This window comes from Mya arenaria, chromosome 15 (assembly GCF_026914265.1).
Source record: "Mya arenaria isolate MELC-2E11 chromosome 15, ASM2691426v1".
Classification (NCBI taxonomy): domain Eukaryota; kingdom Metazoa; phylum Mollusca; class Bivalvia; order Myida; family Myidae; genus Mya; species Mya arenaria.
In genome coordinates this window covers 34,431,989-34,504,077 of record NC_069136.1, presented here as the reverse complement: position 1 = coordinate 34,504,077, position 72,089 = coordinate 34,431,989, and the positions used below count along the sequence as shown (strand labels likewise).

The 72,089-nt window shown below is 34.4% G+C and overlaps 2 protein-coding genes and 1 long non-coding RNA gene across 3 annotated transcripts; 2 read left to right on the top strand and 1 right to left on the bottom strand.

Moving 5' to 3' along the window:
* The first annotated feature begins 21,642 nt into the window (after nucleotides 1–21,642).
* On the top strand, nucleotides 21,643–22,280 carry LOC128220007 (uncharacterized). Its single transcript, XR_008258711.1, has 2 exons — nucleotides 21,643–21,789; nucleotides 22,034–22,280. It is a non-coding gene; the product is annotated as an uncharacterized LOC128220007 (long non-coding RNA).
* Nucleotides 22,281–27,866: 5,586 nt separating this feature from the next.
* On the top strand, nucleotides 27,867–30,028 carry LOC128220002 (uncharacterized). Its single transcript, XM_052928230.1, has one exon. The coding sequence runs from the start codon at nucleotides 27,949–27,951 to the stop codon at nucleotides 29,641–29,643; it is 1,695 nt and encodes a 564-aa protein (XP_052784190.1). The 5' UTR covers nucleotides 27,867–27,948; the 3' UTR covers nucleotides 29,644–30,028.
* A 26,394-nt stretch (nucleotides 30,029–56,422) lies between these two features.
* LOC128219316 (uncharacterized) lies at nucleotides 56,423–61,886 on the bottom strand. Its single transcript, XM_052927126.1, has 6 exons — nucleotides 61,650–61,886; nucleotides 60,789–60,902; nucleotides 59,967–60,181; nucleotides 57,290–57,488; nucleotides 56,939–57,080; nucleotides 56,423–56,667 (listed from the first exon to the last, which is right to left on the bottom strand). The coding sequence occupies exons 1-6, from the start codon at nucleotides 61,884–61,886 to the stop codon at nucleotides 56,423–56,425; spliced, it is 1,152 nt and encodes a 383-aa protein (XP_052783086.1).
* Nucleotides 61,887–72,089: the final 10,203 nt, after the last annotated feature.

Below are 72,089 nucleotides of genomic sequence, written 5' to 3'. Positions count from 1 at the left end.
TAATACAACACCTGAAAGGTTATTGACTTAAAGGTTTCTAATGCTTTGTAGGCAGGTTAATCAAAGGTCAATGTCGTGGTGACCTTAAGATGAATTTTAGCTGAAAATCAGTTTCTGTTCGATATATGAAGAAAACTATGACTCAAGAACCTCAAACATCGTAGGCATGTGGGTCATAAACAGCAAATGAACCCTATTGCTTAAGAGGTCAGTGAGTCAAAGATCAAGGTCGTTGTGACCGTAAGCTGAAAATGCGCAGTTTCCAATCAATAATTGAAAACGCTTAGGCCTAGAGATTACACATTTGGTAGAGGTCCCTTAAACATGACCAGCACCCTAACTATTTGTAGTCAATAGGTCAAAAGCCAAGGTCGTGGTGACCTTGAGCTGAAAGTCCGAAATCGTTCAATATCTGAAGAATTGTTGTATCCAGGTACCTCAAACTTGGTATGCTGTTAAAATGCATCTGCTTCCTTTAGGACATGTTTCAAAAACATTCGCGGTGTCTTTGATGCTTTGCCTCAAAAATTGGCTTGTTCTACATTTACCTGATGACTGCTATTTAATACTTTAAAAATATTGAATTGTTATATAAACCGGCTGGACAAAGGAAATGTTTAACATTTGGGTTTAATAAGAATGATACCGAAAATGTATATTTTTCTGTTCTATTGTTGTTTTCACTTCAAATTTTCTACTTTTATGTTAACCTTACATTTATTTATCCGTAGCAATATTGCATTTAATATAAATCAATAGATAGTTTTATAATCAAAATAAAATAAAGAATTCAATACTGCTTCAAAATATACCATGCGTTGTTTTTATTGTCCTAAATTCTGCCTCCTTTTTAAAAATGTGCACTTATATTTTACATATATGACACTTTAACATCTTAGTTTTGTCGAAAATAAATGATTATGAGAGAACTATTAGGATGGATTTTGAAGGAAATGTGAGGATATCTGTGTAATGCTTTGTCAGAAGCGTTCGACTATCAAGCCCACCCAGCCCAACTGCGTTCATATTCACGATATTGGCATCACCAACGAAATTCATCACTTATATTTACTTCCAAAATTGTTAAAAAATTCATTTTTATTTTTTTTTCTCAATAATTGCGAGGTTGTGTACTTATCAGCTAGTTTATACCCCATAAAGACTTCCTGTTTCTCTGACCGTTCCAAGGTGGTAACCCAAATATTTGCTTATCAATATTTTCTGATTCATTTGTACAGTGATTTCTTTGCTTGGTGGAATGACTGTGATCCTTTGTATATGCTTTGTCTGTGTTGTTTCGTATGCGGCATAATTTTGTTGCTTTGTATATTGCATGACTGTGTAATTTTTGTATGTGACAATACTGTGTTGTTTTGTATGTGGCATGATTCTGTTGTTTTGTATGTAGCATTATTCTGTTGTTTTGTATGTGACATGACTGTGTTGTTGTGTAAGTGATATGACTGTGTTGTTGTGTAAGTGACATGACTGTGTTGTTTTGTAATGGTATAACTGTGTTGTTTTGTATGTGGTATAACCCTGTTGTTTTGTATGTGGCATAACTGTTTTTTTTGTATTGGTATAACTGTGTTGTTTTGTATGTTGCATTGCTGTTTTGTTTTGTATATGGTACATCTGCTGTTTTTTTTTGTGGAATAACTGTGTTGTTTTGTATGTGGCACGACTTTGTTGTTTTGTATGTGGTATAACTGTGTTGTTTTGTTTGTGGTATAACTGTGTTGTGTTGTAATGGTATAACTGTGTTGTTTTGTATGTGGTATAACTGTGTTGTTTTGTTTGTGGTATAACTGTGTTGTTTTGTATGTGGTATAACTGTGTTGTTTTGTATGTTGTATAACTGTTTTGTTTTGTAATGGTATAACTGTGTTGTTTTGTATGTGACATTGCTGTTTTGTTTTGTATGTGGTACATCTGTTTTGTTGTATAACCGTGTTTTTTTGTATGTGGTATGACTGTGTTGTTTTGTATGTGATATGTCTGTGTTGTTTTGTATGTGGTATGACTGTGTTGTTTTGTATGTGGTATAACAGTGTTGTTTTGTATGTGGCATGACTGTGTTGTTTTGTATGTGGTACAACAGTGTTGTTTTGTATGTGGTACATCAGTGTTGTTTTGTATATCGTACAACTATATCGTTACGCGCGATAAACGGGCGTGATTTGATAGTGGTGATAGGATTTAATGATGTGAGTGTTTCTGGTGTAAGATTTCAAACGCTGATTCAATATGATAGTAATAGTAATAGTAATGAGATTATTCTGAATAGTTTGAGTACTCCTTGGGCATGAATGTTTTGACTACTTCTAGGGCGCGATTGCTAGCCGTGATTCGAATGTGATGAGAACGCTTTAAATACTATGAGTACTCCTGGACTGCGATTCCCAGCCGTGATTCAAAAGTGATACGTTGAGCCTTCCCTTTCCCTGAAAAAAATATTCATATTCTATGCTGATATTTATGTCATTGGTATTTTACTATTTTACAGGCCTTGTTAGGGAGTTGATAATGTTTATTGGGGAGTGAAATATAGTTCATGTTCACGACAAGCTAACGTTCTTACTTAGTAAACTTTCAAGAAAATGCATATTGTGTTGTTATGCACCAGTTAATTGTTACCATGGCCCCCAGGTCCGGGGGTATACCGGGGATAGCCGGGGAAATGCAGTGGTTCTGTATTCGCGCCAAAAATAGCTGGGAATGGGCTTACCTAAAGTCCCTGGGGTGCGGGGGGGGCATTGGGTTGGGATTTAACCAGCAGTTCGTCCACGCAGGGTGGGGATTTTACCAGGGCTTGGCTTGACCGTAAGTCAAAGTCCCCGCTTTAACCTGGGGGCCGTCGTTACAATTGATTGGCGCATTATGAAACTAACGAAACTAAATTGAGTTGCGTTAAGCACATACAAATAAACATTTCTTTTCCGAGTACAGCTTAGAATATTTCGAAAGTCATACAAAACAGGAAACACATAATTTAAACATTTAATTTGACCAACTACTGCGTCAAAATGAACATTTTATTGATCATATTATATGTTAACGTACATAATAGATTATGCTATCTCACAACCGACCTTTATTGCACTGCACATGTTCATGAAACGTCACTGCAAAGTGAACATATCTAAATCGAAAGTAGTTGTCTTTCGATTTATAATATTTTACCTTGAGGTGAATGCATAGTGAACTATGCTAAAACAAAGTAAATTTATATTTATATATTCACAGCGGAAAGACAGGTACGGACGATTTAAACTTAAAAAAATAAAAGGATTAAACACCTGGGAAAAACTATGGCTACCGGAGGAATTGACGATACACTTCTAGAATGTGGTAGTGACGCAGTCGGTGGAAAAATCGGGAGCAAGTGTGGACCTTGTCGTCGTCGGGACAGGTCAGAGGTGGCTTCAATGTTTTGTAATACATGCAAGGTATATCTATGCGATGACTGCTGTGAAGTACACATGACACACATGGCAAACGTTTATGAACAAAACATCGTTGCTGCCCATGAAGCTTGCTTCAAGGCAAAGATCGATATGAAAGGACTGGATGAGTGTTTAGAACACACACGCGTATTTATGTTCTACTGTGAAGATCATAACGATTTATGCTGTGAGATATGTGCAATTGCTCTCCATCGAAAATGCGACGATGTTCACGAAATAGAAAGGTAGCTAAGAATGTAATAGATGATGAAAGGGACAACATACGTGCATCCATTGCAACTGCCACAGAAGTTATAATGAAATGCAAGGAGGATCAATTGAACAACGTTTCGCGAGTGGAAGAAATCGTAAAAGAAATTGATTTTTACAAGGAAGACTTATTAACGAAAATCGAGGAAGCCAAGGCGCGAATTGTCAGCGAAATGGCTAACCATAACACACAGGAAGACGAACGTCTAAATACGAGAAGATATGCCGCTGAAAACCTGAAGAGAGAACTTGACACACACTTGGCATTGTTGGATAGCGTTCGCGAGAATGGAACGGAAACGGAAATATTCATTCTAAGCCACATTCTCAAGAGAACGCAAGACAAGGCATCACAAACACTGAACGCTTTGCTAAAGAATGATGACACCGTCAAAGTGGGGCTAAAAATCAACGAACACATTTTAAAAATAAAAACTACTGATGTCGCATTATTCTCATTAAATAAAACACTAGAATCAAAAACACAAGAGCCAACAACACAAAAACCAAAAACACAATCAGCCGTGCGTCTGGAGCTGTTGAAGACCAAGGGCCTCGTGAAGACAGGGGACGACAAGGAGCAGCCGTTTGCTACTGGGCTTGACTTCCTGCCGGACGGGAGGATCGTCGCCGTTGATGTCTTTAACTGTAAATGTTTTATCTTGAGTGACACATTGAAGAGGTTCGACAAATTTTATAAATTTCCGACATATCCTAGGGACGTAACTTTTTACTCTAATAACAATATTGCAGTAACCGTCAGTGAAGGAGGCATCCGAACCATCTGCCTGCTGACAGTGGGCAGTGACAACACGATCACGCTGATGAAGACGCTGACCATGTCCACCTACTGCTGCTCTATCTGTCCCCTGAACGATCGCACGTTCGTAGTGAACAATTAAGGCGCCCCGCGGCCTGCCAGGATGATAGGCGAGGACGGCAAGGAGAGCGACTTTGACAACATGAAGTTTCCTGGAAAGACGTATAAGCTTGGTGAAAGTAACTGTACCTACATACCATCCCGGGATACTATTGTTCTTACTGACAGGTTTGCTCACACAGTTTACATGTATAACACCGTATCCGACAAGAATAGCGAGGTGAAAGGTGGCCAAATACGAGAACCGAAAGGCGCCTGTGTTGGCCCTGATGACTCTGTGTTTGTCTGCAGTAAGAACACGAACTCCGTCATCCAGATATCGCCCGACGGGGACATATTGGCGTCATGTGACGTCGACATGAAGCATCCGTACGCCGTTGCCGTCTCCTGGGATGGGTCGAGAATGGTGGTGACCAACGGTCACCGAAAGGCGTGAAAACACTAAAACTTTTTAAAATAATACAATAAGAGTGTATTTGTCAAGCTCAGAAAAAAATAAAGGTGCTTTGTATAACTAATTATGAAAGTAAATATATTCTCTGTTTGAACAATGTTTCTGAATAGTTTGTGTATAAGATTCTTGTAGTGCAACAATGTGTTTTTGAAACAACAGCTATGATTTGTCTTGTAGTGGTATGTTTATAAAATAATTATGTTTTTAAATATAATTGATTTAAAAAGAAGAAACACCTCTAGGACAGAAAATCATACTAAGATACAAACACAATTCCTAAGATTCTTTATGAAACTCCTTCTAGAGTATTGTATTTACTGACGAGTAAGAGAAACTTTAACAAACAAAAAACATGTCCCCAATAGAAAGTATTATTCAACTGTGATGTATTTTTGTATTGCATGTGTAAGTATACTATGAGTCTGAAGGTGTGGGTCTTTCATGATGCTGGTGCTACTAAAATTATGTAAAACTCGCGCTTCGCGTTCGTGTATTATTTCAATCACCATGGTAGTAGGTGCATTGCATATAGCTGAATTCCATGTTATTATGATTATAATAATAATGTCATGTCGATGAACATCTTTTATATCATTTGTTTAACAAAATTGCACAGGGCAATATTTTAAGCCTGTATATTAGGAATTCAAACGAATGACAAAATTGATATTCGAAAATGTGGTAATTCCTTCGATCGAATATTCGAATATTCTAATAGTTCAAAACTTTATGTATATATACTAAACATACATAAAGTTTTAAACTATTAGAATCTAACCTCACAGAACAGTTATTACAAACGAGAACATTTTCAACAATGAATCGTTGTGACAATATAATGCAAAAGCAGTTAATCGAACAACCATTCAATAACGTGTCCTTTCCAATCATATCCAATGCATTATGCTGCTGTTGCTGCTGCTGATGATGATGTCGGTGGTTGTCGTGATAATCTCGATAATTGTTTTATTTATAAACATGTTTGTTCCTGAATGTACTGCTGATAAGCTCCTGATTTCACTCCTGAATTCGACTCCTGTAATGTTCCCCGCCAGTCATTTTGTCCATGCTTCACAACTTTATTATTTCTTGTTCTTGTATATAAAGGATGTTTGTTTGAATAATGGTCACTCTTTGTTTACTCAATTGCTCGTGTCATGCATATGGATGTATTTTGTTGCATTGATTAATTTTGAAGTTAATGAAACAGAAGATATGTAAATAATATAAGAATTGTTTTATTGCGTTGCGATTAAACATAAGTTGCTTCTCAATGAGGAGTTATTAAATAGAGTCTAATTCGATGTAATTGATAATAAAAACAAATATATACTCGTTACGTCGACATTTCATAGCAAGAGTGGAAATGTCGAAATGTCATAACAAATGTTTCAATATGGAAATGTCATAACAAAGGATTCAATTTGGAAATGTCATAGGAAAGGTTTCAATATGGCAATGTCATAGCAAAGATTCCAACATGGAAATGTTATAGCAAATGATTCAATTTGGAACGGTCATAGCAAAAGTTTCAATATGGAAATGTCATAGCAAAAGTTTCAATCTGGGAATGTCAAAGCAAAGGTTTCAATATGGAAATGTCATAACAAAGGATTCAATATGGAAATGTCTTGCACAGGTTTCACTATCGAAATGTCATAACAAAGGTTTCAATATGGAAATGTAATAACAAAGGATTCAATTTGGAAATGTCATAGGAAAGGTTTCAATATAGAAATGTCATATCAAAGGTTTCAATATCGAAATGTCAAAGCAAAGGTTTCAATATCGAAATGTCATAATAAAGGTTTCAATATAGAAATGTCATAGCAAAGGATTGAATATGGAAATGTCATAGCAAAGGTTTCAATATGAAAATGTCATAGCAAAAGATTCAATTCGGAAATGTCATAACAAAAGATTCAATATAGAAATGTCATAGCAAAAGATTCAATATGGAAATGTCATAACAAAATATTCAAAATGGAAATATCATAGCTAGAGTGCAAATGTCGAAATGTCATAGCAAAGATCTCAATATGGAAATGCCATGACAACGGATTCAATATAGAAATGTCATAGCTAAGGATTCAATACGGAAATGTCATAGCAAAGTTTTCAATATGGAAATGTCATAACAAATGTTTCAATATGGAAATGTCATTGCAAAGGTTTCAATATGGAAATACCATAGCAAATGTTTCAATATGGAAATGTCATAGCAAAGGTTTCAATATGGGAATGTCATAGCAAAATTTTCAATATGGAAATGTCATAGCAAAACTTTCAATATCGAAATGTCATAACAAAGGATTCAATATGGAAATGTCATAGCAAAGGTTTCAAAATGGAAATGTCATAGCAAAGGTTTCAATATCGAAATGTCATAACAAAGGTTTCAATATGGAAATATCATAACAAAGGATTCAATATGAAAATGTCACAACAAATGATTCAATATGGAAATGCCATACAAAGGTTTTAATATCGACATGTCATAGCCAAGGTTTCAATATCGACATGTCATAGCAAAGTTTTCAATATCGCAATGTCATAACAAAGGTCTCAATATGGAAATGTAATAACAAAGGTTTCAATATCGAAATGTCATAACAAAAGTTTCAATATGGAAATGTCATAGCAAAGGTTTCAATATGGAAATGTCATGACAAAGGATTCAATATAGAAATGTCATAGGAATGGTTTCAGTATGGTAATGTAATAATAAAGGTTTCAATATCGAAATGTCATAACAAAGGTTTCAGTATGGTAATGTCATAACAAAGGATTCAATATTGAAATATCTTGCACAGGTTTCAATATCGAAATGTCATAACAAAGGATTCAATTTGGAAATGTCATAGGAAAGGTTTCAATATAGAAATGTCATATCAACAGTTTCAATATCGAAATGTCAAAGCAAAGGTTTCAATATGGAAATGTCATAACAAAGGTTTCAATATAGAAATGTCATAGCAAATGATTGAATATGGAAATGTCATAGCCAAGGTTTCAATATGGAAATACCATAGCAAATGTTTCAATATGGAAATGTCATAGCAAAGGTTTCAATATGGGAATGTCATAGCAAAACTTTCAATATCGAAATGTCATAACAAAGGTTTCAGTATGGTAATGTCATAACAAAGGATTCAATATTGAAATATCTTGCACAGGTTTCAATATCGAAATGTCATAACAAAGGATTCAATTTGGAAATGTCATAGGAAAGGTTTCAATATAGAAATGTCATATCAACAGTTTCAATATCGAAATGTCAAAGCAAAGGTTTCAATATGGAAATGTCATAACAAAGGTTTCAATATAGAAATGTCATAGCAAATGATTGAATATGGAAATGTCATAGCCAAGGTTTCAATATGGAAATACCATAGCAAATGTTTCAATATGGAAATGTCATAGCAAAGGTTTCAATATGGGAATGTCATAGCAAAACTTTCAATATGGAAATGTCATAGCAAAGGTTTCAATATCGAAATGTCATCACAAAGGATTCAAAATGGAAATGTCATAGCAAAGGTTTCAATATGGTAATGTCATAGCAAAGGTTTCAATATGGGAATGTCATAGCAAAACTTTCAATATGGAAATGTCATAGCAAAGGTTTCAATATCGAAATGTCATCACAAAGGATTCAATATGGGAATGTCATAGCAAAGGTTTCAATATGGGAATGTCATAGCAAAGGTTTCAATATGGGAATGTCATAGCAAAGGTTTCAATATGGGAATGTCATAGCAAAGGTTTCAATATGGGAATGTCATAGCAAAGGTTTCAATATGGGAATGTCATAGCAAAGGTTTCAATATGGGAATGTCATAGCAAAGGTTTCAATATGGGAATGTCATAGCAAAACTTTCAATATGGAAATGTCATAGCAAAGGTTTCAATATCGAAATGTCATCACAAAGGATTCAAAATGGAAATGTCCTAGCAAAGGTTTCAATATCGAAATGTCATAGCAAAGGTTTCAATATCGTAATGTCATAACAAAGATCTCAATATGGAAATGTCATAACAAAGGTTTCAATATGGAAATGTCACAACAAAGGATTCAAAATGGAAATGTCATAGCAAAGGTTTCAATATCGAAATGTCATAGCAAAGGTTTCAAAATGGAAATGTCATCACAAAGGATTCAAAATGGAAATGTCATAACAAAGGTTTCAATATGGAAATGTCATCACAAAGGATTCAAAATGGAAATGTCATAGCAAAGGTTTCAATATCGAAATGTCATAGCAAAGGATTCAAAATGGAAATGTCATCACAAAGGATTCAAAATGGAAATGTCATAACAAAGGTTTCAATATGGAAATGTCACAACAAAGGATTCAATATGGAAATGCCATACAAAGGTTTTAATATGGAAATGTCATAGCCAAGGTTTCAATATCGACATGTCATAGCAAAGGTTTCAATATCGCAATGTCATAACAAAGGTCTCAATATGGAAATGTAATAACAAAGGTTTCAATATCGAAATGTCATAACAAAAGTTTCAATATGGAAATATCATAGCAAAGGTTTCAATATGGAAATGTCATGACAAAGGATTCAATATGGAAATGTCATAGGAATGGTTTCAGTATGGTAATGTAATAACAAAGGTTTCAATATCGAAATGTCATAACAAAGGTTTCAGTATGGTAATGTCATAACAAAAGTTTCAATATGGAAATGTCATAGCAAAGGTTTCAATATCGAAATGCCATAACAAAAGTTTTAATATGGAAACGTAATAGCAAAGGTTTCAATATCGCAATGTCATAACAAAGGTCTCAATATGGAAATGTAATAGCAAAGGATTCAATATCGAAATGTCATAACAAAAGTTTCAATATGGAAATGTCATAGCAAAGGTTTGAATATGGAAATGTCATGACAAAGGATTCAATATGGAAATGTCGTAGGAAAGGTTTCTATGTATGTATATGTATACACTGTTTCAATGATTACTGTTATAAACAAGTGATACTGAGAAACCGCTGTCGATGCATGTTTTGGGGTTTTAATGAGGTTGTTCACGATGGTACCTAAATACTGATGGAGACTGCTATGAGGCAGAAACCCCCTTTTAAGTACGCTATATTCAAAGGCTTGTTGTAAGTATTCGGGGCCCTAGAGGGTGCTACATGGTAGGCGGAACCTAGAAATAAACGCTATATTTAGTACGCAGTCTCGTGATATAAATTTATGGCAGTTGTTGCGCATGATTCGAATAGCAGCTGAAGTATGTTTGGTACACAACGGGATTTGTGAGGGGAAGGAGTTAAACCCTCTTGCAAATGGCAAGTTTCCTTCATTTTGTTATGGCTGCCAATCACCTACATGAATGTATCATTAAACATTTCTATAAAATATCCATGAACAGCTTGTATACATACAAACATACATTGACTAAATACCAATCAACTTTTTACCACGGGTGCTATGCATTCACTTCTTTGGACATTTAACTAACTACGTCGTTCTCACTTCGGTCAAATGAAACAAAGCCACCTGATCCCAAAGATTGAATGTCAGTTGACACGGCAAGACTGGAAAATCTCGAACAGGAAGTGCTGGAGTGATGAATGATGACGTCATCGTGGCCTTTCAACATACTCGAGATCGGCGAACATTTTTGGGTTCTCGTGGAGGAAGTTTGAATTTGACCCGTCAACCCTCTCAGCCCCTCGTCAGAATATCACGGCGTTGACATGAAAACGGCCAGTAACTAATGGCTTGGATGAGTATATGTATAGGGCGACCGAATCTATCTGCGAAATCTGATTTTCAAATTCCCCAAGTCGTCCTTCAGCAGCCTGGCCCCTAGTCAGCTTCTGCGCAAAGACCCCACTCAAATGTCCACGTAGGATGGTCGCTACCATCGGACCACAAGCCCATTTGCAGCTATAAAGATGACTGTCTCTTGTGCGCAATCTCTGAAACCGGTGTGGTAGGAGGATTCGGAGGAGGTTCGGCGTCCGTGGCTTTAGTTGCGATGCGGGTGATTCTCGGCTGATGCTGGAGCAGTGTCAAATGGAACACGGTGAGCTCAAGGATGTCCACACGCGACATTGGTGAAATGAAAATAAAATGAAGATACAATTTGTGGATCTTTTTTAAATCACGCAACCTCTCATTTATATGCAATAAATTTTAATTTAGCAACAAAAATATTAAATTTCCATGAGGTTTTGATATATGTCATCTTATTTTTTTCTCGCTATCCATATTTTAGTGATAATTTTATATATTTATTAGCATTGCAAAATCATCGTACGTATACACAAAATGCTGGCTTACTAAGTCTGCGTTTCAAGTTTCAACCTTCAAAAAATGTCATGTCGGGGCGTTCCTGTTGTCGGATGGTGTCAGCGATAAGGAACTTGAGACGGTCAATACTCGCGTTCATCCTTTCACGGCGTTGACGCTCTACTTGGGACTTACGTACCTATAAGGGACACAAAATGAATTGATATATACATGCAGCTATGCAGTAATATCTGTATAGAAATAAGATCGGACAAGCACACAGCCAATTTATGTTCTTCAATGTTAGACACTGAGAATGCTTTTGAAAAAGAATGAATATATTGCATTCCATCATTCTTCTTTATTTGTAACAATAGTGTTTGTCCGATTACTTTAAAAAACTGATTCTAATAGTATTGATATACTATTTCATCAAAGTTTAATGATTCTAAATATAATTGATTAAAATATGATGAAACAGCCCTAGGACAGAAAATCATACTTTAATAGGTACGAACACATTCCCTAAGATTCTTTATGATACACCTTCCAGAGTATTGTATGTACTGAAGCGTAAGATAAATTTTGACAAACCAAATAAATGTCCTCAATATTATTGATATAATATTATTAAACTGTGTTGAAATGTTTTGTCAATAATATTAGAATCCGTTTTCAAGTGCGAGCCGTTCAGGATGCTGGTGTTGCTGCTAAAATTATAAATAAACCCGCGCGTCCCGTTCGTGTATTATTTCAATCACCATGGTCGTGTGAGCATTATTTATTAATGAATTCCAGGTTATTTTAATAATAATAATAATAATAATAATAATAATAATAATAATAATAATAATAATAATAATAATAATAATAATAATTAATAAAAAATAAAATAATAATAATAATAATAATAATAATAGTAATAATAATAATAATAATAATAATAATAATAATTAATAAAAAAATAAAATAATAATAATAATAATAATAATAATAATGATAATAATAATAATAATAATAATAATAATAATAATGAGATGTCGATCATTTTCAAAATTATTCATTTAAAAATTTACACAGTGCAATATCTTAAACCTGTAAAAAAATAAAACTATTGCTCCTAATTTTACTCGTGGTAAGCACCTAATTTTACTCCTGATAAGTTCCTGATTTTACTCCTGAATTGCACTCCCGATAAGGTCCCCGCCAATAAGGCTTATCATGTTTCACGATTTTATCATTTCTTGCTCTTGTATAAATATGATGTTTATTTAAATCACTCTTCTTTACATATTTCCTAGTGAGATGTATGTGGATTTATTTAGTTTACCTAATAATAATAAGAATTCTGTTTGTTTTGATTATTATTAAAGTTATTGAAATAAAAATATGTAAATCTTATCATAATTGTTTACTTATGTTGTGATTAAAGGAAGTTGTTTCTCAATGTGGTGTCAGTAAATTCAGACTTACTCTATGATATTGATAGAGAACACAATTATATAATCGTAACGTCGAACTGCCATAGCTAAAGTTTCAATGTTGAAATGTCATAGCCAAAGTTTTGATGTCGAAATGTCATAGCAAAAGTTTTGATGTTGAAATTTCATAGCCAAAGTTGATGATGATGATCATCATCATCGATGATGATGATGATGATCATGATAAAGATGATGATGATGATGATGATGATGATGATGATGATGTAAGATAATACATTTGTTTATTTTATCATTTTTACGATGGTTTTCCGATATATAGCGTATTGTTGTGGTGTTAAAGGAAAGGTTTGATAACACAAAAATCTGATTAGTTTACATTGTAGAAATATAAAGTTTTATGTAAACCTTATTTGGTAGTAAGGGTAACATACACCCAACAGCATATACAGTAAGTCTCGCTATGTCGAAGACGTTGGGACCTCGGGAAATACTTCGAGATAACGAACATTCGATACAACCGAATTCAGAACTTGTTTCAATTAACCCAACTCATTCGAAAAAAAGTTCGATATAACCAGAACATTGAGATAACTGAGTTAATACAAGATAGCGAGTTTCGACTGTTTATGTTTTAATATTAAAGGCGTATAATATAGGTTGGTGCCTTTTTTAATTTTAATGCATTATTGTATTTAAATGATTTGAATTAAATGATTAAAACAAAGGAATTGCATATTATTTAGGTAAAGATACAAACTATAAGAGATATTTTGGCGCTATTTTAACTATGGAATATGTGGCCACGTAGCTATAAAACTAAACGATGTATTAACCTTATTGTTGGGCCTTTAAAGAAAACTTCGACCTGATGGGTTTTTACCATATAATTGAATATGGTTTAAATAAACTAAACTAAATAGGGTGTATTTTTTAAATCCATAAATAATGACATTGTGGTTGTTTTTAGTTTTCATAATACCTAATTAATATTAATGAGATGGCGTGGCATTGCGATATATGATTTTAATAATAACCTTTCAACTCGAAAAAAAAGCTTTGTTCGCGAGCTAAAACCAACACGGTTGCACTGTTGATTGGATGAGACACCAATTGATATAATTAAAGGAAAAATGTTTGACATGGTTACTAATAAAGAGGAAGTTAATTTATGCGTATCAATTAGAAAGGTTAGGACTCATATCCAGTTTAAATAGCCGCCTCCCAGCATGAGATGTTAACTTTTCCCAAATGTCAGACTGTTTCAAAAGTTATTTCACTAATGAAATCAGTTAGTTAAAATGTTCATTAAATCTAACACGAAAGTTGCATTCTCATTTATTGAAATGTTATAATCAAACTACTCCATCATATACAAATAAATCCTTTCGCTCAAAAGTAGTTAAAGACTGTTTCGTCCTAAATGCATAAAGTAATTCAATTTAACACGATATCGAATAACAAATTAAGCTAATGTACTACGTTTGTTATTAAAGGGACGCGCTCGTGGTTTGTAAAATGCACTTTCTTAAGTTCATTACGAAGTGTGACAAATCATTAGAAGTGTTAACACCAAGATACTGACAGCTGGAACCATTCAGGAATACAAAATAGATACGGCAGTCTGATTTGGTTTTTGTAACGGTACCTTCTATATTCAAATATAAAAAATACAATTTAAACCAAAACGATATTGTGTGGAGCTTGCCTTTAATGGCATTACAATAGTTACGGTTGTCTGTTGAAGGTCCAGGTATTGATTACATGGTCTGCAGTCGAAGCTAAAGTTGACAGTAAACGTTACATATTGATTAAGCACTTCTTAATATTATACCGGGTGTGGATCTGTTTCTGGTATATCTGGTGTCTCCTATTGCTCCATTTCAAGGACTTAGCAGACTCTATTATATTGTATCCATTCATAGTGTGATCCGGACATACAGACATGTATCCAGACAGCCTGGCAGGCTGATAGATAGATAAACAGATAATGATAAAACAGTACATACTCTGGTAAATGCACGACGACTCTGTGTCGGATAAATTATGTAAAAGGTAGAGTGAACGCTAGACTGTGTCAAGTAACTTATGTACAAACATAATTATAATACTGATGTAAAGGTATGGTTGGCTTTAGTTACTCATATACTCTGGTGAACGCGCTCAGTGTCAAGTTAATCATGTACATACTCTGGCGAACGCGCTCAGTGTCAAGTTAATCATGTACACACTAAGGTGAAGGCGCGACTCTATGTTAAGTTATTCATGTTCATACTCTAATGAAGGCGCGACTCTGTGTCAAGTTACTCATGTACATAATCTGGTGAACGTACGAGTCTGTATCAAGTGACTCATGTACATACTCTGGTGATGGCGCGACTCTGTTTCAAGTCACTCATGGACATACCCTGGTGAACGTGCGACTCTGTGTCAAAATTTACTCATGTACATACTCTGGTAAACGCGCGATTCTGTGTCAAGTCACTCATGTACATTCTCTGGTGAACGTTCGACTCTGTGTCAAGTTACTCATGTACATACTCTGGTGAACGCGCGGCTCTGTGTCAAGTTACTCATGTACATACTCTGGTGAACGCGCGGCTCTGTGTCAAGTTACTCATGTACATACTCTGGTGAACGCGCGGCTCTGTGTCAAGTTACTCATGTACATACTCTGGTGAACGTACGACTCTGTGTCAAGTTACTCATATACATACTCTGGTGAACGTGCGACTCTGTGTCAAGTTACTCATATACATACTCTGGTGAACGTGCGACTCTGTGCCAAGCTACTCATGTACATACTCTGGTGAAGACGCTACTCTGTGTCAAGTTAGTCATGTACATACTCTGGTGAACGTGCGACTCTGTGTCAAGTTAGTCATGAAAATACTCTAGTGAACACGCGACTCTGTGTCAAGTTAGTCATGTACTTACTCTGGCAAACGTGCGACTCTGTGTCAAGTTACTCATGTACATAGTCTGGTGAACATGCGACTCTGTGTCAAGCTACTCATGTTTATTCTCTGGTGAACGTGCGATTCTGTGTCAAGTTACTCTTGTACATACTCTGTTGAACGTGCAACTCTGTTTCAAGTTACTCATGTACATTCTCTGGTGAACGCCAGACTCTGTTTTATGTTTCATACACTTGCAAACGTTATACATATTCATTTTTACTCTAGAAATGGTCATGCGGCAAGCTTTTTACACACGTATGTATGCAATAGGAAACTGTTGATCGGTATATTATCATCCGGTCAATCCAACAAGTATAGCCTGGATCACTTGGATTTAAGATTCAATACCATGGAAACAATGGAAAGCAGAAACCGGTTGTTGCAGCCCAAGTAACAAAATATATCAGACAAAATGCGGGATAACTCTTGGACTGATCTACTACAGTATATTGCACAGCGATTTGTCACAAAGGGTGCTTCCAGATAAACACAATTAGAATCTCTTTCAAAACTTTATAACGGTTTTGAATGGAATGAATCTTGCTGTTTAACCAGAAAACCAAACTTATATTTCACCAAAATGTTTATATATATATATACAAAGACATTATTTTTGTCAAGATGTTTATTTAATAGCACTGCTTTTATTTATGAATGTATTTTGCCTTCATTGTACATAGGTTGTGATATCAGCCATTCAGAATGCTTGTTTTGAAGCTTCTTTTTTTGCCATTTGTAAATGTAAGAGTGATTTTCATTGAATAAGTGGTTGGCATATTTTAGCATTTTTCAGCAAAATCCATATATATGTCTTTTATTGAAACATTTTTGATGGAAGGTTATGTACTCCAAATATTTCATTGAATTAAGTCACCCTATGTACAATTCAGTCAATTTTGGACGGCTTGTGACCCCGCACAATTTTGGTATCATTTGAAATAGTTTCATGTGTAGAAAAAGAATATTTAAATTTAAGTACGAAATTTGGACTATGAACAAAAGTACGCCAAATAATGTCCGATTTCAGTTGAAATTAAGAACAAAAATACATTTCAAGCTGAAATTACTTTATCTATAATGTATTTTCAGTCATTTAAGTTACCTTTTTGTAATATTAGCAAATAGTACATTTTCAAACTGTACCAAAATTACATAGGGTCGCCAGGAATACAAATGAACTTGATTGCTAATGGCATGAAACAATCACTAGCTGAATTGTATTTAAGATACTTTGAATCATTCTAAGATGCCCAATTAGCCGAAATATTTGCATCTTCAAAAATGCTTTAAAGCTGTAGAAAATGTCATATCGCATTGGCTCTTTATATTTTAAACACAAAGATGCTTAAAAGCTGTAGAAAATGTCATATCGCATTGGCTCTTTACATTTTAAACACAAATATGCTTACAAGCTGTAGCAAATGTTTTAATTGCATTGGCCTTTTATATTTTAAACACAAAGATGCTTACAAGCTGTAGCTAAAGGTCATATTGCATTGGCCCTTTATATTTTAAACACAAAGATGCTTACAAGCTGTAGCAAAAGGTCATATCGCATTGGTCCTTTATGTTTTAAACACAAAGATGCTTACAAGCTGTAGCAAAAGGTCATATTGCATTGGTCCTTTATATTTTAAACACAAAGATGCTTACAAGCTGTAGCAAAAGGTCATATTGCATTGGCCCTTTATATTTTAAACACAAAGATGCTTACAAGCTGTAGCAAAAGGTCATATTGCATTGGCCCTTTATATTTTAAACACAAAGATGCTTACAAGCTGTTGCAAAAGGTCATATTGCATTGGCCCTTTATATTTTAAACACAAATATGCTTACCAGCTGTAGCAAATGTTTTAATTGCATTGGCCTTTTATATTTTAAACACAAATATGCTTACAAGCTGTAGCAAAAGGTCATATCGCATTGGTCCTTTATATTTTAAACACAAAGATGCTTACAACCTGTACCAAAGGTCATATTGCATTGGCCCTTTATATTTTAAACACAAATATGCTTACAAGCTGTAGCAAATGTTTTAATTGCATTGGCCCTTTATATTTTAAACACAAATATGCTTACAAGCTGTAGCAAAAGGTCATATCGCATTGGTCCTTTATATTTTAAACACAAAGATGCTTACAACCTGTAGCAAAAGGTCATATTGCATTGGCCCTTTGTATTTTAAACACAAAGATGCTTACAACCTGTAGCAAATGTTTTAATTGCATTGGCCCTTTATATTTTAAACACAAATGTGCTTACAAGCTGTAGCAAATGTTTTAATTGCATTGGCCTTTTATATTTTAAACACAAAGATGCTTAAAAGCTGTAGCAAAAGGTCATATCGCATTGGTCCTTTATATTTTAAACACAAAGATGCTTGCAACCTGTAGCAAAAGGTCATATTGCATTGGCCCTTTATATTTTAAACACAAATATGCTTACAAGCTGTAGCAAATGTTTTAATTGCATTGGCCCTTATATTTTAAACACAAAGATGCTTACAAGCTGTAGCAAAAGGTCATATCGCATTGGTCCTTTATATTTTAAACACAAAGATGCTTACAAGCTGTAGCAAAAGGTCATATTGCATTGGCCCTTTATATATTAAACACAAAGATGCTTACAAGCTGTAGCAAAAGGTCATATTGCATTGGCCCTTTATATTTTAAACACAAAGATGCTTACAAGCTGTAGCAAAAGGTCATATTGCATTGGCCCTTTATATTTTAAACACAAAGATGCTTACAAGCTGTAGCAAAAGGTCATATTGCATTGGCCCTTTATATATTAAACACAAAGATGCTTACAAGCTGTAGCAAAAGGTCATATTGCATTGGCCCTTTATATATTAAACACAAAGATGCTTACAAGCTGTAGCAAAAGGTCATATTGCATTGGCCCTTTATGTTTTAAACACAAAAACGCTTACAAGCTGTAGCAGAAGGTCATATCGCATTGGTTCTTTATATTTTAAACACAAAGATGCTTACAAGCTGTAGCAAAAGGTCATATTGCATTGGCCCTTTATATTTTAAACACAAAGATGCTTACAAGCTGTTGCAAAAGGTCATATTGCATTGGCCCTTTATATTTTAAACACAAATATGCTTACCAGCTGTAGCAAATGTTTTAATTGCATTGGCCTTTTATGTTTTAAACACAAAGATGCTTACAAGCTGTAGCAAAAGGTCATATCGCATTGGTCCTTTATATTTTAAACACAAAGATGCTTACAACCTGTAGCAAAAGGTCATATTGCATTGGCCCTTTATATTTTAAACACAAATATGCTTACAAGCTGTAGCAAATGTTTTAATTGCATTGGCCCTTTATATTTTAAACACAAATATGCTTACAAGCTGTAGCAAAAGGTCATATCGCATTGGTCCTTTATATTTTAAACACAAAGATGCTTACAACCTGTAGCAAAAGGTCATATTGCATTGGCCCTTTGTATTTTAAACACAAAGATGCTTACAAGCTGTAGCAAAAGGTCATATTGCATTGGCCCTTTATATTTTAAACACAAATGTGCTTACAAGCTGTAGCAAATGTTTTAATTGCATTGGCCTTTTATATTTTAAACACAAATATGCTTACAAGCTGTAGCAAAAGGTCATATCGCATTGGTCCTTTATATTTTAAACACAACGATGCTTGCAACCTGTAGCAAAAGGTCATATTGCATTGGCCCTTTATATTTTAAACACAAATATGCTTACAAGCTGTAGCAAATGTTTTAATTGCATTGGCCCTTTATATTTTAAACACAAATATGCTTACAAGCTGTAGCAAAAGGTCATATCGCATTGGTCCTTTATATTTTAAACACAAAGATGCTTACAACCTGTAGCAAAATGTCATATTGCATTGGCCCTTTGTATTTTAAACACAAAGATGCTTACAAGCTGTAGCAAAAGGTCATATTGCATTGGCCCTTTGTATTTTAAACACAAAGATGCTAACAAGCTGTAGCAAAAGGTCATTGCATTGGCCCTTTATATTTTTAACTTGTATCGTAAAGTTGTTTGCACAACAATATTTAGTATAAGTAAAGTATAATTCTGAAGTTATTAATAGTTAATCTTAGCAAAATTTGACGTATTTGATTTTTGTCATTATAACATTGTGCGCGTGTTAATAAGGTGATTACACTTGTCTTGTTTAAGCCCCTTGCTTTACAACATGATATTATTCATTGCAATGCTGTAGATGAAGCGTGTATTATCGCTTATTATAATACTTAAAGGGATGTAACTGTAGGGTTGATTTTACTTTAAATTTGCAAGAGTTACCTTTAGTAACTTGCATAGTAACTGGTGCCACTTATCATGAGAAGTGCAATATTGGTATATTTTAGGTTGTCTATTGTTGTTGTTTTCCTCCAAGAACATACCCTAAGTGTTGTTGTAGTCGTTAGCGTTCAAAACTTTAAACTGGTCTTTGGTTGTAACTTATAAGCTGTTTTCAAGATATGAAAATGAAACCTCGTACACATGACACACAACTCTAGCTTTAATACATATTAGGTATGTCCCTTTATGAAGAGAAAATAACAGACAAACATTGTTATAGCTACGCAGTGTTCTTTTTGAAGGATCTTTTAAAAGTCCGCATTTTTGCAACAAAGGGTTATTCTGAAAAAAATGGTTTCAAATAATTGTTCTATGGTTTGATAACCAAAATACTCTTTACTAGTGCACTGATTTATTTTAAACTTTAAAATTCCTTGATAATGCTGAGGAAAATCTTAAGATTATGTCTTTATGAGGTTAAATGTGTGTTACCCTTTGCATTTAGTAGCGTTTTTCATTGTTTGACCAGCTATGGTTGAGCAGCAACCTATCGTTAAATGTGTAGCATGGCAGACTCAGTCGAATGGCTTGGCAGACATATGGGAATCTTTACCAAACTTTGTAGCATTGTTTTTTCGCATAATATCTTAATTGAAGTTTATCAAAAGCACATGCACACAATTAACTCCACAGTTATTGCCCTTCATTTTACATTTTTTCCCACTCTTTAATTCAAACATTATCCAATCATTACTAACCTTGCTTACACTCTTTTATGGGAACATTTCTCATCCAAATTCGATAGAAAGCTTGTTCTCGGCCTATGAGAAATGGCCCTTTAATTTTCAAAATATAATTGACCTTACGACAGGATTTGATTGACAGGTCCTATCAGCCAATCAGAATGCAGGGCTGATAAGCCGTGTTGCTATCCGCCATTTTGTCCGTCAAACTGACCAGAGTCCGTCATATACATGCGCTGGCAATTCCTCGCCTTTTTAAGTATTATGGTAAAAAGGTGTTGTCATGGCACTTGTAATTCGGATACAAGGTAGCCAGGCCGACTAAAGATGGCTTCCAATTCGTTCCGTATTCGAAACCAGCGAGTTATTTAGAAAAAAACAAGTGCTGTATCAGACTCTGTGGAAGACCTCATCAACAGCTGAACTTGGAAATTTTGAAAGATCGTTCAAAGGCGAAACATCTATACGCCTGTACAAAAGTATTTTTTTGAACAAAACTACTTATTTCAATCCGCTCAAAATTTATTTAATACTGAAATTGTCCGTGCATGACCTAAATAAGTGTTACTATTTTTAAACTATAAACATCGTACATTTATGCTTTGGCTTGTGTTGTCAAATCGGCATTAATGGCCATTTAATATCAGGTTCAACATGGACACGATTGATTTCATTCAAGATAGAGGTATTTTTGTTGATACCGTTATGTAGTTTTTATAAACTGCTTTGCTTCCAAAGTAAATCAGGAAATATCGTACAACTAAATTTTTGTCCGAACCATCGCATGCTTCCGAATCTCATCTACTCGTATGGATCCTATGTAAACAATGGCTTTTGTAGCTGTCATTCCGACACAGTTCATAGATTTCTTATTTTCATATCAGCACTTTGTCGACGGGAAATCCAATCAAGAAAACCCTGACCCTCAAGCAGCTACTGTATTTGACCAGCTCACACCAGCTAGGCCTCCTCCAAAACTCAGATAAATATTTGAGCCACCAAAAAAAAAACGAGAACAGATCGGTCTGAATCGTTAAGGTATTATTTTCTGTATAAAACAATTGATTTCAGTGTACATTTAAATCAATTATTATGTTCATTAGAACTTGATTCTGCCAAACATATTATATATTTGATATTTGCCATTGCAATAAAGAGATATACACCTACAATATCATACATAAACACCAAAGAAATATCAAAGTTTAAGTAATGTTTGCAAAACAACAATGTATTTAATAAATCTGATATTAAATATGCAACAACTGGTGTTATAATCCAGAACTGAAGCTAACATCATAGAGGTACATCCTTCCAAGAATCCATCAAAACAACATGCTGAACAACTTCAAGAACTCTCTTCAAAAGACCACACTTTCCTGAAATAAATAAAAGATGCCAATATTAAAATAAATCAGTTACATGTATTGTTAAATATTTTAATACTAGCTGTAAATGCTACTGCCTTTGATGTTTGCTTCCTACATGTATATCATAATGAAATATTGACAAGATAATAGCTAATGTTTTGTGGTTGTTGTTTTTCTCTGTACAAATAGTCCATTACTTTTGTACAGCAAAGTAAAACTAAATGTTATAAAAAGCTTTAAAATAGGTCCTACCGATTATTTGTAAAACTTGTCATCACTGGTTTTCTCTTGCGGTTGATATTGCCTGGACTGGCAAATATCATGTGTGTGTGTGTGGGGGGGGGGGCGGTTTCCGGTCTTATGCTAGGTCCCCTGTTGCGGTAGGCTTGTTGAAGACAATAATAAGGGGACTTCCTTATCTCCATCAATCAGAATACTTTAATGCTGTCAACGGTAAATAGCAGGAGACCATCCACCAGCCTTAACGGGTAAATGGGGGGAGGGTAGTGTGTGTGTGGGTTAGAACCAGCTGCCCGGTCAGCTTAGTTGGTTAGAGCGCCGGGCTAGTGTTCTGGTGGTTGTGAGTGCGAGCCCCACACCGGGGGCAATTTTCCTCCCAGGTCTACTTTTACAGCCAGAGTGTGTGAACATGTTCCACAATTTCTGTAAGAACAAAAATCAAAGCATGTGAATGTTTGAGCAATGCAAAAGTTACAGATTGGTATCACCCACGATTGTCACTTGTCAACTATTACATTATTATTCATAAGGGGGAGTGTTCAATCGCTTAGAACTGAAACTTTTTATGCATAACTCCAATAAACCATTTCTGCTCATACTATAGAATACAAGGTTATACTGTATAGCTGGCATGTAACTGTTATTTAATGTCACTTCCGGGTTCCCCATTCGGGCCATTTATGATTTTCTCATATTGTGCGATGACTTAATCTTTAATTCAACAATACTGTAAGAAGGACCGGTGTTATTAAAAGTTAAACTTACCCTTGTTTGCATTTACAGTATGCGTCACACACACGCTTTTCCTTTGTATCGATGTCAATGTTGACAACATGGCAGCTATCCGATTTTCTCTGACTTGGATAGATTTCACCCCGTCAATGTTAGATATCGTCATTTTCTAAAGATATATCGAGCCTTCCGATGTAGCAGCCAGTTACAAATTCCTTTGACTTCTATTTTTTTCGCATTGTAATGTCACATTTATGATAATTTGTCAGGAATATCGGAAAGCGAAACGACGCGAGACGCCATTACTTCCTCGTTTGTTTGACGGACATAGACAGAGTTCGCTCCCTTGATATCAGGGGGCGTGGCTTAGAAGCTGCTGTCGTAAGGTCAATTGATCCTCGTTTTATTCATTTCTTTTCCAATATTTAGCGAACTTGATAGATGTATGTTAAGGCATAATATACCATGTAAGTTTGATTCTCTCGCAACATATGCTTTTTATAATAGTTATTGGAGATTTGAATATTAAATAAATATACTAGTATATGAAACATAAATAGTATGCACTTTGTTAAGATGTTGTTAATGTGTATAAGTGCACACCAACGCAAACTGAACTTATTTGAACATGTTGGTGCTTCTTCTTAGAAAAGATAATTATTTATGGATGTGGATACTTATCTCTGATTTGCCTAAGAATACAAACTGTAATATTACGATTATGTTGATATTGTGTTGGTATTACCAGGGTTTATAAAGGATGCATAACTGAGAAATGTATGGCTTTTACTTTTTATACCTAGTCATTGTGTTGTAGTATTGATATTCCAGTTGCTTTTAGTTTTTATTCCAAAAGATATTTACATTTTTGTATGAAACGTTTTTAGTTACACCTTGTGTTCGTTTTAAGTTCAACTATTCGATAAATAAGAAGAGCTATATTACTCGCCCAAGGCCCAAGCTTTGTCATCAGCATCACACCTTGTTTAAGCTTGTGTATGCAAGCAACTTTAAGTCAATATCTCAGCAGATACATCATGTATTGCATTGAACGTGTTCCCAAATATCCATCATACTTAATAAATGAAGTAAAATAAATGTTTCTTGAATAAAATGCAAATTATGGACATTTATTACTCCATTTACAAAATCTGGTTGGGGTTGTGTATGTAAGCACACATAGGTTAGTATCTCAGCAAAAACTTGATGTATTGCATTGAGATTTTTAACAATGCTACTCAACCATTCAACCTACTTAATTAACAAAGTAAGATAACTGAGACTAAGAAATAAGGTTGTGTATGTTCAAATGTCACCACATTACCTCAATTATAATAATGTCAGCAATTACATCATGTTTTGCATTGAAATTATATACAAAGGCCCCCAACCATCCAACCTTCGATAACTCTATTTGAATATAACATAACTTTTTTGCCCATTTATTATTTGAAAAAGAATTTAAGGTTTTTGCGTATGATCTAATGTAAAATACAATGAATATTATGTATGTATCACTTAAACTTTGCAATCCTAAAACATAAAAGCGGCGGAATAGTCGAGGGCGCTGTCTCTGTGACAGCTCTTGGTTTTTTGCCATTTTACTTGCTATACATGTATTTGTAATAAAGAGGCTGTCTGTGAGGGATGGTTTTAGTTCGTGAGTTGTTTTTAAATTAAACATGCTGATGTACTGTCATAGACTTGGCATCGTAATCATTAAGCACAGAAACATGAATGTTGGTCAAAACTTGTATCCATTAACTATTTGGCATTTAGGCGACTTGTATCAAGTCCCATAATTCTAACTTGCTTAAATGAGTAATGTCCCTTGATTAACTGAAAAGGAAGTTGCGCATTCATCTGCTTGTGTAACTCTTGTTTAAATACGCACTCCTAATGTAAGAATCTTCTAGGAAATGAATATATAGAGCCCTTGTGTATGATTCAAAAGGAACACGAAAATGTATTTTCATCCATACTAAAAGTAGTAGATATCTCATTCCCTTTTTTATTGTCAAAAATGTTACTTAAATGAAGTATATACTTATTTTGTAAACCAGTAATACTGTTGTTTACAATGTTATTTTTAATGCAATTGTTTTTCACTAAACTTACCTTTGAACAAAAATGGCTATATCAGACTGATACATATGATACAAAACTGATATGTCAATGGCGATTTTACCACCACACTGTATTTTATATTTTATGTTTCAGAACAGTTTACTTTTCATTTCAAAGATTAAAGCCTAATTTGGAGCCAATTTGACCTAACTGCATTGTCAGAACTGTTTAAATATCAGAATGCACACAAACTCTTGCACTCTGTTTGCTGATATTATGCGATTTTTCATATAGAAAATCCGTGTTAGAAGCTTCAATGATTCAAATACGGCTGATCGATTTCGTAAATCTACATCTGAACGTGTAGAACAACGAAGTAAGTCGATCAGCCGTTCGTTTTCGATGATGTTTTTTTTAAAAGATGCTTGATAACCTGGTATTTTAAATGCAGCATGACTTAAATTTGCTATAGCAGAATTACATAGATTTCGACAAATTAAGTCAGTTTAGCATGAGTTGAAGGTAAAATTTCGTAATTCCTTAAAACCATGATTTATGTCTGTATGTATGTTATACAAAATGTATTCTTTGACATCTCAATGCATGACAAATAAAGGTCTTTGAAATCCGTACAAAGTGTTCGTCCATTCATTGAGACATTTGAAGCCGAACTGCACGTGAATTCCCATTTTCATGACCACCTAAACATAACAAATCTACTTGCCATATATTTGTATGAACCATGACCTATAACAATTAACAAAGATATTTCAAATTTACCAATGGTCAACAGTTGCTCTTTGGAGGTTTACTTGTTTGTCATAGAAATATACAAGTGAACACATTTATAATCTTCTTGTCCGAATTCAAGTCACTGGAGTGTGGTATGTTCTATGTAGCATCGACAATACAACCTGAAAGCTATGTAGATGTGTGTAGTCACTGCACCGTGGGTCACTTGTTTAAAGATGCACTCTTACTCCAAAATAAGATTTACCATAATTCATACATTTATTCTAATATAACAAAAAGACTGTATAAATGTCTAAACAATGGCTCTTATGAAGGATACCGTGTTAAATTTGAATGAAAGGTGCAGACAACTCGATATTTCTACCTTATGAGACTAAAGTAGAGCAGTTAATCTTTTAGCATTCACCATTCATTTAATATTTTGGCGTTTTCAGCTATAAATTACAAGGTAACTATCTGGTTTTTAAATAATGTTTTCAATAAATGCATTATTTAGTGAGTAGTTAAAGGTTTATCATTAAAATGTATGTTTGTTATACATGTTTATGTATTGATTCTGAATAAGAGTGTCACTTTGACAAAGACTTCCATAACTTTGACTTAAACACTACCAAAATGTGCTCGTCCAATGCAAGGGATATTTGTTCTCAATAGTTATCCGCCCCGAGGGCCGGCAGTTTTATATGATCTTATCAACGGAAACGCCTTAAAAATATTTAATCCAAAACAACAAGGCATACAGGTTTCATAATTGGTACATTATATCATCTAGTGGGTGTTTTGGCTTCCCTTTATACAAATAGTCTACATACATTTATAAACGCACTTTTTTTAAATATGTTTTGATCATACCTTGATTTAGGCCAAGGGATTTGATATTAGGTATATGGAATAGTCAAGTTGTCCTTTACATATTTATTTTACAAGTATGCAACTGGGGATCAATATCAGCCCTAAACTAGAGGTCACATGCTTAAATTTGACTTAAGGAAACACTTTAAAACCGCACTCTTACAGAAGATTCGTTTCAACAACTTGTTTTATTTTTGCCTTGAATTAAGCCAGTTTTGCGTAAATGTCAGGACACCAGTTATATAAGAAAGCTGATATAAAAGATAAGATCTCAGTTTTCGGCCTTTTTGAGATGGCATTGATGCCAAAATCAGCTGATTTAAAGACAAATAATTAAAACATGTCTAATCTGTCAATCTTTGAGAGTGCAGGTTTATGAAAACCTTGTCCAAAACCGCTTGACCAACACATTCGTTATTTGATGTGTGGCATCGACTAGAGGTCTTCTACCTCATTACATGAAGTTATGCCCCTGTGGTCATAATGTGTAGAAAACTAGAATTAATCGCATTGGCCAAATAGCTTACAACTCTCCACAATTATTTATCTTGTTATTAATCCACATCATAGAAACTTACCTGCATGGACAAATCATGGGCGGATCCAGGATTTGACTTTATTTGGTTTAAAGTATTGGCAAGAGGGTTTTGGGGTATTCCCTGATTTTTTTTGAAAAATGTCAAGTGCATTTAGGGCGTATTTAATTACTTTTTTAATCCATGTTTAAATAAAAAGTAAACTTTGATGCTTTAAGGGGCCGGTTGTGCCCCCGCTGGATTCGCTAGTGTAAACTCAAAATGATTTTAAAAAGAAATTCATTAAACAGATATTGTTATTAACTTATGTTTTATTACCGATATGTAAAGACAAAGTCAAGCATATTCCTCCACATTTTAAATATATTAAAAACGATCAATACTAAAGTTCAAACTTTACACGCAGATTTTAAAGTTATTATCTGACCCATTTAAATGTTAAATGGAACATGTGATATTATGCGCTTATCAAGTATTTGTCCTTAAGACACATTGTAAATATTTCTATAGCGGAAGTTGGTGGATTTCGGTTTATATTATTTACCTGGGATGAGCATACCTAAATCGAAAGTAGACGGATTTTTCACCTGCCGGAAGGTTTATGTTTGTTTTATTAATTAATAGGGCTATAAATTAATTAGAAAACTATGGCTACCGGAGGAATTGATGATAACATTCAGGAATGTGGTAGTGACGCCGTCGGTGGAAGAATCGGGAGCAAGTGTGAACCTTGTCGTCGTCGGGACAGGCCAGAGGTGGCTTCGTTGTTCTGTAATACATGCAAGGTATATCTATGCGATGACTGTTGTGAAGTACACAAGATACATGTAGATGGACATCAAATCGTGGCTGCCCATAAATATTCATTCAAGGCAAAGGTCGATATGAAGGGACTAGATCAGTGTTTAGAACACTCACGAGTATTTATGTTCTACTGTGAAGACCATTGCGATTTATGCTGTGAAATATGTGCAATTGCACACCATCGAAAATGCAACGATGTTCACGAAATAGCAAAGTTGGCTAAGAATGTGAAAGATGATGAAAGGGAAAAGATACGTGCTTCCATTATCACTACCTCAGAAGTTATAATGAAATGCAAGGAAGTTCAATTGAACAACGTTTCGCGAGTTGAAGAAATTGTAAAAGAAATCGATATTTACAAGGAAGACATATTGACGAAAATTGAGAAAGCCAAGGCGCAAATAGTCAGCGAAATGACAAACCATAACACACAGGAAGATGAGCGTCTTAATACGAAGAAAAAAGTGGCTGAAAACCTGAAGAGAGAACTTGAGCCGCACTTGGCAATGTCAGAGAGCGTTCGCGAGAATGGAACGGAAACGGAAATATTCATTCTAAACCACATTCTCAAAAGGACACAAGTCAAGGCATCGCAAACACTGAACACTTTGTTGAAGAATGAATACACCGTCAAGGTGGGAATAACAATCAACGAAAATGTTTTAAACATAAAAACTACTGATGTCGCATTATTCTCGTTAAATAAAAAATCGGCGGTGCGTCTGGAGCTGTTGAAAACCATGGAGCTCGTGAAGACAGAGGACGACCAGAAGGAACCGTTGTTTTCTGGCGTGGACTTTCTACCGGACGGCAGAATCGTCGCCGTTGATAGCAGGAACTTGAAATGTTTTATGTTGAGTGACACACTGAAGAGGTTCGACACATTTTATAAATTTAAGACATATCCTAGGGACGTAACTTCTTACTCTGAGAACAATATTGCAGTAACCGTCAGTGCCGGAGATATCCGAACCATCTTCCTCCTAACAGTGGGCAGTGACAACACGATCACGCTCATGAAGACGCTGACCACGTCCACCAACTGCTTCTCCATCTGTCACCTGAACGACCGCACGCTCGTAGTGAGCACCTGGGACGACCCGCGGCCTGCCAGGAAGTTCGACGTAGACGGCAAGGAGAGCGACTTTGATAACGTGAAGTTTCCTGGAAAGACGTATAAGCATGATGAAAGTAAATGTACCTACATACCATCCCGGGATACGCTTGTTCTAATTGACAGGTTTGCTCACACAGTTATCATGTATAACACCGTGACCGGCACAAGCAGCGTGGTTAATGATGATCGGTTACGGGAACTAAAAAGTGCATGTGTTGGCCCTGATGAATCCGTGTTTGTGTGCAGTAAGAACACGAATTCCGTCATCCAGATATCGCCCGACGGGGACATTTTGGCGTCATGTGACGTCGACATGAAGTTTCCGTACGCCGTTGCCGTCTCCAGGGATGGCTCGAGAATGGCCGTGACCAACAGTGAGAGTGGCATGAAAAAACTGAAACTGTTTAAAATGATACAATAAAAATGTATGTGTCAAGATTAGAAATAAATGCAAGTGTGTTGTATAATTTATTTTGAAAGTAAATACAACTTTCTGTTCGAACATTAATTTTGTGAATAGCTTGTAAATTAGATTCTTGTAGTTTTACATATGTATATGTATTATATGTATTTTAAAAACAACGACCATTATTTGTCTTGTACTTATATATTTATAAAATAATTATGTTTCTTTATATAATTGATTGAAAAATGATGAAACACCCTTAGGAAAGGTACAAACGAAATTCTTTACACTCTTTATGAAACGGCTTCCAGAGTATTGTATTTACTAAAGTGTAAGAGAAACTTTAACAAACGCAATACATGATAGAAAGTATAATACTTCGATTAATTTTGTATTTTGGGTAAATATACTATCAGTTATAAGGTGCGAGTCGTTCAGGATGCTGGTGTTGCTACTAAAATTATACATAATTCGCGCTTCTCGTTCGTGTATTATTTTAATCACCATGGTAGTGGGTCAATTACTTTTAGATGAATTCGAGGTTCATTTCTTGATAATAATACCGTGATGTCGACGAACATCTTTTATGTTATTTTTGAAAAAAAGCACAGTGCAATATCCTTACCCTATATCAAATAAAACATTTTTAAACTATAATCACCTGATTTCACTCCTTTTAACCTCCTGAGTTTACTCCTCATACGTTCCTTATTTACCTCCTTAATTCGACTCCTTTAAAGTTCCCCGCCAGAAAAGATTTTCATGCTGCACAATTTTATTATTTCTTGCTCTTGTATAAAAATGGATGTTTAGTTATAGTCACTCTTTTTTTGGATTGATTTAGCTACCTAATAATATTGAGATTGTATTGCGATTAAAGAAAGTTGCTTCTCTATACGGTGTCTTAAAATACAGTCTAACTCTTTGGAATTGGTTTATTAATGAAAATAATTATATAAATGTCACGTCGAAATGACAAAATTAAAGTGCAAATGACGAAATATCATAGACGAACTGTCAATGTCGAAATGTCAAAGCCAAAGTATCAATGTCGAAATGTCACAGCCAAGTTTTTCAATATGGAAATGTCATAGCCAACGTGCCATTTTCAAAATTTCATAGCCAAAGTTTCAATGTCGAAAAGTCATAGTCGAGGTTTCGAAGGAACTATATAACTTAAGTACTATATGTAAGGAGAGATCTATAAGTGACAAGGTCAAAGCTTAGATACAAACAAGAAAACCCCACCAGACGATTCTCTGTGCCATGGTGGAGGTGATGATGGTGGTGGTTGGTGTACCACTGCTGCTGCTGCTGGTGATGATGATGATGGTGGGTATGATGCTGATACGGATGATGATGATGATGCTGCTGTTGTTGCTGCTGCTGCTGCTGATGATGGTGGTGGTGCCTACCTACGTACCCTATTTTACTTTTAACATTGTAAAACAATTATAGTTATCTTATTATCCGGATAAACAACAACATCAACAATCGCTGTAGAATTATTCCACAAAATATATTTGTGTACGGATTCAATCCAAGAATGTAAATTTAAATGCTTAAGATTTAAGATAATACATTAATTTTATTTTGTATATTTTATTTTTCTTTAAGATTGTTTTCCTGTATATAACGTATTGTTGGGGTGTAAAACGAAAGTTTTGATAACACAATAGTCTGATTAGTTTACATGGTAGCATATAAAGTTATATGTTAACCTTAATTTATAGTAAGGGAAATATACATCCAATAGTATATACAGTCAAAAGTCGCTATGTCGAAGAAGTTGGGTCTTCGGGAAAAACTTCGAGATAACGAACATCCGATACAACCGAATTCAGAACTTGTCTCAATTAACCCAACGCTTTCGAAATAACCAGAACATTTAGATAACAGAGTTAGTTCAAGATAGCGAGTTTCGACAGTTTATGTTTTAATAATTTTGGCTCTATTTTAACTATGGAATATGTGGCCACGTAGCCATAAATCTAAAAGATGTATTAACCTTATTGTTGCGTCTTAAAATAACACTTCGACCTGATGGTTTCTGATCATCTAATATGGTTTGAATAAACTAAACTAAAGAGTGTATTTTTTTTAAATCCATAAAAACAATAACATTGTGGGTGTTTTTAGGTTTCATAATACTTAACTAATATTTATGAGATGACGTGGCTTTCCGATATATGATTTTTAATAATAACCTTTCAACTAAAAAAATACTTTGTTCGCGAGCTAAAACCAACACGGTTGCACTGTTGATGTATTCAGTTAGTTAAAATGTTCATTAAATATAACACGAAAGTTGCATTCTCATTTATTAAAATGTTATAATCATATAACTCCATCATATACAAATAAATCCTTTCGCTCAAAAGTAGTTAAAGACTGTTTTGTCTTTAATGCATAAAGTAATTCAATTTTACACGATATTGAATAACAAATTAAGCTAATGTATTACGTTTGTTATTAAAGGGACTCGCTCATGGTTTGTAAAATGCACTTTCTTAATTTCATTACGAAGTGTGACAAATCATTAGAAGTGTTTACACTTAGATACTGACAGCTGAAATCATTCAGAAATACAAAATAGATACGGCGGTCTGGTTTGGTTTTTGTAACGATACCTTCTATATTAAAATATAAAAATACAATTTAAACCAAAGCGATATTGTGTGGAGCTTGCTTTTAATGGCATAACAATAGATACGGTTGTCTGTTGAAAGTCCAGGTTTTGATTACATGGTCTACAGTCGAAGCTAAAGTTGACAGTAAACGTTACATATTGATTAAGCACTTCTTAATATTATACCGGGTGTGGATCTGTTTCTGGTATATCTGGTGTCTCCTATTGCTCCGTCTCAAGGATTAAGCAGATTCTATTATATTGTATCCGTTCATAGTGTGATTCGGACATACAGACATGTATCCAGACAGACAGGCAGGCTGATAGATAGATAAACAGATAATGTTAATAAAGTACATACTCTGGTAAATGCACGACGACTCTGTGTCGGGTAACTCATGTGAAAGGTAGAGTGAACGCGTGACTATGTGTCAAGTAACTTATGTACAAACATAATTATAATACTGATGTAAAGGTATGGTTGGCTTTAGTTACTCATGTTTATACTCTGGTGAACGCGCTCAGTGTCAAGTTTATCATGTACATACTCTGGTGAAGGCGCGACTCTGTGTTAAGTTATTCGTGTTCATACTATAGTGAAGACACGACTCAGTGTCAAGTTGCTCATGCACATACGCTGGTGAACGTGCGACTCTGTATCAAGTGACTCATGTACATACTCTGGTGAACGAGTGACTATGTGTCAAGTTACTCATGTACATACTCTGGTGAACGCGCGGCTCTGTGTCAAGTTACTCATGTACATACTCTGGTGAACGCGCGGCTCTGTGTCAAGTGACTCATGTACATACTCTGGTGAACGCGCGGCTCTGTGTCAAGTTACTCATGTACATACTCTGGTGAACGCGCGGCTCTGTGTCAAGTTACTCATGTACATACTCTGGTGAACGTGTGACTCTGTGTCAAGTTACTCTTGTACATAATCTGGTGAACGAGTGACTATGGGTCTAGCTACTCATGAAGATATTCTGGTGAACGAATGACTCTGTGTCAAGTTACTCATGTACATACTCTGGTGAACGTGCGACTCTGTGTCAAGTTACTCATGTACATACACTAGTGGACGCGCAGCTCTGTGTCAAGTTACTCATGTACATACTCTGGTGAACGCGCGGCTCTGTTTCAAGTTACTCATGTTCATAATCTGGTGAACGTGCGACTCTGTGTCAAGTAAGTCATGTACATACTCTGGTGAACGTGCGACTCTGTATCAAGTTACTCTTGTACATAATCTGGTGAACGAGTGACTATGTGTCTAGCTACTCATGAAGATATTCTGGTGAACGTATGACTCTGTGTCAAGTTACTCATGGACATACTCTGGTGAACGCGCGACACTGTTTCAAGTGAATCATGTACATACTCTGGTGAACGTGCGACCCTGTGTCAAGTTACTCATGTACATACTCTGGTGAACGCGCGACCCTGTTTCAAGTGACTCATGTTCATAATCTGGTGAACGTGCGACTCTGTGTCAAGTAAGTCATGTACATACTCTGGTGAACGTGCGACTCTGTATCAAGTTACTCTTGTACATAATCTGGTGAACGAGTGACTATGTGTCAAGCTACTCATGAAGATATTCTGGTGAACGTATGACTCTGTGTCAAGTTACTCATGGACATACTCTGGTGAACGTGCGACCCTGTGTCAAGTTACTCATGTACATACTGTAGTGAACGTGCGACTCTGTGTCAAGTTACTCACGTACATAGTCTGGTGAACATGCGACTCTGTGTCAAGCTACTCATGTTTATTCTCTGGTGAACTTGCGATTCTGTGTCAAGTTACTCTTGTACATACTCTGGTGAACGTGCAACTCTGTTTCAAGTTACTTATATACATTCTCTGGTGAACGCACGACTCTGTATTATGTTTCATACACTGGTGAACGTTATACATATACATTTTTACTCTAGAAATGGTCATGCGGCAAGCTTTTAACACACGTATGTATACAATAGGCAATTGTTGATCGGTATAGTATCATCCGGTCAATCCAATAATTATAGCCTGGATCACTTGGATTTAAGATTCAATACCATGAAAACGATGGAAAGCAGAAACCGGTTGTTGCAGCCCAAGTAACAAAATATATCAGACAAAATGCGCGATAACTCTTGGACTGATCTACTACAGTATATTGCACAGCGATTTGTCACAAAGGGTGCTTCCAGATAAACACAATTAGAATCTCTTTCAAAACTTTATAACGTTTTTGAATGGAATGAATCTTGCTGTATAACCAGAAAACCAAACTTATATTTCACCAAAATGTTTATATATATATATAAAGACATTATTTTTGTCAAGATGTTTATTTAATAGCACTGCTTTTATTTATGAATGTATTTTTGCCTTCATTGTACATAGGTTGTGAATGCTTGTTTTGAAGCATTCGTTCCTATTTTGCCAGTTGTAAATGTAAGAGTGATTTACATTTGATACGTGGTTGGCATATTTTAGCATTTTTCAGCAAAATTCATATATATGTCTTGTATTGAAACAGTTTTGATGGACGGTTATATACGCCAAATATTTCATTCAATAAAGTCACCCTACGCACAATTTTGGTATCATTTTAAATAGCTATAGCAAAAGGTCATATCGCATTGGCTCTTTATATTTTAAACACAAAGATGCTTAAAGGCTGTAGGAAATGTCATATCGCATTGGCTCTTCGTATTTTAAATACAAAGATGCTGACAAGTTGTAGCAAAAAGGTCATATTGCATTGGCCCTTAATATTTTAAACACAAAGATGCTTACAAGCTGTAGCAAAAGGTCATATTGCATTGGCCCTTTATATTTTAAACACAAAGATGCTTACAAGCTGTAGCAAAAGGTTGAATTGCATTGGCCCTTTATATTTTAAACACAAGGATGCTTACAAGCTGTAGCTAAAGATCATATCGCATTGGCCCTTTATGTTTTAAACACAAAGATGCTTACAAGCTGTAGCAAAAGGTCATATCGCTTTGGCCCTTTATGTTTTAAACACAAAGATGCTTACAAGCTGTAGCTAAAGATCATATCGCATTGGCCCTTTATGTTTTAAACACAAAGATGCATACAAGCAATAGCAAAGGGTCATATCGCTTTGGCCCTTCGTATTTTAAACACAAAGATGCTTACAAGCTGTAGCAAAGGGTCATATTGCATTGGCCCTTTATGTTTTAAACACAAAGATGCTTACAAGCTGTAGCAAAAGGTCATATTGCATTGGTCCTTTATATTTTAAACACAAAGATGCTTACAAGCTGTAGCAAAGGGTCATATTGCATTGGCCCTTTATGTTTTAAACACAAAGATGCTTACAAGATGTAGCAAAAGTTCATATCGCATTGGCCCTTTATGTTTTAAACACAAAGATGCTTACAAGCTGTAGCAAAGGGTCATATTGCATTGGCCCTTTATGTTTTAAACACAAAGATGCTTACAAGCTGTAGCAAAAGGTTAAATTGCATTGGCCCTTGATATTTTTAACTAGTATCGTAAAGTTGTTTACACAACAATATTTAGTATATTAAGTAAAGTATAATTCTGAAGGTAATAATAGTTAATCTTCGCGAAATTTGACGTATTTGATTTGTGTCATTACAACATTGTACTCGTGTTAATAAGGTGATCACATTTGTCTTATTTAAGCCCCTTGCTTTACAACATGATATTATTCATTGTAATGCTGTAGATGAAGTGCGTATTATCGCTTATTATAATACTTAAAGGGATGTAACTGTAGGGTTGATTTTACTTTAAATTTGCAAGAGTTACATATAGTAACTAACATAGTAACTGGTGCTGGGTATTTTGAGAAGTGCAATATTGGTATGTTTTAGGTTGTCTATTGTTGTTTTTCTAAGAAAAAAATAAATCTCAGGGTAAAACTGTCATACCCTAAGTGTTGTTACCGTTCTTGAAACTGGCCTGGTTGATTGTAACTTAAAAGCTGTTTTTAAGATATGGAAATGAAACCTTGTACACATGGCACACAATTCTGATTTTAATAACAATAAGTTATGCCCCTTTATGAAGACAGAATAACAGTCGAACATTGTTATAGCTCCGCAATGTTCTTCTTTAAGGATCTTGTACATGACCGCATTTTTTGTAACAAAGGGGTACTCTGTGTGACTGTATTTATGGAAATATTACATGATTGTGGTTCCAAATAATTGTTCTATTGTTTGATTCTCTTTACTAGTGCACTGATTAATTTTAAATTTAAAAGTTCCTTGACAAAAAGCTTAAGATTTTGTCATACGAGATTAAATGTATGTTATCCCTGTGCATAACGATTGTTTTTCACTGATTGACCAGTTATGTCGATAGTAAGGTTGAAAAACACTACAGCCCAGTTTTTATGCTAACTGCGGCATGGCAGACCGAGTCGAACGGCTTGGCAGACATATAGGAATCTTGACCAAACTTTGCCGCATTGTTTTTGGCATAATATCTTAACGGAATTTCATCAATAGCACATTCGCACAATTGACTCCACAGTTATTGCCCTTATTTTTTCTGTGACCGCACTTCAACTTAAATTTTCGAAATATGATTAATCCTTTTCTTAGTCACATCTTGTCAAATATTTAGCAAACTTTATAGCAACGTGTTAAGGCATAGTATATGGAAAGTTTGATTTGATGCCAAACATACCACATCACAACATATGCTTTTTATAACAGTTATTGGTGATTTTTCAAATTTGAATCATTAAATAATTTTAAATGAAACACATATAGTATGCACATAAGTAAGATGTTTTTGATGTCTATAAGTGCATATTATCGTTAACTTACCTATTTAAACTAAACATGTTGGTGCTTTTTGCTAGATAAGATAATTACTTATGGATGTGGATACTAATACCTGATTTGCATATGAATACTTACTGTAATTATACTATTTTGTTGGTATAACCCGTGTTTATAAGGGATGCATCACTGAGAAAGGTATGGCTTTTATTTTTTATACCTGGTCATTGTGTTGTAGTATTTATATTCCAGTTGCTTTTAGTTTTTTTCCCCAAAGACATTTACATTTTTGTATGAAACATTTTTAGTTACACTTTGTGTTCTTTATTAGCTTGACTGTTCAAGAGCTATATTACTCTCCAAAGCATCGGCATCAGGGTCACACCTTGGTTAAGCTTGTGTATGTAAGCATTTCCCAGCATCATGTATTGCATTGAAACTTTAGATATGTGTTCCCAACTATCCATCCTTCTTAGTAAATAAAGTAAAATAAATGTTTCTTGAATATAATGAAAATTATGGGGTTTTATTACTCCATATAAAAATTCTGGTTAAGGGTTTGCATGTAAGTACAGTTATCTCAGCAACTACTTGTTGTTACATACTATTTCATTGAGACTTTAAATAAAGCTACTCATCCATCCAACCTACATGAATAACAAAGTAAGATGATTTAGACTTGGAAATTTCAGTTAAGGTTTTGTATGTTAGCATACATAGGTTAATATCTCAGCAACTACTTGCTGTTACATGATATTACATTGAGACTTTAAACAATGCTACTCAACCATTCAACTAACTTAAATAACAATGTAAGATAACCTAGACTTAAAAACCTTGTTTAAGGTTTTGTGTGTTCAAATGTCACCACATTTAACTGCAAATATATCATGTTTTGCATTGACATTTTATACAAAGGCCCCAACCATCCAACCTTCGATAACTCTATTTGAATATAACATAAATTTTGCCCATTTATTATTCGAAAAAGAATTTAAGGTTTTGGGTTATGATCTAATGTAAAATACAGTGATACGTGTATGTATCACTAAAACTTTGCCACCCCAAAACAAAAAAGCCGCGGAATAGTCGAGGGCGCTGTCTTTGTGACAGCTCTTGGTTTTCTGCCATTTTACTTGCTATATATGTACTTGTTATAAAGAGACTGTCTGTGAGGGATGGTTTTAGTTCGTGAGTTGTTTTTAAATTAAACATGCTGATGTACTGTCATAGACTTGGCATTGTAATCATTGAGCACAGAAACATGAATGTTGGTCAAACTTGCATCCATTAACTATTTGGCATTTGGGAGACTTGTATCAAGTCCCATAATTCTTACTTGCTTAAATGAGTAATGTCCCTTGATTGACTGAAAAGAAAGTTGCGCATTCATCTGCTTGTGTAACTCTTGTTTAAATACGCACTCCTAATGTAAGAATCTTCAAGGAAATTAATATTTAGAACCCTTGTGTATGATTCAAAAGGAACACTGACTATGTCTTATTTTCATCCATACCAAAAGTAGCTGATATCTCATTCCCTTTTTTATTGTCAAAAATGTTAATTAAATGAAGTATATAATTATTTTATAAACCAGTAATTCTGTTCTTTACAAGAGTATTTTTAAAGCAGTTGTATCATTTGTTTGTCCTTAATTGTGACACGAATTGTTTGAGTTTTATCATTAATCTTATCTTTGAACAAAAATGGCTATTTTAGACTGATATATGAAGATTCGTCAATGGCGATTTTAATACCATATTGTATTTCATATTTTATGTTTCAGAACAGTTTACTTTTATTTCAAAGAAGTCTAATTTGGAGCCAAATTTACTGAACTGCAGTGTCAGATCTGTTTAGCCATCAAAATGCACACAAACTCTTGCATTATCTTTGCTGATATTATGCGATTTTTCATATAGAAAACCCCATGTAAGTAGCTTCAATGATTCAATTACGGCTGACCGATTTCGTTAATCTACATCTGAACGTGTAGAACAACGGAGTAAGTCGATCAGCCGTTCGTATTCCGATGATTTTTTTAAAGATGTTTGATAACCTGGTATTTTAAATGCAGCATGACTTATATTTGCAATAGCAGAATTACATATATTTCGACATATTAATTCACTTTAGCATGAGTTGAAGGTAAAATTTCGTAATTTCTTAAAACCATCATTTTTGTCTGTATGTATGTTATACAAAATGTATTCTTTGACATCTCAATGCATGACAAATAAAGGTCTTTGAAATCCGTAAAAATTGTTTGTCCATTTATTGGGACATTTTAAGCCGAACTGCACGTGAATTCTCATGACGACCTAAACATAACAAATCTTATTGCCATATATTTGTATGAACCATGACCTATAACAATTAACAAAGATATTTCAAATTTACCAATGGTCAACAGTTGCTCTTAGGATGTTTACTTGTTTGTCATAAAAATATACAAGTGAACACATTTAAAATCTTCTTGTCCGAATTCAAGTCACTGGATTGTGGTATTTTCTTTGTAGCTATCGACAATACAACCTGGAAGCTATGTAGATGTATGTAGTCAACACTCCGTGGGTCACTTTTTTAACATTGACCTGCATAAGTTAGACTTAAACACTACAAAATGTGCTCGTCCAATGCAAGGGATATTTGTTCTTAATAGTTAACCCCATGTATCGAAGGCCAGCAGTTTTCGATATTATCAACTGAAACAGCTAAAAATATCTAATCCAAAACCACAAGGCATACAGGTTTCATAATTGGTACATAACATCGTCTAGTGGGTGTTTTGGCTTCCTTATTTTCAAATAGTTTACATACATTTATATAACTACTTCATTAAAATATGTTTTGATCAGACCTTGATTTAGGCCAAGAGGTTTGATATTAGGTATATGGAATCGTCAAGTTGTCCTTTACATCATTATTTTAAAAGTATGCAACTGGGGATCAATATCATCCCTAAACCAGAGGTCACATGCTTAATTTTGACTTAGATAAGGAAACACTTTAAAGCTGCATTCTCACAGAAGGATCGTTTTAACAACTTGTTTTATTTTTGCCTTGAAATAAGCAAGTTTTGCGTTAATGTCAAAACACCAGTTATATAAGAAGGCTGACATAAGTTAAGATCAAAGATTTTCATAGTTATGGTCCCCAATTGATGTTTCATGGCTAAAAATGCAACAAACGCTTTACGGAAATTTAGAATTGTTCGGCAGTTTTGAGATATTTTCTATTCTGAGTTATCTTATATGACTGAATTGATGGCATTGATGCCAAAATCAGCTGATTAAAAGACAAATAATCAAAACATGTCAAAACTGTCGCTAATTATAGGGTTCGCTTGTAAAATAAAAAAAGAGATTCATTAAACAGACTATGACATTAACTTATATTTTATTACCGATGTGTTAAGGCAAAATCAAGCATATTCGTCCACATTTTAAATATATTAAAAACGATCAATACTAAAGTTCAAACTTTACACGCAGATTTTAAAGTTATTATCAGACCCAGTTAAACGTTAAATGGAACATGTGATATAGTTGCGCTTATCAAATATTTGCCTTTAATAAACATTGTAAATATTTCTAAAGCGGAAGTAGGTGGATTTCGGTGTAAAATATTTACCTTCAATGAGCATTTCTAAATCGACAGTAGACGGATTTTTTACCTGACGAAAGGTTTAAGTTAGTTTTATACATTAAAAGGCTATAAATTAATCAGAAAAAAATATGGCTACCGGGGGATTCGATGACACACTTCTAGAATGTGGTAGTGACGCCTTCGGTGGAAGAATCGGAAGCAAGTGTGAGCCTTGTCATCATCGGGACAAGTCAGAGGTGGCTTCGTTGTTTTGTAAAACATGCAAAATATATATGTGCGATGACTGTTGTGATGTTCACAAGGTGCACATAAAAAACGTAGATGGACATAAAATTGTGGCTGCCCATAAAGCCTGTGTCAAGCCAGATGTCGATATGAGGGGACTGGATCAGTGCTTCGAACATAAACGAGCGTTCATGTTCTACTGTGAAGATCATAGCGACTTATGCTGTGAGATATGTGCAATTGCTTACCATCGAAAATGCGACGACGTCCACGAAATAGCAAAGGTGGCTAACAATTTGAAAAATGATGAAAGGGAAAAGATATGTGCATCCATTAGTACTGCCTCAGAAGTTATAAGGAAAAGCAAGGAGGATCAATTAAACAACGTTACGCGAGTTGAAGAAATCGTAAAAGAAATTGACATCTACAAGGAAGACTTATTAACGAAAATTGAGAAAGCAAAGGCGCGTATTGTCAGCGAAATGTCTACACATAACACACAGGAAGACGAACGTCTAAATTCGAGGAAAAATGCAGCTGAAAACCTGAAGAAAGAACTCGACATGCACTTGGCAATGTCCGATAACGTTCGAGAGAACGGAACGGACACGGAAATATTCATTCTTAACCACATTCTTAAAAGGACGCAATACAAGGCATCCCAAACACTAAACACTTTATTGAAGAATGATTACACCGTCAATCTGGGATTAAAAATCGACGAACACTTTTTAAAAATGACAACTACTGATGTCGCATTATTCTCATTAAATAAAACAGAAGAGCGAAAAACACAATTGAATGGAGACGATGTAATTAAAATAGCAAGATGCTTAACAGACGAGAATCAAACAAACCAACAAAGGCCGGTGAGACTGGAGCTGTTGAAAACAATGGAGTACGTGAAGGGAGGAGACGACAAGAGAGAGCCGTTTGTAACTGGGATGGACTTTCTGCCGGACGGGAGGATCGTCGCTGTGGATAACTTCAATTGGAAATGTTTTATCTTTAGTAACACACTGAAGAGGTTCAACACATTTTATAAATTCAAGACAAAATCTAGGGACATATCTGCGTACGCTGATAACAATACTGCAGTAACCGTCAGTGACGGAGATATCCGAACCATCTGCCTGTTGACAGTGGACAGTGACAACACGATCACGCTGATGAAGACGCTGACTATGTCCACCTACTGCTTCTCCATCTGTCCCCTGAACGACAGCACATTCGTAGTGAGCACTTATGACGACCCGCGGCCTGCCAGGATGATTGACGTCGACGGCACGGAGAGCGACTTTGACAACATGAGGTTTCCTGGAAAGACGTATAAGATTGGTGAAAGTCTCTGTACCTACATACAATCCCGGGATGTTCTTGTCCTTACTGACAAACATGCTCATACCGTTTATTTGTACAACACGGCGACCGGCAAGAGCAGCGAGGTAAACGATTGCCGTATACGAGAACCGAAAGGCGCCTGTGCTGGCCCAGATGAATCCGTATTTGTTTGCAGTGGAAACACAAACTCCGTCATCCAGATAGCGCCCGACGGGGACATACTGGCGTCATGTGACGTCGACATGAAGTATCCGTTCGCCGTTGCCGTCTCCAGGGATGGTTCGAGAATGGTCGTGACCGACAGTGAGAGTGGCGTGATTAAAATGAAACTGTTTAAAATAATACAATAAAAGTTTATTTGTCAAGATTAAAAATAAACAGTTTTTTGTATTTTTTTTATGAAAGTAAATATGACTTCATGTTTGAACATTATATGTAAATAATTTGTAAGAAGCATCTTGTTATCCAGTAGTAATACAATGTATTTTTGAAAAAAAGACAATGAATTGTCTTGTATTGATATGTTTATAAGATAAATATGTTTCTAAATATAATCGATTTAAAAATGACGAAACTTACCTAGGACAGACTGTCGTTCATAGATACGAACTCAGTTCCTCAGATTCTTAATGAAACGCCTTCCAGAATAATACTATTGCATTCCAAGTGTCATTCTCATTCATCAGAGGTTCGATCGTGGTACTTCACTCAGGTGAAAGGTACGTAACTCTGGTGAACGAGAATGTGCAAGTGTAATAGGAACAAAAACATGTCCTTAATAGAAATAAATATTATTAAGTTTATAATAACTAACTGTGATGTATTATTGAATTGCATGTTCGACTCCTGTAAAATCTTCAGCCAGTTAAGTTTTCATGAATTTCATGCACGATTTTATTATTTCTTGCTCTAGTTTAAAAAGGATACTTTAGAAATGAATTTGCCTTATTTGAAATTGAAGTTATTGAATAAAAATAATGTCAAAATGTCATAGCCAAAGTGTCAATGTCGAAATGCCATAGCCAAAGTGTGAATGTCGAAATGTCATATCCAAAGTGTCAATGTTGTAATCTTATAGCCAAAGTGACAATGTCGAAATGTAATATCCAACGTGTCAAAGTGGAAATGTCATAGCCAATGTGACAATGTCGAAATGTCATAGCCAAAGTGACACTATCGAAATGCCATAGCCAAATTGACAGTGTCAAAATGTCATAGCCAAAGTGACAATGTCGAAATGTCTTAGCCAAAGTGACAATGTCGAAATGACATAGCCAATGCTTCAATGTCGACATGTCATAGACAAAGAGACAATGTATTAAAATCATAGCCATGTCTTCAATGTAGCTAAAGTTTCGAAGGAAGTAGATAACTTAAGTCTGAAATAGATATATAGGAGTGACAAGATCAAAGCTGAAATGGAAATAAGAAAACGCCACCACACGGGTGTCTGTGGTGGTACTGGTTGCTGTGGTGGTGGTGTAGGTAGTGGTGGTGGTGGTGTTGGTGCTTCTCCTGTATTGTTAGTATATTTGGAAATCATATAAATTTAGCATCAGAAACCAAATACTGTCTTGTTTATTGGTGGTAAAATATTTTCTGTTCTTTCCTATAATTGTTTGTATGTGTTTTACATATTCTTGTCATAAACATGTTTATTTACGAATAAGTGGCTAGTGGGATATTACGTGCGTGTATGTGTGTGTGTGTGTGTGTGTGTGTGTGTGTGTGTGTGTGTGTGCGTGCGCGCGTGTGCGTGTATGTGTGCGTGCGTTCGTGCGTGCGTGCGTGCGGGTGTGCGTGTTTATAAACACTATATAACACTATCTGATTGCTGTCCCAGTGATGGCTCGATAATGGTCGTGAGCAACAGAGCATTAGAGCGAGTAGCGTGAGACGACTGAAACTGTTTAAAATATCACAATAAAGGTGTATTTTTCAAGCTCAGAAAGAAATACAAATTTTATGTAAAAATTATAATAATGCAAGTAAATATAATTTATTTTTGATGTTATTTGTGAATAGTTTGTAAACAAGATTCTTGTAGTTATAAAATGTATTTTTATAACAACGACCATTAATTGGCTTGTATTTATATGTTTATAAGATAACTATGTTTCTAAATATAATTGATTGAAAAATGATGAAACTTACCTAGGAAAAACCCATACTTTACGAACACAATTATTAAGATTCTTAATGAAATGCCTTCCATAGTATTGTATTTACTGAAGCGTAAAAGAAACTTTAACAAACAAAATACTTGGCCTCAATAGAATATTATTAAACTGTGATGTATTATTGTATTGCATGTGTACATATACTATCAGTTTTAAGTTGCTAGTCGTTCAGGATGCTGATGTTGCTACAAAAATGGTACCATGGTAGTGGGTGCATTACTAATAGCTGAATTCCATATTATTATGTTAATAATAATGAGATGTCGAAAACCATTTTTTATATTATTCATTTGACAATTTTGCACAGCGCAATGTACTTAGCCTGCTGTATAAAAATTACAGATTTTTTTAACTATTAGCTCCAGATTTCACTCCTGATCAGCTCCTGATTTTACTCCTGAAATCGACTCCTCTAAAGTTTCTTCCCAGTTAAGTTGTTAATGGTTCACAATTTGATTATTCCTCGTTCTTGTATAAAAATGATGTTTGTTTGAATTATAACTCACTCTGTTTTACATAATTGCTTGTGAGATGTATATGGATTGATTTAGTTTACCTAATAATAGTATGAAGTCTGTTTGCTTTGATTAATATTGAAGTTATTGAAATAAAAATATGCATATGTTATTTTAATTGTATTCATGTTTGCGATTAAAGAAAGTTGCTTCTCAATGTGGTGTCAGTAAATTCCGTCTAACTCTATGATATAGATAATGAAAACAATTATATAATCGTAACGTCGAAATGTCTTAGCTAAAGTTTTGATATTGAAATTTCTTAGCCAAAATTTCAGTGTCCAAATGTCATAGCTAAAGTGTCAATGTGTAAATGTTATAGCCAAAGTTTAAATGCCATAGCCAAAGTCTTGATGTCGAAAAGTCATAGTCAAAGTTTCAATGCGGAATGTCTTGGCCAAAGTTTTTAATGTCCAAATGTCATAGCTAAAGTGCCAATGCCGAAATGTAATAGCCAAAGTTTCAATGTCGAAATATTATAGCAAAAGTTTCAATGTCGAAATGTCATAGCTGAAAATGATGATGATAATGATAATGATGATGATGGTGGATGTGCCTATCTACGTACCCTTTCTACTTAAAACTTGTAAGACGTTCATTAGTTATAGAATAATACATGGTTGACCATGGCTTTTGGTTGATAATTGCTTCAGTGGGACAATGTTCAACCAAAAGCCATGGTCAAACCATGTATTATTATTTATAATACATATGTTTTGTCATTTGTCAATAATTTTAAATGGATTTAAAAACATGATTCAGCGGAATAATGAATGATATGTCATATAATTAGCATCTAGTATGAAACTGAAAGTCTTACAACTGAGATATAATAAAATGGTTTTGAATGGCATAAGCTGCGAAAAATAACGAGTGACTGGAATTCTAAATAGCAAACCTGTTCGTACGTGTATTCAGAATAAGCCTGCATTTTTTCCATTCTTCAATATTTTCCTGTTTTACATCATTTGATGGTGATGTTCATTTCAATATGTGAGCACAGCTAGGGTCGATCAAGCCTAGGAGCAGTTTCATAAGAATCTCGACTTGAATGACCCTAGCCATTTCGCTGGAATAATTAACATTTCTCAGCGAATAAAGTAAACCAAAACGTTTCAACAAAACATTTCCTTGTCTCACTGCTTAATGACCCGAATGTAAACATCCGGTACTGTTTCGGGTAGTACTCGTTACAGAAACACGGAAGGTGTCATTATTGGTAAAACTAATTTCACCATTATTGTTCCATTTTAATCCCTTTAAAGCTTTTAATGTTTAAATGTTTGCCTAACGAGTATACTTACATAAAGTTAAATCCTTGCAAAACAGGGCTGCATAAATCATTCTTAAAAATCCTAAACGATCATCTTCAAACGGATTGTTACAAGAACTTCAGTGGCTAACGTTTACAGACAAGTGTAAATATCACTGTGCAACCCTTTTCTATAATACCCTTAATGGAAAGGCTCCGAGGTATATGTCTGAATTGCTAATCTTTGCAAATAATGAACACTATTCTCTAAGATCAACTTCAAAACAAGATTTAGTTTTGATACAAACACCGCGAACTAACTATTTCATGGATTCCTTTTCGTACTACAGTATGAAGGTTTGGAATACTATTCCGGATGAAATACGAATGCAAAAAAGTTAAACACATTTAAGCATAATTATAAAGTGCACCTCTTGACATGTGCATATCATTAGTTTCAAAAAGGTATATCATCTTTTCATTATCTTAAAGATTGAAATAACTGTTGTTTTATAAATTGTTGTGTTTTATTGAGTGTCTGTCGGCGTGTACATGATGTATATTGAAATAATTGTTATGTTAATTAAACATGATTTGTATAGAATAATTATATTCAAAACATCAAAAGTGCTTGTATAGGAATGTATAAGTGCGATGCAGATGTTTTATGATTTACCAAATGCATTTTGTTTTTGTTTGTTTGTTTTTCTTCATATAAGGCCACATTGTAAATATGATGTTGTTATGGTTGAACCTGTAATTATATCATAATGTGTTTATACCTTCTCTAAATAAAGATATTATTATTATTATTATTATTATTATTATTATTATACGGCGGCCATTTTATTTTGATGAAAATGACGTCAGTGTGCACGTTTTTGTCTTCGTCAGGCAATTTAGACTGGTACCCTTATTCTCTTTTCTACAAAAAGAGACCGGTATCAGCTAAACCAGGTGCCCGTCAAGTGTGCGTTATGTTATAAGAATACGGGAACCAAATTAAAATGGCGGAGTAAGAAGTAAACAATCACTGATGTATTAAAACGATTTTGTTATACCTTCTATAGTATGTTGGTATTTTGGTGTTAATTATTCCATTTCCGACGATAAAACTTTCACGGTGTTTTATTTCTTTATTTACCAAAACGATGAATAAAGTTGAATAATTACTGCTAAAGTCGGCACCTGTCTTTTTTGAGTACAAAATTTGCATGTCCCCTTAGTGCATTTTTTACTAAAATTTCGTAGTAATAACTATGCATTGGAAGGCACATAGCGTTTTTTATATCCATAATACTTCTTTCTTTGATTATATGTTATAATTCTCGGAATTTTCTTTATTTTTGACATATGTGCCATCACCTTTTTAAAATATTTTAAGATTATCAAAAATCATTTTACTGCATATGTACAAATTGTTTTGGATACTCAATCATTGAAATGAGACTTATGGATGAACAAGTCCGAATTTAAATACTACAGCTTGGCATCAAAATTTTGAACAAGCCCTGCTATATAAAATTCATATGCCTTTACTTTAAACATAGAACTTAGGTTTAACGTTATGTGTAACATTTATGTATTTTTAGTAACTTAGCTCTTAACTTGAACATCAATACAACTTGATGCTGTTGGTAGTTATTCTTCATTAAAATACAAACTGAATTGAATAAATAATTGCCATGTACAGAACATGTGAAACATTCTGAGAATAGTAATACTGTATTTTTGAAATATTTGACATTATTAATATTTGTTCACATGATTTAGGTTTTTGTCAATACAGTATATAATATTTTGACTATATATTGGGTATCATTTTTCTAGAGACGCTGTGAAAATTGTCATTGTGTTTGTAGACTGTGCACATTATACAGATGACAAGTTGCATCTGTATAATCACAAATTGGCCCACTCTGTAATTCACCACCATTATATAAATAAAGCTGATTTACTGTTTTTTCCATGTACTTTTTAAACCATGTCTGACTATCAATCACACAGTAACTCTGATGAATATTATTATTTCATTTTTTTTCCTTGTATCAGTATTGCTACTGTTGCATAAAATAATAATAGCATTATGATTATGTAGTTGTACATGTCATAGCTATTTATTTGTGTGCTTTTGTACTTTTTATATGATATCCGATTATGAATACATTTGTAATAACAGTTATTTAATCATTTTTATCAGTTTGATCTTGTATTAATTTGCATTTTTAGAACTGTTATTGTATATTTTACATCAATAATCATCAAGACATCAGTTTTCTGTACATTGAACAAATTAAACCAAACCCCCATTTCTTGCACATTTCAGAACAGAATGACATGATGGAAGCTTATTGAAAGTCAGGCATGAGTTCTGTGGTAATTGTTCTTTTTGTATCTTTTGTCAGTATACACAAAGTAGATGGGATTTCACTTACAAGATCTTTCAAACATTGCACATTTTTTATAAGAATAAGAGCAATACATGAAATCATGTGATCTTCTGTCTTGTATTAGCAAAAATTATTTTATTTCCCAGCAGCTGGTCAGAATGATTTTAAAATAACTTCATCATTGGTATGTTTCTAGGAAAAGACCAGGTCACCTGGCAAGAGGAAAAAACGAAAAAGTCTTACTGCTTTGTCTCCATTGCTGCTGATCAAGGTTTGTTTAAGTAAATGTTAATGGTCAAGTACATATGAGTATCATTATTACGGTTTAGTTGTACATATCTAGAAAAGGAAAACTGACATTAAATGAAGAAGAATGCTATATGTTATTATTATAAGGGATCTTAAAAGTTTTTAAATCATATATGATTTTTTTTATTAAGATCATTATATACACAATATATAAATGATTAATGAATAACTTATTCAAGTTTATGGTCTTGAGTTGTAAATTCTGGTGTCTGCATAATTTCAGCAAATGTAACAGTATTATGTCTTTTTTTGTACTAATCAGCAATATTAAAATATCATTTCAGAAGTGGTCAGATGATGAGCGGGGTTTCATGTGTGATGCAATGAATGAAGGAGCGTCTTGGACAGACTGTGTGAGAAAATTGAATACCCAATATCAGTCAAACAGATCAGGTAAGGTTTTGGTTATTCATTTAACATTCAACATTTTTGTACTCTCATTAATGGTTGTCCTTTTCACATTGACATTATATGTCATCGTCATAATTGAACATAGTCTATTTTTCAATAAAGAGTTGTGTGTTCAAATTATCATTCATGTTTAAATTTAAGCATGATTCATTATACAGTATCAGCAAAGTTTTGAAATGGTATGAAATATACAAGTTTTGATGTGTACATGTTTTTATTTACATTTGTGGGCTATAAATATGATAACAATTTAAACCAATACTTACTATTGTTGCTGTTGTCATTAAATATATATTGTACATATTCATAACATTAATTTACAGTGAAGGCATGCAAGCTGCTTTACAGTAGGATAAATAAATCAGTAACATTGAAGGATGCTTCTGTGCAGACGGACTGGAGCCTCGGAGTGAGGTTTGTTTTATTGTTGTAATTTTGTACAGATGATCATCTTCATGTGTGTAAATATTGTATAAAATATTTATGTTCATAAACTGCTTATAATAAACTGCTTATTTTTTAAATAGGCATAGTAGAAATAAAACAATACAATTTCTTTGCTTGTATTCTTTTTTATTACAACACCTTTAAACAGTTGTTAAACCACACATGTCATCATCTTTTTAAATCTTTGTTTAAAACTTCAGGGACTATTGTACATTGAATACACCAGTGACTGAGGAGACATTAGAAGACATAAAATATGGTAAGTGTCATTGAACTGCCCAATAATGTTCTATTATTATGGACTTTGTATAACTGCGGAGTGTCTTGTCTTAACATAACTTTAAACCCTGAACAAATTTCATTGTCTTGTGCATATGAAACATATGATGCTATTTATCTTTTAATCTACACAATATAACTTTAAATACAGTTGATCTCAAATGCTGGTTTTGTTGTTATTTACTTTAGTTGATGATGCAGAGTCAAGAGATGCCTGCAGTGATATAACTAGCCAGGGTTTGCAAACCGTGGAAAGGTGATATTACCATTTTATTTATGGCTTTACTCTATTCCTTATGTCAGGAAGATTTAAATAACTTCAATAATTGTCCTTGTTCCACTTCAATGTCAGTTTTGTTTGATTGGCAAAATCCGTTGACAAGATAGGGCCTAGAGTAAAGCAATCCTTCTGTTCTTCATCTAGCTTCTACACTAAAATAAGTAATACCAAAAAGCGTTTTTCTCCATTGAAGCATGAATATAGGATAAACTGTTTAAGAGGATGAAGGTCATTTTGAAAATATTATATATATCAGGGATGGGTGTACCATTGATGACTCAAATATGAGTGGTGTGCACACCAAGTTTGTCACACTGACAATTGCCGAAGAGCAACCTCTGGAACATGGGTATGTATTTATTCTATGAAATAGACTGAACTAAAAGTCTGAATTCAACAACTGATTGCTACATTTTTAACTGGTTTTTATTCCCTGTTACAATGTAGTTCTTTATATACACAGTCAGCAGTTGTTTTAAAAAGCAGAATAATTGCAGGAAGTAAATGGGTACATGACTTACTGTCCACTGTAAGGGTTCAAACATGCAGTGGTTGATACTGATATATATGTAATATGATATTGAATCAGTCTGACATATGTCTTTAAAACTTTATGTATCAGGGATGGAAGTGTATTCGCCAGTGTAGATAGCATGTCTGCTGACCAGATAGATGCTCTAGATAGCCTACCAGTAGAAAGCCAAGCGAGACCATCAGATCCTGGGTGTGTATTACCATCTATACAATGCTATAAGTAAGCACACAATTTAGTGTTAGATTCAAACTCTTGTTCAATAATTATTTCAAGGTAGTTAATGTTCTTCTCAGCTTTTGAATTTCTCACTTGCATATTGAAACTAGTCAAAAGCCCTGTTCTTTTATCAAATTCATAAGATGTTAAAACGTTTATTAAGTATAAATTTGTGAATTTTTTTATCTATCAGGGATGGAAGTGTTTTAGAATTTCCGTTATGCACCAGTGGTGATGGTGTAGATAGCATGTCTGCCACACAGATAAATGCCATAGACAGCCAACAAGTAGCAACTTTGCAGGCAAGACCACTAGATCCTAGGTAAGTATGTCCTTCAAAGCAATACATATAGGTATACATACAATTGATTGCTAATTGATTAAAATAGCTTGTGGTCCTTCCTCAACCGTTAAACCGTTGTAATCCTCTCTTAAATAGTACAGTTTCCCAATAGCCCTGTGTGAAATTGTGGGCAGACGTGCAGTGTTCAGTATATTGCCCGCTCAGTAATTTAACCATTTAGCGCATGTATACGAGATACATAACCCGTTAGCAGATGTATACGCATCTGGCCGAACCTATCGACTACTGGATGTAAACGCATCGCTCGCATATTTCAATATTGTTATTTCAATACTTCAATTTTGCATCTTTCTTTTTGTAAACAATATCTTGGATGTTTATGAAACTAAAGCTTAGCATTTTTTTAATTGATTTTCCCTTTAAAGTATCATCTGCTTAAGTTAGTAAGTAATTGGAGGTGTGAATTTATTTTTTGTCTTGGAAAGAGAAAATTTTTGCTCATGTAACTGATAATTCTATGTAATATACAGGAAAGCTTATAATAAATGTTAATTAGTTGTTACAATATGAAAAGACATTATTTTTTTAAAATTCCTTAGCTCAATTAGTCAGCAGCAACAGGTTGATGATCATGGTTCTTCAGATCATTCACTACCCCAACCAGCAGATCACTTGTATGCTAAGATAAAGCAAAGCAAAAGACAAAGCATTCTTGATAAAATATTGTTAAACCAAAAGCTCACAGTTAAAGTACTCAATAAAGGATTGCCTACAGAAGAAAATCAGGATTTTACGGTCGGTGAACTGATCAGTCAATATAATTCAAGGCCTGAATTATTAAAGAACAGAAAAATAGGCAAATTGTCTGTATTGATGAAGAAAGACTTTGATTCATTAAAAACTATTGAAATGAAAGACATTATTGAAGAATTTGATGAAAATTTCCCAGAGCTTCTTCAACTTATATTGAGTATAATGTTGCCAAAATCAAAGAGAAATAATGAAAAGGCATTAGCAAACATTCTTCCAAGGTGGGGGTTAGTGTATAGTGTTATAATACAAGCGAGAATCCCTCAACTAAGCAGACTTCAGAGGGCTGTCGCCATGTGTCTTGCTGATAACATATGTGACCAGAAGGTGAGTATTAGATCATGATTGTTATATGATATTATAAAGGACTTTGATTATATCTTGTGCAATTACTTTAATGTTAGTTGTTTCAACATGTTTTTGTGACCAAAGACGGCAGAGAATGGTTTTGAAGATAACTAAAAAAGTAAGTTAGAAAAAAAAGTACATTTGAATCATAAATTTATTTCTCCCATTGAATAGTCCATATACTGTACTTAAAAAGCAGTGAATTTTGACCAAATTACTTACTGGCAACAGAGTTGTAAGTCAATCCCTGTGGTACAAGGAAGTACACTCTGTGTCAAATGGAGAGATGTCAGTTCAAGTCTGGCCAGGGATCTTTAATACTCATTTCTGCTAATAGTGTTGGTTACTTTGTTATTTTTTATGGGCATGTGTTTTAACTTTTATCATTGGATTTATCATGTGATGTTACAAATCCAAAAAAATGTTATTTAAATGGATTTCAAGGTGATTTTAAAAACTGTTTGGAAACTATTAGGTATAAAAACTTTAGGCATTTAGTGTGTTTTTACCAGCATTGCAAATCCCTACCATGTTTTTTTTTTCAGTAAATGAGGTGTCCTAATAAGGCTAAATTTCCTTTGAAGTATTCAGAATTTTATACGTCCAAGACAGAAAGTGTTCTAACACTTGATAATGACTCTTCTTCACTTCATATTATTTGATACTTCTATGACTGATCATTAAATTTAATCATAAGGAAAATAATAGAAAAAGATCAACTCAAAACTTCAACATTCATTCAATTACTACAGTGAACTTATTGTACATACATTTATCATAATTTTAATGAAGTCTTCAAATACTTGTAATACAGCATTTATAGAAGAACGTCCTTGTGTTTTTTTCAGGTGTATGACAGGCTGAACAGGATTGGTGTAAGTTCACCATACTGTGTGACCATAAATGTGATCAAAGAGGCCGGCTCCCAGTATTCAAAACTTCTCACAGAGCGACTAAAGGAAGGCAAACAAATTCGGCTGATTGGTGACAATCTAAATTTTACTGTCGGTGTGAAAGAGGAGACATCAAGCCACCACAGACATATGCAACACAGATTCACAAGTACAGCTCTGATATCTGAACACATGTATTTGTCTAAACCAACGACCCCACAAATTGACATAAGGGACATTTCAATGGACCATTTACTTATCACTGACATTGAATTCGCAGAATTAAAAACTGATATTTGCAGTATTGTTGCAGATATTCTATCCAGCTTCCTGCCACAATTGTCCTTTCTAAAAGCTGTTTTTCCAACACTTGCAAAACCTGATGAATATTGTCAAACAGAAATTGTACCCCTCCCATGTCTCCCATTCAATGAAAACAAATATCAAGATGACGTGAAAATTCTTGAATGGTACCAATCGTTACTAACAAAGATTCTTGATAACTCAAACCAGGACAAAGCCACCAAATTTGTGATTGGGGGTGATCAACTGACCAGGGAAAGACTGTCAGAGGCTCTTCTTTTGAGGTTGAACAATGAAGATCCTGAAGACAGGTTCAACAACATTGGCCGCTGTGTGTTTGAGTTTTTTCACTTGGGAATGAATTATTTGAAAACAGCCATATTCGATCGCCTTTGGAATGAAAATGGTAAGATTGAAGTTGGGACAATGCGAAGAGAGTGTGAGCGAATATTCAGAAAAAACATTGATCCCAATGTGAGCAATAGCTATGAAGATGACAAAAGATTTGTTGTTGGGTTTGTAGAAGCTTATGTTGTGGAGGCAGCGATGGAGTTCTTCAATTTAGAAAACCTTGATTCTTCGTTGGATGTTAGCATTGAGAGTTCTGAAGATAAGCAGGAATGGGGCAAAGAAAGATTGATGCAGTTCGTGGAAGAATTCATTTTCCCAATCTGGACACATGGCAGGGTAGAGGAGTATGTATCTGAAGGTATGGAGAACTGTTCACAAGATGTCAATTTATAATTCTTTGAAAATAATAGCAATTGAAATATTCAAATTTAGCATAAAATAAAAATATTGTAAAAAAATCAGAATTGCATTACAAAGACTAAGGCATTAAACTACTGTTTAAACTATTTACATGTCATAAATGAATCATTATTTTGCTCCTTTGATTTCTTCAGAAATTCAATCATACAGGAATGTGCAATTTACACTTTCATCTGGAAAGAGGATTGACATCCCCATCATACAACCCAAAACAGCCATGTTGAGACCTAAACTGCCTGACAAGAAAAAAGACTATGGACACTTTGTTTTGGAAGTAGGGATGACCTTTATCTACTTTCTAAAACTTGTGAAACAGCCCAGTCGAGAAAAATTTCTACTTATACTCAAGATGATTATGCTACAGTTAAGAGGTTCAAACGAAAAGTCAAAATATGCCCGAGAAATATCAAGAATGCTCGTTACAGCAGTATTCTGTGATGGGAATAAGAGAGGCATTTCAAGTTTTCCAGGCATGTTTTGTCAGCAGCTCTGGTCTGCCTGACCAAAATGTCCCTGCAGATCTGGTGCAAGAGTGGAATGTTAAAACTTCCAAAGCACACATAAAGCACATGTTTGCAAATAAAACAGACAATAATATAACATACAGAACTGCAGCATTGCCAGGCATTAACCAGATTGGCGAGAACTTAGACCTACAGTTAGGAACTATGAAAAGAGCTAAAAAACACAAGCAAAAAAATGACCAGTCAGACATTTTAACAGTCATGAATGATCTAAGGAGAATCAGACCATTCAACCACACAGAGCAAAGAAAGTATGATGCTTTTTCAAAAATTAAAATGTCACCCACTGAGGATGTTGACATGGAGAAGTTTAAGGAATGGTTTAAGTTGAAGAAGTGGTCATTTCGACATTAATGTGTCAAATGCCTAGAGGGTTTGCTTTTGAAGTCTTTACAGGGAAACATTAGATTCACTAGTGAAGTTTTGCTAATCCCATAAATAATTTGGGTGATGATCTAGGCAATTTATCTAACTCTCAATTATGTGATATTTTGCATGCCTAGCGGGGGTATAAATAAAATGTCTTAATTCATTCAAAATCTTAAGTCAATTTCTTAAATTTTCAAAATCAAATGAAAAGAAATGTGTAAGTATGTTTTTTGTGTCGCCTGAAAAGACGACATATAGGGGTTACTTTTGTCGGCGGCGGCGTCCGCGTCCCATTTTCGCTTGTCCGGGGTATATCTCCTAAACTGTTAGTGGTATCAACTTGAAACTTCATATGTACATAGATCTAATTGAGGGCAAGTGCAGTGCACAAGAACTGTTACTCTTGCTGCCATATTTTTAGAGTTATTGCCCTTTGTTAATTTTCTTGCTTAGGTTTTGTCCGTGGCATATCTCGTAAACTATAGGAGGTTTCAACCTGAAACTTATTCCGTAGGTATATCTGATTGAGGGTTCAAATGCCACCTACACTTGAAAGTTAAATGGCAACATCATTGTCTGTAAATGAATAAAATGCCAATCTAACAGCTATTATGTCGACAGTAAATAATTCGTCAGGCGACACATCCGACTCGCGGAGTTCTAGTTTCAATATGGTTAATTGAAATAATGTATTTTGGAAGTTATTTATTTTTTATTTCATATGATCAAAAAGATAATAAAGTTGGGAAATGACTTAAGACGTTTTATGAATACCGACTCCGTTTACCCTGTGATGTTTAGATATAATTGAAAAAGTAAATGTGCAGAAAGGAAGAATGAAAATTTTAACAAGAAAAAATGTAACAAAGCAACATTTTTAACCTGAACTACTGGTATTGCACAATTGGATTTTTTAATATTGATTTCATTATTTGCATTGATCGGTGCATATATAGAACTAGGAAAATTCACGGAATGCATTCAAAATTGTTATTTGAGTTTATCATTTCTCATTATTTTTTTACTGGCAGGGCAATGACATAACATTAGAGAAAATGTAGCAAGCACATATTTGTTCAGTAAACTTTTGCACAATTACTGCAGTTATCACAACAGTCAATATTTTGCTCGCTGATAACTTCATCACTGTGCCCAAAGTAGTTGAGAATATACTTTCTCCTACAGCTGTCCAGGGATAGGTACTTCCTCACATGGTCACTAAGATTGACTTTGTTTGATGCAATGTCACTTTTGTTGAAGTACACACAACTTTCACTTCTTCTTCCATCCCTGCCACATCTACCAATTTGCTGAATGAATGCTTAAATACATAAAAAGAGCAGTTAGCACAAAAAGCAACTATCACAAACGAAATAAAACAATGTAAACTTGCATTGGAAGTACATTGGTGTTACAATGCAAACTACAGATCCTTCAACAGAAATTGAATGAATTAATTAAACAAATATAATTTCTTAAGCATTCCGATAAAATTTATTTACAATGTCATGTAACAGTCTTTCAGATTCAAGCATCTTATTTCGATCCCATTTTATCCATTTAATTATTTGTAATACAAATACTTGACTCACTTTCAATATTGTTAGGTGGGGTGAGGTGTACTATGCATCTTACATCTGGAATATCAACTCCCATTCCACAGGCTTCTGTAGCTAGAAGGAGTCGAATTGAACTGTCAGGCTTCTTCAGTTCATCGACAATTCTTGTTTTCATCTGTTCAATAGTAGAATATTTGAATAATACCTTGAATTAATTTATTGCATACAGTTTATAATGTATTTGTATGTGTTAAGTTTTATGAATTACAATACTATGACTCTACTGGTTCAAAGTAAAGTTAACAATACCATTTAAATAACTGAAATCTAAAGTTTAACCTTTTGTGCCTGAGGAGCATGGTATTGAGCCACCATACACCCTACATCAAAGACGATTTTGGCTCTAAGATGGACTAAGCCACACCATTTCAATGGGAGGTAAACTATTGTTTTCTCAAAACTCTGTTTTTTAAGTTTAAGTTTCTGCAGAAATTTGTCCAGAACTGCATACACAGAATCTTCAGCACTGTTTTGACCCCCAGTTGAAGGAGACCTCTCCTCAACTTGCAAGAATACATTTCTTCTGCAACAAGATAATTTAATCAGAAAAGAGATGAAAAGAAATATCCATTCCTAACATATGCATGTATATTTCCTGTTAATGTTGTTTATCTGTTCTAGGGATAATGCCATGCATAATAAGTAACATTGTCATGTTTCACAGGTTCACAGCAGACAACCTGGGGTATGCAAAGTAGTAAATGTTATCTTAATTTCAAAAATAAATAACTTCATACTTAAATACTTTAACAGACAAAAACATTGTTATTATTAAAATTGAGGCTTTTTTTCATTAAAAATGCACAATTACTCCTAAACAAGATTTAACATTGAGTAATTGCATTTACTGTAATACAATTGTTTAATTATAACACAAAGGATGAACAAATGTCAACAACAATGGTTATTATAAAGTATACCTAGTTTAATTAAAAAGAAATCTGCAGAAAACATGGTATTGCTGGCATGTAAGACAATAGTAGATTGCAGTAAATGTTTTTACATTCACCATTTTTTAATAGGATTGCTTTTTCAGCTATTAAATATAAAATTATAATACTATTGATAAACCCCGGCAGGCATCGCTCCATACTGTATTTATCTTTATTAATGTAAAATATATGTAATTCATACTTACCTTTGTCTATTCATGGAAAGATATTTTGAAGTTTTCAAACCTTGGCATTTTAGGCCAGTGCTTAGCGCCATCCTGATATTACAGACGGGCTAGCCCTGTGTCCATCATGCCAAGATCATTAATAGTCACTAAGTGCTGTTAGTAATATTATCCTGGATAAAGTCCATTTTTTCAAGCATTGTTCATGCAAAATATTTAATAAGTACCAAGTTATTTAGTAAATTATTGATGTACAGGTTTAACATTATTTGCATAACATGTACTGATCTCAAACCTGTTGTTTTATGGCACTAACACAGCAAAACGTAATAACTCTTGTCGGGAATTTCACAAAGTTCACATATTTTCTTTGTAATTCAGCGTGTACACCGCCATTTTACCTTTGAATATTGGGTAATCCTGAGATAGTTTTTGACCTTTCAAGATTTCAAAACTTGACAAGTTATTCTTACTTGAGCGTTTGAATCATGTCGTTCCACAAGGTGATAATGTCTCTTAGTTAATAATCCATTATTCACATGAAATGCACTGATAATTTATTGTTGTAATCCAGTGTGATGCTTTAAATCCTTTTTCGGAAACTTCACGGTCATTTGACAGTTCGTCCGCCATCTTGAATATTTTACAATGGCTGTCAGCCAATCGGGTCATTTGACCCGATTCTGGGTCATTTTCGGTCGGGTCAATTTGGGTCAGGTCATTTTTGACCGAGATTTTCGGGTCATTTAACCATAGGAGTATATAAGGCCGTGAATTTTCAGTCTCAGGACAGTCGAATTTGGATCATTGAACAAGCTGCCTGCATATTATTCTTAAAAGGTTAAAATCAACCTGAATATTTAAATAGACAATAAATAAGTAAATATAAACTACTTACAAGTAATAAAATAACAGGCATTGATTTTATATTGAGTTTGTAAACAACTTTATACTGATAATAATATTTTACTGTCTTACTACGACGTGCTGTGCCAACGTTCATATAAGCCAACGCGTTTTGCTGTGTACGGTGCCGCTGATTACTACCGTGTATTATATCTGATGTTTGATGTCTTGATGCATATATTTATTTGCTCCAAAAATAAAACGTAAAACGTTCATTGCGTCGTCATTTTGGCTAGGTCGTAACAATTATTGCTTCAAATACTTGGTCACCCTAAAAGGGACAGTTGATAGCGTTGACGGACCACGGGGCTATGTCGTAACATTTATTGCTTCAAATACTTGGTCACCCTAAAAGGGACAGTTGATAGCGTCGACGGACCACGGGGCTAGGTCGTAACACTATTATCGTAAATTAGTATTTTCCATAAAATTAATGCATTAATTAGTAAGGAGTTTACATAAATGCATAATTTAGTAAGTGGTTGATGGTGTATCACGATATTTATGCATGTTATACCTGTGTATGTATTGATTTTGAATAAGTGTCACTTTAGGTTTGTTTTAATTTTTTATTGGAATACCATAAACATAACTTTACAGAAAATTTAAAGCAGCACTCACAGATTTAACGTTTTGACAACTTTTGTAATTTCATGTTTTGGACTGAGCCAATTTATGCAATGAAGTGAGTGGTAACCAGGAATATAAGTATTCTAACAAACGATCAGATCGCAGATTTTCATATTTAAGTAAAAAATGGTTCTATGCATAATTCTTATTTTTTTTTGCTTTTTTGCACTCACTTCTCTAAAACAGAGGTTGATTATCACACTATTGTTACGGGGAAATGTTTTACTTTATATGATGTCAATGATGATGATGATTATGATGATGATTTTGATGATGATGATAATGACAACTTTGACGATGATGATGATTTTGATGAATCCTGAATTCATTTCTATAGCATCGACATACCTATCTGGCGATTCGGTTATGATGTTCACATTTGACATACTCAGATTTGACATTATGAATATTTGGGCTTCCTCCGTCGCAGTAGCAGTTAAAGCTAAGATTTTGGCATCCGGGAGGATCACACGAAGAGTTCCAATTTTAAGAAATGCTGGACGAAACTGTGAAGCTCCCCATGACAATATACAATGGGCTTCATCGACAATAATGTGTGACACCTGTAATAATAACACAGAACATACTTATAAAATATTTTATTATTTTAATTGTATCCATTAAGAAGGCAATCATCACACTTGTGTATGATATGCAGACATTCTAAAAACTGTCAAAACATTTGTTTCATTTCAATTTTTGAAATAAATGAAAAATACAATATGGGGTTATTATGTTTTTGTCTCACTTTCATTAAGATACCTTTTTAATTATTGTGTTTGACAATTAAGATGCCCAATCCTGTAACATCTTTTTCAAATTGGCATAAACCATTACTAAATTAAGTGTCCAAATTCTTTTAAAAACATAATGTATATGTCAATAAAGATATTGTCAAGCAAATAGAAAAGTTAATTATTATCCCTGACCAGACTTGAACTGGTATCTCTGACTGCCTATGAAAGTCAGTGTATTTCATTGTACTACAAGGATTGTCAAATAATCTCACTTCAGACATTTGCTTGAATCACTAATAGAACTTTCATTTGAAGAAAACACAATGAAAATGAAACTAAATGCTAACTGCATGCATGAATAGACAAACAACAAATGGATTGTCAAAGTGAAAGTTATTAACAGCATGTCAACACTGACTTATAACATGTTTACATTGACAACCGTTGAGACATCCATCAGAAACTTCTTAAACACAGAGGTGATTGCTTGTTCAGGATGAACAAGGATGTATCGTATGTTACCATGTTCAAGTCCATCTCTGGCATGCTGAAATTTATTACACCACTTCATTTCAAGTTAACTGTACATAACTGTAACGGCCAATATATTTTCAGAGATAGAAACAAATAACAATAATCAACACAGATTTCACAAGTCAAACATTTTCGCACATTAGTTCAATTGTTCTACATTCAGAGAATGCAGTAATATTATGCATTCCAGGCTTGCTCATTATCAGAAGTTTATTTAGCAGGGCTCGTTTAAAGATTGGATGCTAAACAGTATAAGAATTCATCCAAAAGTCTAATTTCGATGACTGAGAATTAATGCCTTAATTTAAATATTGAAAGACTAAAAAGCTAACAATTATTTTTGCTTTCAACCACTTGGGGATATGTATTGAAAATGAAATTTTAAAAAACCCAAAGCACTCGGAAACACTTTTTTCACTTAAGAGTAATTAAGAGTAAAATGCCCATTCAGAAAAAAATAATGACTGCATCATCTACAAATAATTACTAAAAACGGCTAGATAGCTACGTGTAGGATTAAATATACACAGTTTTTCCAGATAATATGATATATATATATAATAATACATGGGTATCTGCTCATGTTGGGTTACATAAGTTGAACCACCTTGAGGTCCTAGTTTACACCTAAAGGGTAAGATTTACATGCTATATAAATGCACTGAAAAGTTAATGTGCTTTCAAAAAGAACACATCTCATACGATATTGTTTGATAACATAAAAATGCAACACATGAAAAAAATAAAACACTACATTTACCGAAATTTCCTCTTTGCTTAAACTTTCCAATTTAACGGCATTGGGAGAGAAAGACTGCAGCTGTTGCTCTATAATACAGCTCAAAGGATTTATAACGATCGCCACTGAGTTGTTGTCTTTCGGAACATTCTCAATAATTCTTGTTTTGCCAAACCCTGTCGGTAAGACACAAAGTGTATCGCGAACAACTGCTGATGCTATAGCTTGTCGTTGTTTTGGTCTTAGCGGAGCCGCCATCTTGTTGACACTGACAACAAACGCGCACCTGTCGATCCGGATTGGCGCATACCTGTCGTTATATTTTTGTAGAAAAAAGTAACGTAGGGTACCAGTCTACAGGCAATTATGCCATAATCGCCCTGACGTGCCGTTATAATCCCAAGGGAGGAGCCGATAATCATTATCGCGGAACGAATTTCTATAGTAAAATGTTACTATTTATAGTAACAAAAATGTTACTATTTATAATAGCATGTGTATTATTATCTGATAATCTAGATAAACAACAACAACAACAACAACTAAAGAAAAATCGCTGTAGTATTATCTCAAACAATTTAAATGTAAACGATGTAAGAGAATACCTTGTTTATTTTATTATTTTTAAGATTGTTTTTCCTATATATAGCGTATTGTTGGGGTGTAAAAGGAAAGGTTTGATGACACAATAATCTGATTAGTTTACATTGTAGCATATAAAGTTTTATGTAAACCTTATTTTGTAGTAAGGGAAACATACATCCAATAGCATATACAGTAAAAACTCGCTATGTCGAAGACGTTGGGACCTCGGGAAATACTTCGAGATAACGAACATTCGATACAACCGAATTCAGAACTTGTTTCAATTTACCCAACGCATTCGAAAAAAAGTTCGATATAACCAGAACATTGAGATAACTGAGTTAATACAAGATAGCGATTCTCGACTGTTTATGTTTTAATATTAAAGGCGTATAATATAGGTTGGTGTCTTTTTTAATTTTAATGCATTATTGTATTTAAATGATTTGAATTAAATGATTAAAACAAAGGAATTGCATATTATTTAGGTAAAGATACAAACTATAAGAGATATTTTGGCGCTATTTTAACTATGGAATATGTGGCCACGTAGCTATAATACTAAACGATGTATTAACCTTATTGTTGGGCCTTTAAAGAAAACTTCGACCTGATGGGTTTTTACCATATAATTGAATATGGTTTAAATAAACTAAACTAAATAGGGTGTATTTTTTAAATCCATAAATAATGACATTGTGGTTGTTTTTAGTTTTCATAATACCTAATTAATATTAATGAGATGGCGTGGCTTTGCGATATATGATTTTTACTAATAACCTTTAAACTAAAAAAAAAAAGCTTTGTTCGCGAGCTAAAACCAACACGGTTGTACTGTTGATGGGATGAGACACCAATTGATATAATTAAAGGAAAAATGTTTGACATTGTTACTAATAAAGAGGAAGTTAATTTATGCGTATCAATTAGAAAGGTTAGGACTCATATCGAGTTTAAATAGCCGCCTCCCAGCATGAGATGTTAACTTTTCCCAAATGTCAGACTGTTTCAAAAGTTATTTCACTAATGAAATCAGTTAGTTAAAATGTTTATTAAATCTAACACAAAAGTTGCATTCCCATTTATTAAAATGTTATAATCAAATTACTCCATCATATACAAATAAATCCTTTCGCTCAAAAGTAGTTAAAGACTGTTTTGTCCTAAATGCATAAAGTAATTCAATTTTACACGATATCGAATAACAAATTAATCTAATGTACTACGTTTGTTATAAAAGGTTGATTGATTGGTTATAAAAGGGACTCGCTCATGGTTTGTAAAATGCACTTTCTTAATTTCATTACGAAGTGTGACAAATCATTAGAAGTGTTAAGATACTGACAGCTGGAACCATTCAGAAATACAAAATAGATACGGCGGTCTGATTTGGTTTTTGTAACGATACCTTCTATATTCAAATATAAAAAATACAATTTAAACCAAAGCCATATTGTGTGGAGCTTGCCTTTAATGGTATTACAATATATACGGTTGTATGTTGGAGGTCCAGGTATTAATTACATGATCTACAGTCTAAGCTAAAGTTGACAGTAAACGTTACATATTGATTAAGCACTTCTTAATATTATACCGGGTGTGGATCTGTTTCTGGTATATCTGGTGTCTCCTATTGCTCCGTTTCAAGGATTTAGCAGATTCTATTATATTGTATCCGTTCATAGTGTGTTCCGGATATACAGACATGTATCCAGACGCTGGCTGATAGATATATTCACAGATAATGATAAAACAGTACATACTCTGGTAAATGCACGACGACTCTTTGTCGGGTAACTCATGTGAAAGGTAGTGTGAACGCGTGACTATGTGTCAAGTAACTTATGTACAAACATTATAATAATACTGATGTAAAGGTATGGTTAGCTTTGTTAAGTTACTCATGTTCATACTCTGGTAAACGCTCGACTCTGTGTCTAAATTTACTCATGTACATACTCTGGTAAACGCGCGACTCTGTGTCAAAATTTACTCATGTACATACTCTGGTAAACGCGCGACTCTGTGTCAAGTTACTCATGTACATACTCCGGTGAAAGCGCGACTCTCTTACAAGTCACTCATGTACATACTCTGGTGAACGTTCGACTCTGTGTCAAGTTACTCATGTACATACTCTGGTGAACGCGCGACTCTGTTTCAAGTGACTCATGTACATAATCTGGTGAACGTGCGACTCTGTGTCAAGTTAGTCATGTTCATACTCTGGTGAACGTGCGACTCTGTGTCAAGTTAGTCATGAACATACTCTGGTGAACGCACGACACTGTTTCAAGTAAGTCATGAACATACTCTGGTGAACGTGCGACTCTGTGTCAAATTATTCATGTACATACTCTGGTGAACGCGCGGCTCTGTGTCAAGTTAGTCATGTACATACTCTGGTGAACGCGCGGCTCTGTGTCAAGTTAGTCATGTACATACACTGGTAAACGTGCGACTCTGTGTCAAGTTACTTATGCGACTCTGTGTCAAGTTACTCATGTACATAGTCTGGTGAACAGGCGACTCTGTGTCAAGCTACTCATATTTATTCTCTGATGAACGCGCGAATCTGTGTCAAGTTACTCTTGTACATACTCTGGTGAACGTGCAACTCTGTTTCAAGTTACTCATATACATTCGCAGGTGAACGCACGACTCTGTATTATGTTTCAAACACTGGTGAACGTTGTACATATACATTTTTACTCTAGAAATGGTCATGCGGCAAGCTTTTTACACACGTATGTATACAATAGGAAACTGTTAATCGGTATATTATCATCCGGTCAATCCAACAAGTATAGCCTGGATCACTTGGATTTAAGATTCAATACCATGAAAACGATGGAAAGCAGAAACCGGTTGTTGCAGCCAAAGTAACAACATATATCAGACAAAATGCGGGATAACTCTTGGACTGATCTACTACAGTATATTGCACAGCGATTTGTCACAAAGGGTGCTTCCAGATAAACACAATTAGTATCTCTTTCAAAACGTTTTTGAATGGAATGAATCTTGCTGTATAACCAGAAAACCAAACATATATTTCACAAAAAATTATATTCCAGTTGCTTTTAGTATTTTCCCAAAGACATTTACATTTTTGTATGAAACGTTTGTAATGAGTTACACTTTGTGTTCGTTTTTTGCTTGACTATTCGATAAATAAGGAGAGCTATATTTCTTGCCCAAGTGTTGTCATCATCGTCACACGTTGGTAAAGGTTTGGCAAGTCATAATCTCTGCAAATGTACCATTAATTGTATAACAGTACAAGAGTAATCGGCCCGAGTAATCAGAGCACATCCTATGTGAGCAAGTGGTCGTGGGTTCTCTGGCCTCTCACACAGTGACTTAATAACAAAAGTATATGTTCTTCTTCTTAACCAGTGTATGGGTCTTATGGGAAACAAAGGTGTATCCATATATTTACTTGTGCTTGTTTTCGTGTACGTGTCCCTTTAACCTCCAGATATCAATGGTATCGAATAAAATACATCATCATGAGATTGTGTGCATGTGCCTATTACCATCATATATTAATGATATCGAAGAAAATACCATATCATGAGGTCCTGTGTATGTGCTTTAAACTTCCAGATATCAATGGTGTCGAAGGAAGACCACATCATTACTTCGTATGTATGTGCCTTTAACTTCCTGATATCAATGGTATCAAAGAAAAACTACATTCTGAGTTCGTGTGCATGTGCCTTTAGCTTTCAGATATCAATTCTATCAAAGGCAATACCACATCATTAGTTCGTATGTATGTGCCTTTGACTTCCAGATATCAATGGTATCGAAGGAAATACCACATCATGAGTTCGTGTGTATGTGCCTTTAACCTTCAGCTATCAATTGTATCGAAGGAAATACCACATCATGAGTTCGTGTGTATGTGCCTTTGACTTCCAGATATCAATTGTATAAAAGAAAAACTACATTCTGAGTTCGTGTGCATGTGCCTTTAGCTTTCAGATATCAATTGTATCGAAGGAAATACCACCTCATGTGTTCGTATGTATGTGCCTTTAACCTTCAGCTATCAATTGTATCGAAGGAAATACCACATCATGTGTTCGTGTGTATGTGCCTTTGACTTCCAGATATCAATTGTATCGAAGGAAATACCACATCATGAGTTCGTGTGTATGTGCCTTTAACCTTCAACTATCAATTGTATCGAAGGAAATACCACATCATGAGTTCGTGTGTATGTGCCTTTAACCTTCAGCTATCAATTTTATCGAAGGAAATACCACATCATGTGTTCGTGTGTATGTGCCTTTGACTTCCAGATATCAATGGTATCGAAAGAAATACCACATCATGAGTTCGTGTGTATGTGCCTTTAACCTTCAGCTATCAATTGTATCGAAGGAAATACCACATCATGAGTTTGTGTGTATGTGCCTTTAACTTTCAGCTATCAATTGTATCGAAGGAAATACCATATCATGTGTTCGTGTGTATGTGCCTTTAAAATTCAGCTATCAATTGTATCGAAAGAAATACCACATCATGTGTTCGTGTGTATGTGCCTTTGACTTCCAGATATCAATGGTATCGATGGAAATACCACATCATGAGTTCGTGTGTATGTGCCTTTAACCTTCAGCTATCAATTGTATCGAAGGAAATACCACATCATGAGTTCGTGTGTATGTGCCTTTACTTCCAGATATCAATGGTATCGAAGGAAATACCACATCATGTGTTCCTGTGGTTGTGAACTTTAGCTTCATGTTTAGCGGACAGGGACACAATGTTTCGTGTCCAACCCAAGTTTGCCGGCAAATGAACCCCTTAAACACCTTATCATAACCTTATATCTTAAAGCTGCACTCTCACAGATTAAACGTTTTGACAACATTACATTTTTTTTGTCTTGGAACAAGCCATATTTGTGCGAAAATGCATGTAAACCTGTTAAACAAGACTGCTGACAAAAAAATAGATCGCTGATCTTTATATTTAAGCTCAAAAATGATGTTTTATGCATTTTTCTTGAACCGATGGTAACGCTTTTAGCCATAAATCATTAATTTTCGAACAGAAATATGAAAATCTGCGATCTGATCTTTTATCAGCAGTCTTTAATTACTGGTTTGCATATATTTACGCAAGAATTGGCTTATTCCGAGACTTAAAAAAAGAGTTGTAAAAACGTTAAATTTGTGAGAGTGCAGCTATTTAGCTTTCTAGACCTCTCACTTATGTTTAAAGTTTGTATTCATCAAGTGCAAATTTAACTGTCTATATTTTCCGCAACATCTAAATATTGACATAACCCGTTTAACTTCGATTTTGTTGATTGATACAAAAATTTGATGACGGTGTTGTTGTATAAGAGGCTATCAGGATTTGGACGGTGTAAGGATGTATTTTAACACCTTAGAATCACGATCCCCCGGTCATTATTCTTTAGTAGAGAAGGTGACCCCCGGTTCATACTATATCGTTTTCCGGGTGATAGTATTACCACCTCTGTACACAAAGTTAACTAATTGCGGGCAGTTGTTCTTTCGATGTCAAAACTCTTCGTAAGGGTTCATTTTACTTCGTTGCTTCATCATTATAATATAATAAATGAAGGGTCATCACGCTGATGAAAATTAAATCCCTTTATATAGAACTACTATCGCAAGATAAGCAGCAGAAGCAGCACCACAGAAATAGTAGCAGCAGCACTAAAGAAGTAGTAGCTGCAGAAGCACCTGCTGTAGTACTAACAATTAGGAGCACAAGCCTTTAAAAGCCCAAAACTGTAGTTCAAATATATATTTTACTACAATATAATACACTCGTTTCTGTTTGGTTGGGGTCACTAATCTATAGACACGCAAGGAGTCATTATTGTCTAGATGTAGTCAATATTTTACTGAAATGGAGTCACTTTTTCAAAAGAATAATGACCGGGGTCGTGAATATATGTGGGTCAGAATACTTTCTTTTATCGGTCAAGAAATGAATACAATGCAATATAAACAGAAACAACTATGCAGTTTTCTTGATTAAAACACTTAAAAATCAAATCACAAACAGTGTTACGAAATTGCGTTTAAAAAGTAATGCAGGAAAATTAAACATCCGAAGATAATAAGTTTCACCAGTATAATAATGTATTTACAAGTTTCATTTGTTTTTTGCATTCTTGTATACGCATACGGACCAACCACACAATTTCTTAGCAAATGATATTATAATTAAAGACATGGTCAAGAATTTGGCCTTAGATTTTCGGCCTATCAGGGGTCTATGTGTAACTGAAATGTGCGGGCACTGACAAGCAATCAAGGGACTTAAAGACATAATAAAGGCATCTTATATTCATTATTACAGTACACTGAAGTCGTTTGGCACATCAGTATCTACTTCTATCCTATATTTTCGATGAGGATTAATGAGAACATGTTCAAAGCTACATTAGCCTTTAATATGCTTGCAACACGGGCATGTTTGGTGAAAACATGTTCAAAATTACATTAGCCTTTAATATACCTGCAACACGACGATGTTTGGTCAGAACATGTTCAAACCTACCTTAGCCTTCAATATACTTGCAACACGAACAAGTTTGGTCAGAACATGTTTAAGGCTACATTAACTTGGAATATACTTGCAACTCGGACAAGTTCGGTCAGAACGTGTTATGAGCTACATTAAGTATTGATATACTTGCAACACGGGCATGTTTGGTCAGAACATGTTCAAAACTACCTTAGCCTTTAATATAATTCCAACATGAGCATATTGGTCAGAACAAGTTTAAATATACACTAAGTTTCACAATACTTGCAATACCGGCAGCATTAGTCGAACATTTTAAAAGCTACATTAAGTTTTAATATACTTGCAACACATGTTTGGTCAGAACATGCTCAAAGTTACTTTCTTATGCTATGTTAATTATGTCTCCACTTCGACTAAAAGGGGAAAACACTGTATATGGCATTATTCTTGTTATTTTTCTCCTTTCTTATTTTCCTTTCTTCTTTTCCCTTCTTCTTTTCCCTTCTTCTTCTTCTTCTTCTTCTTCTTCTTCTTCTTCTTCTTCTTCTTCTTCTTCTTCTTCTTCTAATCATAACTCCGGGGCAATTTCCTTCAGAGTTATACTTATATGTTCATTTATAAAAAAATACAATAAGGAATTTATTGAAATATGGAACAAAGACAGATAGTTATGTGATGTTGTTCAACCTGCAAGAAAAAACTCTGGGGGCACTTAATTGCAAAACTAACTCGCATTGTTTGTTTCTCATAATTCATCCTTTTTCAAGACACTAAAATATTACTCAAAGGAGTTCGAATTCAGTAAAACTTATATTATGCAAATAAGCTCCAGTTCAAGTAGAGACATTAGTTTTCGAAGGCGGCGCTTTGAAAACAACATTTCTAGTTCATCGTTGATTAACCTTTGGGCTGTTGGTATACTGAATTATTATAGGAAATGGCTGGAAAACGGCTATGTTTAAAATTGTGTTAAGTAAGAATAAATCCTTCCTTCCACACCAAAAAAAATCTTGATGTCTAAATGTGCGTCTCAGGTAACATTAATCATGTTTTAGGGTGTGATTTATTTAAATCATGATCTGCGTCTTAGTGTGTGATTTTTCTTAATCACATGGTTAAGTATAAGATTAGTTTAAGTTCGAAAAATGCTATTTATAATATATAGTCTGACAACATATTTGAAAATTTATTTATTTCCCATTCAAAACGACATCAACACTTATTTGAATAAGAGTTGATCAGCTCTTCAGATCTGTTGATATTATTTCATTATTTTTATTAAACAATCATATCTTAATACAGGCTCTGCCATTAGGCTGTCAGCAAGATTTAGCCGTTTTTTGTTAGTTCAGTTTGTATTTTCCACCAAAATTATTTCATCTAACGAATGTCTGACAGCTGTATTCACAATTATTTTCAGCAAATTCATATGAAGTGGTTTCACCTTATTCAAATACTTCACCAAAGGAACTAAACGAGTTCGATTGATTATTGTTTGGGTTTCCGTAGGTTAGCGTCTGGAAGGCCAGACAAAGGTTTTTCTACTCCGTCTGGCACATCGTCAGTGGGAACAGGCTCAACACCCGACCTGGGTCCGTCTGGAAGCGCACTAGGTGTCCCTGAAATATGTCATTGAAATTGAAACATTGACATACATTATACGAGTTTAAATAGTCCTTATCATCGGAATCAAGCAATAAGACTCCAATTATTCAACACAATATACATGGTGAAAAGTTGTTTTTGCCCTTTATTTAGTTTAATATCCAAATTCATTTCAGCTCGATGTTGGCCATCTTTAAGCTGATATGAATCACTCTCCGGTTCATTACCCGAGTAATTAACAGTACTGGGGTGTCCTTATTTAGAGGCATAAGAACGTCCCTGGTATGGCTCGAACATCCTGAGTGAGAGGCGGACACTTATACCACTAGAACACCTTGTTGTGTTTAATTATTTCAAAGCTTAAATCAAATGTATCAATATGACAATTGAATAATGTAATAATAATTGTGACTTTTTTACCCTTTCTTTTATTATCCTCGGGCAACCTAGGAGCGTACATACCTGAAATAAGTGAAGTATTAAAATAAACAAGGCAGTCAGAGCAGCTCTTGGATTTGACGTCCTGAGTCCGTAGCCGCTTACCATGACTAGATTTTGAAATTCTGATATTTTACAAAATCAAAGTTTTAACTAGAACTTAAATAGATCGTACTATTGCAGATGTATTTAGCTATTTAATCTGATATTTTGATTGGGACTACCCGCAAACCCCCTCCAACACACACACAAAATCCCATTCCAACCTGTAAAATAAATTTCCATTATTGAATGATAAATGAGTGTTGATTTTCAAGTCCGTGCTATAAATACATCATCAAATAAAATACGTTCATCTCGGAATTCATGTTATACTTTTTAAAAGTGAACATTATACATCGCGCAGAGTTCGTGATCCCTCATTGTTGTACAACTATTAGTTTTTTCACGAATCATTTTGATGCAAATATGTCTCCGAATATATTTCTTTAAACTGTTTTGTTCTCTTCATGTTCCTTTGTGTTCAAGCCTTCTTGTACTTTGTTATCAGCACCGGTGCCCCTATCCTTTTTAAAACTGAAACCTTGCATTGAATAAGAGCATCCAACCAGTAAATTAAAAAACTTACGCACATAGCGGCCACATCTTTGAGTCAATTTGGTTTCCGTGGTAGCTGAACTGAAAATAGTCCGATATCATTAGGTTAAACAATCTATTTCAGCATTCCAACCTGCATGATGAGGAAGATTGAGAATAAATATACATTTAATGATATATATATCAAAATAAGGAGATGTCTGTATCATGAGCTGATAAAATGTATACGCGTTTACATGAGTTTTTGATAAAAAAGTAACTTTCGTCTACAAAAAAACCGTTATTGAACCGATAAAACTAATAAACTGTATTATTATTAATTTCAGGAGAATAGTGTTAGGTTTCCATATTAATACTAATGCGCCTGTGCTTCAAGTGTGTATTTGCGTTTTTTTATTTGACACTTTTTGCAATAAGCTACTATCAAAACACATTCAGCTTTATGTATACCTTATGGCCTTTTCTCTTCCTTTCTCTGAAGAAAGACCGGCCTGAGCACCCGACCGAGATCTCTTCGGGACCTCATCAGATTCGTGGGACCCTGAAATATGTAAACTTTGACACACATGATAAGTGTGATGTCGTCTGAAGTCCATGAACATCGGATGTGTTACCATTATTCTCTAAATGCAAATAGCAAGAAAACGTGGTTAACTTTGCACAATGTGCATGATAAAATTATGTTTAAGTTTATATACTTATTTATCTTAG

Excerpts from the sequence above, each read along its gene's own strand:
- LOC128220002 (XM_052928230.1), top strand. The coding sequence starts at position 27,949 with ATGGCTACCGGAGGAATTGATGATAACATTCAGGAATGTGGTAGTGAC.
- LOC128219316 (XM_052927126.1), bottom strand. The coding sequence starts at position 61,886 with ATGGCGGCTCCGCTAAGACCAAAACAACGACAAGCTATAGCATCAGCA. Across the intron at positions 60,182-60,788 it reads ATGTCTCAACGGTTGTCAAT|GTGTCACACATTATTGTCGA; the intron begins GTAAACATGTTA and ends TTATTATTACAG. Across the intron at positions 57,081-57,289 it reads GAGCCAAAATCGTCTTTGAT|ATGAAAACAAGAATTGTCGA; the intron begins GTAGGGTGTATG and ends ACTATTGAACAG.